This window comes from Amblyraja radiata, chromosome 43 (assembly GCF_010909765.2).
Source record: "Amblyraja radiata isolate CabotCenter1 chromosome 43, sAmbRad1.1.pri, whole genome shotgun sequence".
NCBI lineage: Eukaryota > Metazoa > Chordata > Chondrichthyes > Rajiformes > Rajidae > Amblyraja > Amblyraja radiata.
The window spans coordinates 12624466-12696554 of NC_045998.1; the positions used below are offsets into that span (position 1 = coordinate 12624466).

At 44.7% G+C, this 72089-nt stretch overlaps 6 non-coding genes across 6 annotated transcripts; 4 read left to right on the forward strand and 2 right to left on the reverse strand.

Moving 5' to 3' along the window:
• The first annotated feature begins 1439 nt into the window (after positions 1-1439).
• On the forward strand, positions 1440-1511 carry trnae-cuc. Its single transcript has one exon. It is a non-coding gene; the product is annotated as a tRNA-Glu (tRNA).
• Positions 1512-5260: 3749 nt separating this feature from the next.
• On the forward strand, positions 5261-5332 carry trnae-cuc. Its single transcript has one exon. It is a non-coding gene; the product is annotated as a tRNA-Glu (tRNA).
• A 2587-nt stretch (positions 5333-7919) lies between these two features.
• trnae-uuc lies at positions 7920-7991 on the forward strand. Its single transcript has one exon. It is a non-coding gene; the product is annotated as a tRNA-Glu (tRNA).
• A 7747-nt stretch (positions 7992-15738) lies between these two features.
• Positions 15739-15810, reverse strand: trnaq-uug. Its single transcript has one exon. It is a non-coding gene; the product is annotated as a tRNA-Gln (tRNA).
• Positions 15811-20714: 4904 nt separating this feature from the next.
• trnae-cuc lies at positions 20715-20786 on the forward strand. Its single transcript has one exon. It is a non-coding gene; the product is annotated as a tRNA-Glu (tRNA).
• Positions 20787-23379: 2593 nt separating this feature from the next.
• Positions 23380-23451, reverse strand: trnaq-cug. The gene has a single exon. It is a non-coding gene; the product is annotated as a tRNA-Gln (tRNA).
• Positions 23452-72089: the final 48638 nt, after the last annotated feature.

Genomic DNA, 72089 nt, shown 5'->3' on the forward strand with positions numbered 1-72089 from the left:
TCCCTTAATTCTCAAATCATGTCCTCTTGTTTGAAACTTCCCTACTCTCAATGAAAAAAGCTTATCCACGTCAACTCTGTCTATCCCTCTCATCATTATAAAGACCTCTATCAAGTCCCTCCTTAACCTTCTGCGCTCCAAAGAATAAAGACCTAACTTGTTCAACCTTTCTTTCAATAGAGAGCTAGATAGGGCTCTTAAAGATAGCGGAGTCAGGGGATATGGGGAGAAGGCAGGAATGGGGTACTGATTGGGGATGATCAGCCATATCACATTGAATGGCGGTGAGGGCCAAATGGCCTATTCCTGCACCTATTGTCTATTGTCTCAGCATTACATCCCTGTTTTAGTATACACGCCCTCTTGAAATAATTGAGTTTGATTTCTTTACTAATGATTTGACTTGGAGAATAACTTTTGGGAATCCTGCACCAGCATTCCCAAGTCCCATTGCTTCGACGATTTCTGGATTCTCTCCCCTATTTGAAAATAGTCTGGAAACAGTAGATGAGGTTGGAGGAGGTGCAAATGAACCTCTGCCTCACCTGGGGTCCTTGGACGGAGTCGAGGGAAGAGATACAGACAGACATGTTGCATCTCTTGCAGTTGCACGGAAAAGTACCTGGGGAGGGGGCGGTTTGGGTGGGATGGGACAAGTTAACCAGTGAGTTGCAGAGGGCATGGTCTCTGCGGTAAGTCAAGTCAAGTCACATTTATTTATATAACATTAAAAAACAACTCTCGTTGGCCAAAGTGCTTTACATTTGTTATAAGAATAGCACAACAAAACAAACGACATACATATATACATGTACCCTCACTCAGAGGACGTCAGGAAAGGCTTGGGAGTATAGATAAGTATAGAATATAGGAAAGGGGTGGAGATGGAAATATATGACTAGTGGTGGGATATATTAGTAAACCAGCATATGTGGTTCCTTATAATAGGGAGGAACTGCAGATGATCATTTATACCAGTGATAGACACAAAGTGCTGGAGTAACCCAGCGGCTCAGGCAGCATCAATGGAGAAGAGGAGTTAAAGAAGGGTCTCGATCCAAAATGTCGCCCATTCCTTCTCCCCAGAGATGCTGCCAGTCGCACTGAGTTAATCCAGAACTTGTGTCCATCTTTGGTATAAATCAGCATCTGCAGTTCCTTCCAATTCCAATGATCTGCAGATGCTGGATTACTAATATAGACAGAAAGTGCACATATCTATGTTCTCCAGATATGCTACCCGTATTTTGTCTTTCTCCTAGACACACTTGTTTGAGTCGGGAGAGCAGACGTAGGCAGAATATTGCAGCTGTAATTTTAGCAGAGTTATGGATGAGGAGACATTTGTTCAGCTGGTGTGTTGTTGGGGTGGAAAGTGGTGAGAATGAGTGTGAGTAATTGCAAGAGGAAGTAGTACAATGTCTGACTCAGTGGCAGCTTCCCTGGTGGTCTAGTGGTTAGGATTCGGCGCTCTCACCGCCGCGGCCCGGGTTCGATTCCCGGTCAGGGAAAGGCAGCTTTTGGTCCCACTGCTTTGCTGTCCTTCACACAAGGAATCTCTCTGGTGCAGGAACACGGAACTGCAGATGAAATGTGCAGGAAGGGACTGCAGATGCTGCTTTTAACCGAAATTAGACACAACAAAGCTGGAGTAACTCAGCGGAACAGACAGCATGCAGATGTGTTGTGTTCAAAAGGGAACTGCAGATGCTGGAATATCGAAGGTACACAAAATTGCTGGGGAAACTCAGCGGGTGCAGCAGCATCTATGGAGCGAAGGAAATAGGCGACGTTTCGGGCCGAAACCCTTCTTCAGACTGATGGGGGGTGGGGAAAAGAAAGAAGGAAAAGGGGAGGAGGAGGAGGAGCCCGAGGGCGGGCGGATGGGAGGGTGGGAGGAGACAGCTAGAGGGTTAAGGAAGGGGAGGAGACAGCAAGGGCTAGCCAAATTGGGAGAATTCAATGTTAATGCCATAAGGACGCAAGGTCCCCAGACGGAATATGAGGTGCTGTTCCTCCAATTTCCGCTGTTGCTCACTGTGTTGGTGCAGGTGCAGATGTGTTGGTTTAGTTTAGAGATACAGCGTGGATACAGGCCCTTCGGCCCACCGTGTTTACGCTGACCAGCGATCCCCACACACACAACCCTGCACACACCAAGAACATTTTACCATTACCACAAACCAAACCTGTACGTCTTTGGAGTTTGGGAGGAAACCGGAGATCCCAGAGAAAACCCACGCAGGTCACGGGGAGAACGTACAAACTCCGTACAGACAGCCCCCGTAGTCAGGATCGGACCCGGGTCTCCGACGCTGTGAGGCAACAACCCTACGCTGCGCCACCTGTTACAAGAAACTGCAGATGCTGCTTTACAAATATAGACACAGAGTGAGTGCCCCTATTGATGTTGTACACAGATGCTTCCTGTCCTGCTGTGTTACTCCAACATCCTGTGTATTCAGTTTGCTGGATCCTGGACATATTCAGCCACGATCACATTGAATGGCGGTGCTGGCTCGAAGGGCCGAATAGCCTACTCCTGCACCTATTGTCTTTGTATCTATGAGATAAGGAATTGAAATTCCATGAGTCTTGCCATCCCCATCCCCTTGTCTGATGTGAGCAGAAGGATCCCGAACCGAAACGTCGCCCGTCTCCAGAGATGCTGCCTGAGCCGCTTCGTTACTCCGGCACTTTGTGTGTGTCTGAGGTTCTTCATCGGTGGTGTGAAGGAGTCTACTCCCCTCACGGCGGGAGTGGGAGCTTCTGACGTGGGGGGAGACAGAGTGAACTTGGCTGCCGAGAGTAGACAAGTTCCATGGTCATCTCTGACTTTTGAATCCAGCTTCCCTGGTGGTCTGGAGAAACAAGGAACCGCAGGTGCCAGTCTCGAAGGAAAAGACTCAAAGTGCTGGAGTAACGGCAGTTCCGAGATGAGAAAACATTTTTCACACAGAGTGGTGAATCTGTGGAATTCTCTGCCACAGAAGGTAGTTGAGGCCAGTTCATTGGCTATATTTAAGAGGGAGTTAGATGTGGCTAAAGGGATCAGGGGGTATGGAGAGAAGGCAGGTACAGGATACTGAGTCGGATGATCAGCCATGATCATATTGAATGGCGGTGCAGGCTCGAAGGGCCGAATGGCCTACTCCTGCACCTAATTTCTATGTTTCTAAGCCAGCGGCTCAGGCAGCATCTGTTGAGAACATGAATGGACAGGTGGACTCTGTGTCTTTTTTTTTTGTAAAGCAGCATCTGCAGTTCCTTGTGCTTCTCAGGAGAACATTTACAGGTGACGTTTAGGGTGTGGATATGTGGAGGACATGGACAGGTGCACTTTGTGTGTATATTTGTAAAACAGCACCTGCAGTTCCGTGTTCCTCCACCAGGGAGATCCCTTGTGGGGCCAAAAACTGCCTTTCCTTGACCAGGAATTGAACAGGGGCCACGGCGGTGAGAGCACCGAATACTAACCATTAGACCACCAGGGGAGGTGCCACTGAAGCAGACATGGTGCTATGTGTAGGAAGGAACAGCAGATGCTGCTTTACTAATATAGGCACGAATTAGAGTGTCTTTGAAAACTCCAAACTCCTACTGCCCCTGTCCCACTTAGAAAACCTGAACGAAAACCTCTGGAGACTTTGCGCCCCACCCAAGGTTTCCGTGCGGTTCCCGGAGGTTGCAGGTGGTTGCCGGAGGTTGCAGGCAGTGGAAGCAGGTAGGGAGACTGACAAAAACCTCCGGGAACTGCACAGAAACCTTGGGTGGGGCGCAAAGTCTCCAGAGGTTTCCGTTCAGGTTTCCCAAGTGGGACAGGGGCGTTATTAGAGTAACTATCACCAACATCTTCTCCTGGTCCACCCACATTGAAGCGATGACCAAGAAGGCACAGCAACGCCTCTACTCCCTGAGAAGGTTTAGGAAGTTCGGCATGTCCCCAACAACTCTCGTCAACTTCTACAGATGCGGCGTAGAAAGCATTTTATTGGGGATGCATCACAGCATGGTTTGGGAACAGCTCCATCCAAGACCGCAAGAAATTGCAGAGAATTGTGGACGCAGCCCAGACCATCACACAAACCAACCTCTCTTCCATCGACTCCATCTACACTTCACGCTACCTCGGCAAGGCCAGCAGCATAATATAGGATGAATCACACCCTGGCCACTCCCTCTTCTCCCCTCTAACATCAAGTTCACATTCATTGTCACATGCAAAAGGTATTGAAGTGTGAAAACGCACAACTCCAGATTCAGGGACAGTTTCTTCCCAGCTGTTATTGGACCACTGAACCATCCAACCACAACCAGAGAGCAGCCCTGAACAACTATTTACGTCATTGGAGACCCTCGGACTATCTTTGATCGGACTTTACTGGCTTTATCTTGCATAGAAACATAGAAAATAGGTGCAGGACTAGGCCATTCGGCCCTTCGAGCCTGCACCGCCATTCAATATGATCATGGCTGATCATCCAACTCAGTATCCTGTACCTGCCTTCTTTCCATAACCCCTGATCCCTTTAGCCACAAGGGCCACATCTAACTCCCTCTTAAATATAGCCAATGAACTGGCCTCAACTACCTTCTGTGGCAGAGAATTCCACAGATTCACCACTCTCTGTGTGAAAAATTATTTTTCTCATTTCGGTCCTAAAGGATTTCCCCCTTATCCTTAAACTGTGACCCCTTGTTCTGGACTGCCCCAACATCGGAAACAATCTTCCTGCATCTAGCCTGTCCAACCCCTTAAGAATCTTGTACGATTCTATAAGACCTCAATCTTCTAAATTCTAGCGAGTACAAGCCGAGTCTATCCAGTCTTTCTTCATATGATAGTCCTGCCATCCCAGTGAACCTTCTCTGCACTAAACAGGGTTCGCGTTATTCCCTTATCATGTATTTGTACAATGTAAATGGCTTGATTGCAACCTATTTTCTTTCCGCTGACTGGTTAGCATGCAACAAAAGCTTTTCACTGTACCTCGGTACGCGTGACAATAAACTAAGTGCACATATCCATGTTCTCCAGAGATGGTGCCAGAGACACACTCGGCTAGACACACCGTTGTTTGTCGGGAGAGCAGACGTAGGCAGAATATTGCAGCTATAATCTTCACAGAGCCCCATAGAGTTGAGTTAGGGATGAGCAGACACTTGTTCAGCTAGTGTGTGTTGTAGGTGTGGAAAGTGGTGAGAATGCGTGTGAATAATTGCAAGAGGAAGTAGTACAATGTCTGCCTCAGTGGCATCTTCCCTGGTGGTCTAGTGGTTAGGATTCGGCGCTCTCACCGCCGCGGCCCGGGTTCGATTCCCGGTCAGGGAAAGGCAGCTTTTGGTCCCACTGCTTTGCTGCCTTCACACAAGGAATCTCTCTGGGGCCGGAACACGGAACTGCAGCTGAAATGCGTAGGAAGGAACTGCAGATGCTGCTTTAATCCGAAGTTAGACACAAAAAGCTGGAGTAACTCAGCGGGACAGACAGCATGCAGTTGCATTAGTTTAGTTTAGAGATACAGCGTGAATACAGGCCCTTCGGCCCACCGTGTCTACGCTGACCAGCGATCCCCACACACTAACACTACCCTACACACACCGAGAATATTTTACCATTACCACAATTATCCTCCAACCCTGTACGTCTTTGGAGTTTGGGAGGAAACCGGAGATCCCAGAGAAAACCCACGCACTTTGGTGGCAAAAACAGGAAAATAGACTATTATCTGAATGGTGGCCGATTAGGAAAGGGGGAGATGCAACGAGACCTGGGTGTCATGGTACACCAGTCATTGAAAGTAGGAATGCAGGTGCAGCAGGCAGTGAAGAAAGCAAATGGTAGTCTGTCATCGGTCTGGATCAGTCTGAAGAAGGGTTTCGGCCCGAAACGTTACCTACTTCCTTCGCTCCATAGATGCTGCTGCACCCGCTGAGTTTCTCCAGAATGTTTGTGTACCTAAAGCAAATGGTATGTTGGCATTCATAGCAAAATGATTTGAGTATAGGAGCAGGGAGGTTCTACTGCAGTTGTACATGGTCTTGGTGAGACCACACCTGGAGTGTTGCGTAGTTTTGGTCTCCTAATCTGAGGAAAGACATTCTTGCCATAGAAGGAGTACAGAGAAGGTTCACCAGACTGATTCCTGGGATGGCAGGACTTTCATATGAAGAAAGATTGGGAAGACTCGGCTTGTACACGCTAGAATTTAGAAGATTGAGGGGGGGATCTTATAGAAACTTATAAAATACTTAAGGGGTTGGACAGGCTAGATGCAGGAAGATTATTCCCGATGTTGGGGAAGTCCAGACTAGGGGGTCACAGTTTGAGGATAAGAGGGAAGTCTTTTAGGACCGAGATGAGAAAATCATTTTTTACACAGAGAGTGGCGAATCTGTGGAATTCTCTGCCACAGAAGGTAGTTGAGGCCAGTTCATTGGCTATATTTAAGAGGAAGTTAAATGTGGCCCGTGTGGCTAAAGGGATCAGGGGGTATGGGGAGAAGGCAGGGATGGGATACTGAGTTGGATGATCAGTCATGATCATATCGAATGGCAATGCAGGCTCGAAGGGCCGAGTGGCCTACTCCTGCACCTATTTTCTATGTTTCTATGTCACGGGGAGAATGTACAAACTCCGTACAGACAGCCCCCATATTCAGGATCGGCCCCGGGTCGCCGACGTTGTGAGGCATCAACTCTACGCTGCGCCACCTGTTACAAGAAACTGCAGATGCTGCTTTACAAATATAGACACAGAGTGAGTGCCCCTATTCATGTTGTCCACAGATGGTTCCTGTCCTACTGTGTTACTCCAACACCCTGTGTGATCCGTCTGCTGGACTTGGCGGCAATCCTGGACATATTCAGCCATGTTCACATTGAATGGCGGTGCTGGCTCGAAGGGCTGAATGGCCTACTCCTGCACCTATTGACTATGTATCTATGTATCTAGGTATAGATTTACAACCTCATCCTATTACTGCAATATTTGGGCTACCAATGTTAGATTCTATTCATTTATCCCGTTCCGCCCATCGGCTGATTCCTTTTACCACATTAATCGCCAAATGGAAAGACTCCAACCCTCCGACCACACTCCACTGGTACTCTGAAACGATATCATGTTTAAATTTAGAAAACATCAGGAGTGACACTGTTGAACCCTTGGATAAATTTGATAAGACTTGGGGAAAATGTATTCATCATTTTCATACAACATAAAATGCTCCCTCTCCAACCGTTATAAAAAAATATTTTACCTCTGTAGGGTGGAACTGACTTGACGGCAAACAGACTTTGTTGAAATTCTCAGCTCAGATTCTGTTTTGCTTTTTTTTTTTCTAGTTTAGGGGGGTGGGGGGGGGGGGGGGGGGGTGTCTCTTCCTTTTTTCTCTTTCTTTTTCTTTTTTTCCTTAATATATTTTTGTTTTTTTCTACACATACAAGTTTTCTTTTAAACATTTAACTATATTGACATAGAGACCGGGAGGTCTATATTCAACGTGTGTTTTGATACTGGTCTCATATTTAGGTTATACCCGTTATTAATGTAATCCTGATCCCTATATATCAATATCATTGTTATGTTTATCATTATTCTTTTTTTGTTTTGTTTTTGTTTTTTGGGAAAAACGAATAAAAAGGTTTTATAAGAAAGAAGAACAAAGTGCACATATCCATGTTCTCCAGAGATGCTGCCTGTGTTTTGTCTTTCTCATTGACACACTGTTGTTTGAGTCGGGAGAGCAAACGTAGGCAGAATATTGCGGCTGTAATATTCGCAGAGCCCCATAGAGTTGAATTGGGGATGAGGAGACATTTGTTCAGCTAGTGTGTGTTGTAGGTGTGGAAAGTGGTGAGAATGAGTGTGAGTAATTGCAAGAGGAAGTAGTACAATGTCTGTCTCAGTGGCAGCTTCCCTGGTGGTCTAGTGGTTAGGATTTGGCGCTTTCACCGCCGCGGCCCGGGTTCGGTTCCCGGTCAGGGAAAGGCAGCTTTTGGTCCCACTGCTTTGCTGCCCTTCACACAAGGAATCTCTCTGGTGCAGGAACACGGAACTGCAGATGAAATGTGTAGGAAGGAACTGCAGATGCTGCTTTAAACCGAAGATAGACACAAAATCATCTTTGTAGGGCCTGTCCCACGAGTATGCGCCTGCATGCGGCAAGCGCGACCTTACTGGTCGCTTGAGCCGCACGGCTCGCGGGGCCGGTCCCAATTCGATCGCCGGAGCCGTATGGAGTTGTGCAGAGCTGGTCCCGACATCGCGCGGGGCTCCGAAAAACTGACCGTGTTCAAAAATTCGATAGAACGAACATGACACGTAAGATGACCAGGGCGAGGGAAGGATGGGGAGAGTGAGAACGCAAGGGTTACCTCATACTTGAAGTTTGAGAAATCAACATTCATACCGCTGGGCTGGAAGTGAAACATAGAAACATAGAAACATAGAAAATAGGTGCAGGGGTAGGCCATTCGGCCCTTCGAGCCTGCACCGCCATACAATATGATCGTGGCTGATCATCCAACTCAGTATCCTGTACCTGCCCTCTCTCCATACCCCCGATCCCTTTAGCCACAAGGGCCACATCTAACTCCCTCTTAAATATAGCCAATGAACTGGCCTCCACTACCTTCTGTGGCAGAGAGTTCCAGAGATTCGCCACTCTCTGTGTGAAAAATGTTTTTTTCATCTCGGTCCTAAAAGATTTCCCCTTTATCCTTAAACTGTGACCCTTGTCCTGGACTTCCCCAACATCGGGAACAATCTTCCTGCATCTAGCCTGTCCAACCCCTTAAGAATTTTGTAAGTTTCTATAAGATCCCTTCTCAATCTTTTAAATTCTAGCGAGTGCAAGCCGAGTCTATCCAGTCTTTCTTCATAGCGGCTTGGCCCTCATCCCTCTTGATACATCTTCCATGTACTAGCACATTTGACTAAAATATTGTTCTTGTATCTGCCTCTACTTCTTACTCTGTCATACGTTCTAATTACCCATTAGGCTCTGTATGAAAAATATGCCCTGTTAAAAATATACCTTATTAATGTTTTTCAGTTGCACGTTACTCCATGCCCCTACCAGAGGTAAAATACGCTGTGCATTTTGCCCATCTATTCCCTCCGTCATTATATACTGCTCTATAAGGATTTGTGACTTGAGTTCTGTTTATTTGAATAAGCCAACAATGTGCAGAATGGGAGCGCGGACTATTTTCTTCAGTTCCTCTCTGAACTTAGCCTGCGTGACCAGGTAAATACAGGAGTTAATACAGGTGCTGGTGAGCTGGAACATGTAGGCCATCTGCCGGAGGATGTATCCGGGGTCACTCGGCCCTGAATTATAGTGATTCGCCGACAATTGATAATACAGAAAGTTGGCCACATAAGGCAACCACAACAGGATGAAGCTGCCTGAGATGGTGAACAGCAAGATGATCGATCTTCTCCTGCTCTCTGCTTCTGGGTCGACGGGGTCATCGCCCCCGTTCGAGAACAACCGCTTGCGAACTCTGTTGGCCTGCACGATGTGCCACACGGTCAGAGCGTTGAAGAGTAAAATGAAGAAAAAGGGAAGGATCGGGGAGAGGATTCGGTGAAGCCAGTCGAATGCAAGCCATGCAGGGAGCGTGTAAAAGGAAGGAGTGGACTGGCACAGCCACGGGAGATTGTCGGCGACATACACAGGTTCAAAGCTAAAGTACCAGGGGATGTTCTTTCCAACGAACAGCACGCACACCGTGGCGATCACCGCAGCCGCTGTTCTGGGAACACAATACACCGCTTTCAGCTTCGGGCGACAAATGGCGATGAAACGATCAAAGGTGAAAGCTATGGTCAGCCAGACTGAAGAGTCTCTCGCCCAGCAGACCAGGACAATGATGGAGCTGCAGGCTGGCGTGAGCTGCAACAAGGAGTTGGGGAAGTAGTAGGGGAGAGTGCGGTTGAATATCACCTGAATAATCACCACCATCAAGTCCGACGTTGCCATGGCGATCATGTAGAGAGTGATGCACCTGGAGAGACCGCACTTCCCCCGCTGGAGAATCAACACCGTCACCACGTTCACTGTGTGAGACAAGACAACCAGTTACCAAACTCACTCCCGCTGGGCAAATAAGGGGCAAATAACCCCTTATGCATTAACATTTCAGGGTAATAGAATCATAGAGTGATACAGTGTAGAAACAGGCCCTTCGGCCCAACTTGCCCACACCGGCCAAGGTGTCCCACCTGCCTGCGTTTGTTCCATATCCCTTCAAACATACATAAAAAAACACAAATATAACAGGTATGGAGGATTGCAAACCCAGCTGGAAGGGAATATTCCTTCTACTCAATGGTACATAAAACCTACTCACGCATTGATTACTTCCTAGTGAACACGAAATTAATTCCATTTACAGCTAATCCTAAATACCATAATAGTATCATCTCGGATGATAATCCCGTTAACTTTTTTTATAAAACTAGAAGGAATGCCCAATAAAAAATCGTTCTGGAGGTTCAACCCTCAAATTTTAAACAACCCGCAGGATTGTACATATCTAAAACACCAGATGGATTTTTTCTTTGAGACTATTGACACCCAGGCATATCATCCTCTTTACTATGGGAATCGTGTAAGGCATTTATTAGAGGATCGATAATTTCATATCAAGCTTTTCAAAATGAAAAGAATAAGACGGAACAATTGCAATTAGAAGAACAAATTAGACAATTGGATTTAGACAACGCGAAAGACCCAACTATAGATAAACACAATAACACAACAATACTCAAATTTAAACTGAACTTCTATTGCAAAAATTTCAAATGGGAGAGAATTTTATCTCATGGATAAAATTATTGTATGACAAGCCTACTGCTAGAATATCAACTAATAACATACTGTCTCCGAAATTTCAACTATCCAGGGGCAATAGACAGGGTTGTGCTTTATCACCCCTGCTATTCGCTCTTGCGATAGATCCCCAAGCAGAAAATATAAGAATGCATCCGAATATCCACGGTTATAATACTAAAAACTCTAATAATAAAATATCACTATACGCAGATGATGTATTATTATACATTACAAAATCGCAAATTAGCATACCAAACTTATTAAATTTAATAGAGGAATTCGGTTCCTTCTCAGGATATAGAATAAACTGGAACAAAAGCGAAACAATGACGATAAAACCTCAAGAGCCGACACACCTTTTAAAATTCCCCTTTAGAATTGCCACAGAAAAATTTAAATATCTGGGTATTCAAATTACCAGAAAATACAACGCTTTATTTAATGCAAATTATTTGCCTTTACTTACCAAATTACAAACTCAATTTTGGAAAACACTTCGGATGACTTTTTATTTTTTATTTTGTTTTTATTTTTTAATATTTTATTTTACTAGAAGTAAGTACAATCATATGGCACCAAAGTGCCTAATATATATTTTCATAATACATTTTATGTTCAGCTCAGCTTCTTCTTATTTTTTTTGTTATAATAAAGAAAGATAAGAATAAGAAAAAGAAATGAGATAGTAAAGGATAGAAAGACGTGAGATATATAGTGTGTGAAGAAAAAGAAAAAAGACGAATGAGTGAAGAAAGTTGAGGAAAAGAAAATAGGAAAAAGAGAATAAGACATAAAGAAAAGAAGTAAGGAGATCATTGTTTATAATCTTGACCATCCCTCGTCCAGTCCTGAAACAGTTAGCTTTTACAATTGTGTTGCACCATATGATTCCAAAAAGACGACAAATCGATGTCTTTAATAGGCAGAATAAATGCCATAAAAATGATTTTTCTCCCACAAATTGTGTACTTATTTCAATCAATACCAATATACCTACCTAATTTTTTTAAAAACTTGATTCACACATCACAAATTGTATATGGGACTATAAATCCCATAGAATCCAAAGACGACATCTTTGCAAACCCAAATAATTCGGTCGACTTACACTCCCTAATTTTTTGTACTACTATTGGGCAGTGAATATCAAAAATGTAATTCACTGGTTGGACAACCCAACACAACAGGCAGAATGGATAGTAACGGAGAGGGAGGATTGTTCTCCTTTTAACATAGGAGCGATCCTTTTCTCCCCAATAAAACAGAATAATACAATATACAGGAGAAATCCGATTATACATAGCACAATACCAATTTGGAGCCAAATAAAATTTACTCTCAAATTAAGAAACCTACCGCTTCTCTCTCCTATAGCTAATAATCCATCATTTAAACCATCTATTGTCGACAAACATTTATTCACTGGGAAAGAATAGGTATGAAAACGTTTGGAGATATGTATGAAATGGGAAACCTTTTATCATTCCAAGAATTACAATTTAAATACAATTTGAGAAGTAATCAATATTTTAGACACCTTCAAATTCAAGATTACGTGAAAAAACATACACAAGAATATCAAACTCTGACGTCAGTTCTACTAGATAAATATTTGCTATATGTACATAGCAATTTAAAATCTAACATAGACTATTTTACTCGAAAACCAAACTGAATAAATGTTTTCCAAATGTTTCCCCCCATCTGTGATGAATGTCTATCTCAAGAAGCAACTATAGCACACGCCTTCGTATCTTGTATAAAACTTCATACATTTTGGAAAGAAATCTTTGAAATCTTCTCAAAACGATTTGAAATACAATTGGACCCTAACACAGAATTGATTATTGTCGGAACAATGGAAGGCTGCTCTGAGCTAACTTCATTTCAAAATTGTTTCCTTAACTATGGTTGGATAACGACAAAAAAACATACCCAAATTGTGGTAAAATGCACCCACCCCAACGCTTAAAATGTGGATCACAAACATGTCTGAAATGTGACATCTCGAAGATATGATATTCGTTCTAGCAGGAAAATCCGAGCAATTCTTAAAGATATGGCCTCCTTTCATCGATTTATTACAAGTATAATATGGTGCAACATATCTCTGGTAATTAACCGTTTCAGAACTAGGTGTGGGGCGTGGAAAGATATGAAGGAGGTATATCCCTTTTCTTTTCTGTTCTGTTTTTCCTTTTCTTTTTTTTTCCTTCTCTTCCTCCTATTTTTTCTATTTCTTTTTTTTTGCTCTTCCTTCCCGGTCTTCTCTTTTTTTCTACATCTCTATGGGCTCTTTCTCTCTATTTAGCTATGGGGCTTACACATCACTACTTTTCTTAATCTCTTATTTTTTCTTCTTTCCTTAGGCCTATTATTTTTATATTGTTAAATTTAAAACAAGAAGTTGTACACGAAAAGTATGATGTTATATACCATGGTTTATACGACTGTACATTACTTTTAATAAAAATATTTCAAAAATAAATAAATACAAGGAACTCGCACGTCGGGGCGATCGAAGCTCCCGCGTCGGGGTGATCGAACTCTTGCTGCTTGCTCCTCCCGAAATCGTTCTCTAACCAGGCACCGCGAGCTCCACGACGTTAAAGATCGCAGGCTCCCGCGGTTGGAGCTCCCGAAGTCGGTCTCCAGCAGAGGGCGCCAGTCCACGATGGCCGCAACGCAACTAAGAGATATAAACAAGATTCCCCCCAACCCCCACCCGCACATAAAACAAGCGAGAGAGCAGTAAAACATACATTTAGCACATACCAAAAAAACAACAAAAAAGTGAGGTACGAAACAGACTGCTGGCGAGGCGGCCATTGCGGGCGACACCCGGTGCAATTCGGATGCTGTGTGTACGGTGTTTGTACTGTTTCCCCGTGACCTGCGTGGGTTTACTCCCACACTCCAGAAACGCGCAGATTTGTAGGATAATTGGCTGTTCGGCGCGGACTCGGTGGGTCGAAGGGCCTGGTTCCATGCTGTACCTCTAAACTAAACTGAACTAAACTGTAAGAAGGGTATCAGATTTGATCAAGACACGCGGTCCCTTTTCACAATCCAAGTTCCCGTTGACAGGGAAATGAGAAATGGACAACACGATGACTTTTACACCGACTATTACATTTGCAACATTGACGACTATATTTACACTGATCATTACTCACGTGCAATTCCGATAACCGCTAGGAATGGATAGTACAAAGCGTTGATCACGTCAATGAATGTATTAATCATTGCAAACACGGCTTGGTCTGCAGATGCCGAATTGAAGTACAGCCTGAACCAACGGTAACTTGAAGGGCTGATATTTATATCTGCGACAGTTCCCCAGGGCGGGCAATTAAGACTGCACGAAGAGATTGTGTAATCAGCATCTTGAGAAATATAGTGGGAGAGACTATTCTCTTGTTGGAGCACCGGAGTCACAAAACACGAAAACAAGCCCATCTTCTCCATGCCCAGCAACATGTCCTTCCGCACTCGTCCCATTTGCCGGCGTTTTACACGTGTCCTTCTCAAACGCTCCTATCCATGTACAGGACTAATGAAGCTGCTTCAACCACTTTCTTCGGCAGCTCGTTCCATATGCCCTCTACTCTCTGTCTGGAAATTGCTTCTTGGATTCCGATTAACTATACCCCCCCCCGCATCTTGAACTTGTACACTCTAGTTCTTAGAAACATAGAAACATTAGAATCTCCCTTCTATCCCTCCCTTCTCTCTCTCGCGCGCGCGAGCCAGAGACGAGAGAGAGGGGGAGAGCGAGAAAGGAGCAGAGGGGCAAAGGAGAGAGAGAGCGGGAGAGAAGAGAGAAAGGAGAGAGAGAAGAAGAGGAGAAGGAGAGACAGGAGAGAGAGAGAAAAAGGGAGAGAGAGAGAAGGGAGAGGAGAGGAGAGACAGGAGGGAGAGAGAAAGGAGAAAGAGAAAGAAGGAGAGAGAGGAGAAGGAGAGAGACGGAGGAGGAGAGAGGGGAAAAAGGAGAGAGAGGAGGAGGAGCGAGAAGGAGAGAGAGAAAGAAGAGGAGAAGAGAAGAAGGAGAGGAGAGAGACAGGAGAGAGAGAAGGGGAGAGCGAGAGAGAAAGGAGGGAGAGGAAGGAGAGAGAAAAGAAAGGGGGAGGAGAAAGAGGCGAGAGAGACAGGGGAGAGAGGAGAAAAAGGGAGAGAGCAAGGGATGAGAGAGAGGAAGGAGAGAGAGAGAAAAAGGAGAGAGAGAGAGAAAGCAAGGAGGAAGGGAGAAAGCGAGGAGAGAAACGGAGAGAGAGAAAGTGAGGTCCCTTCTCTCTACTCTGTCAAAGGGATCCTTTCTCTCTCCCTAGATCTCTCTACTCCTTCTCACTCAACTCTCTCCTCTCTCTCTCTCTCTCTCTCTCTCTCCTCTCTCAATCTCTCTCTCTCTCTCTCTCTCTCTCTCTCTCGTCCAGGCCCTTCTGCCCAACTTGCCCACACCAGCCAACATGTCCCAGCTACACTAGCCGCACCTGCCCGCATTTGCTCCATATCCCTCCAAACCTGTCCTATCCATGTACCTGTCTAAATGTTTCTTAAACGTTGCGATAGTCCCTGCCTCAGCTAACTCCTCTGGCAGCTTGTTCCATACACCCACCACCCTTTGTGTGAAAAGGTTACCCCTCAGATTCCTATAACATCTTTCCCCCTTCATCTTAAACCTATGTCCTCTGATCCTCGATTCACCTACTCTGGGCTAGAAACTCTGTGCGTCTAACCGATCTATTCCCCTCATGATTTTGGACACCTCTATAAGATCACCCCTCATCCTATTAATTACCACCAAAAGTAATGATCTCCATCTGGAACCCCGAGCTCAGCTTTGCAATCGGCATGGCCTTCACGGCACCCACTGCTGATTCAGCAAATATTGAGGTTCCACCGAGATTTGAACTCGGATCGCTGGACTCAAAGTCCAGAGTGCTCACCATTACACCACGGAACCTGCACACTCTCCCCTCAGGCAAGTCTCTTCCTCAGGCAAGTCTCTTCATATTTAAGAGCCTTCAGAGATACAGCACGGAAACAGGCCCTTTAGCCCACCGAGTTCCCGCCGACCAGCGTGCACTATCACTATCCTACACACACTAGAGACAATTTACAATTTTTACCGAAGCCAATTAAACTACAAACCTGTACGTCTCCAGAGTGTGAGAAGACACCATAGATCTCGGGGGAAACCAACACAGGTCACAGGAAGAACGTGCAAACTCCGTACAGATAGCACCCGTAGTCAGGATCAAACCCAAGGTACCGGCGCTGTGAGGAATCACTCTATCGCTGCTCCACCGTGCCGCCCACCATTTCATGATGGTGGGTGTCGGAGCCGCTGGGCATTCGCCATTAAGGGACGCTACCTTGCTGTTCTTTGGCATTGTGGTGATGGTGGTCTACTTAAAGCAGGTGGAGACGCCAGAACGAAGCAGTTATGTAAATAAAGCATGGTGCACGGACTCCACCATCATCGAGAGTCACTGCTCAGCTAACCTTGAGTTCCTCTTGGTTAGATGCAGACCGTTCTATCTGCCCAGAGAGTTTACCTCCACTGTTGTGACTGCAGCCTATATCCCTACTGATGCTAATGCCAAGCTTGCAATGAAAGAGCTGCATACTGCCATTAGCAAACAACAGACTCACAACACCGAGGCAGCCTTAATTGTTGCGGGTGACTTCAATCACTCCAATCTGAAGACTGTACTCCCCAAATTCCACCAACATGTCTCCTTCGCCACGAGAGTAGACAAGACACTGGACAAAGTCTACACTAACATGGCTGAAGCTTACAAAGCCGTCCCCCTCCCCCACCTTGGTCAGTCGGATCACCTCTCATTGTTCCTGCTCCCTAAGTACTCCCCACTCATCAGACGGGTTAAACTCACTGTGAGGACAGTTAAAGTATGGTCAGAGGAAGCGGACTCCACACTTCAGCAGTGTTTTGGAAAAACTGACTGGAAGGCGTTTGCAGCCCAGGCCACCCTTGACTCCCACACGGACATTGATTCCTACACATCCTCTGTTCTGGACTTTATAAACTCCACCATCAATAGTGTCACCTCCCTCAAACGGGTGACCATATTCCCGAATCAGAAGCCATGGATGAACAGCGAGGTCAGGCTACTGCTGAAAGCACGGGACACCGCTTTCAGGTCAGGCGATGCTCGAGCCTACAGTTCATCCAGGGCTAACCTGAAGAGGGGCATCAAGAAGGCCAAGCACTGCCATAAGCTCAGGATTGAGGAGCACTTCAACAACAACTACGACCCCGACGCATGTGGCAAGGCATCCAGGCCATCACGGACTATAGACCCACCAACACCACCCCCACATCCAGCGATGCTTCCTTCCTTGAGGAGCTTAACTATTTCTATGGCCGCTTCGACCGGGACAATCTAGAGACTGCCATCAAGGCTGTGCTCCCTGCTGATCACCAACCCCTCGCAGCTGACAGACGCCTGGACTGACAACTTCAACCTGTCACTTGCCCAAGCATTTATCCCCAAGTGCCTTAAAACCACCTCCATCGTGCCGGTGCCAACACACTCCACTGCGGCAAGCATCAACGTCTTCCGCCCAGTTGCACTTACCCTCATCATCACCAAGTGCTTCGAGAGGCTGGTCCTGGCACACCTCAAAGGCTGCCTACCCCCCACACTGGATCCTTATCAGTTTGCCTACCGCAAGAACAGGAATACGGAGGATGCCATCTCAACGGCACTTCACTCCGCCCTCTCCCACCTCGACAACAGAGACACTTATGTAAGAATGCTGTTCATCGATTACAGCTCAGCATTCAACACCATTATACCATCAAAACTGATCACCAAACTCGGTAACCTGGGCATCGGCCCCTCCCTCTGCAACTGGATACTGGACTTTCTAACCAACAGACCCCAGTCTGTTAGGTTAGACAAGCACACCTCTTCAACCCTCACCTTGAACACCGGCGTTCCACAGGGCTGTGCGCTGAGCCCCCTCCTCTACTCCCTGTTCACCTACGACTGCACACCTGTACATGGTACTGACACCATCATCAAGTATGCAGATGATACAACGGTGATTGGCCTCATCAGCAACAACGATGAGTCGGCCTATATGGAGGAGGTCCAGCTCCTAGCAGCATGGCGCGCTGACAACAACCTGGCCCTTAACTCCAAGAAGACCAAGGAGCTCATTGTAGACTTCAGGAAGTCTAGGGGCGGCACGCACACCCCCATCCACATCAACGGGACGGAGGTGGAACGTGTTTCCAGCTTCAGGTTCCTGGGGGTCAACATCTCCGATGACCTCTCTTGGACCCACCATACCTCAACTCTGATCAAGAAGGCTCACCAGCGTCTCTTCTTCCCGAGGAGACTAAAGAAGGTCCATCTGTCTCCTCAGATTCTGGTGAACTTCTATCGCTGCAACATCGAGAGCATCCTTACCAACTGTATCACAGTATGGTATGGCAACTGCTCTGTCTCCGACCGGAAAGCACTGCAGAGGGTGGTGAAAATTGCCCAACGCATCACCGGTTCCTCGCTCCCCTCCATTGAATCTGTCCAAAGCAAGCGTTGTCTGCGAAGGGCGCTCAGCTTCGCCAAGGACTGCTCTCACTCCAACCATGGACTGTTTACCCTCCTACCATCCGGGAGGCGCTACAGGTCTCTCCGTTTCCGGACCAGCAGGTCCAGGAACAGCTTCTTCCCTGCGGCTGTCACACTACTCAACAATGTACCTCGGTGACTGCCAATCACCCCATCCCCGGACACTCCTCCCACAGGAAAAACAGAAAAACACTATGATTGTGTGCATGTAAATAGATTTATTTATTGAAATCATATTCTATGTCGCTCTTCCAGGGAGATGCTAACTGCATTTCGTTGTCTCTGTACTGTACACTGACAATGCCAATTAAAGTTGAATCTAAATCTGAATCTGAATCTGAAGTGAGAGGTTTGTGGACGCAGACCAGACCAGACCATCACAGAAACCAACCTCCCTGCCAGTAAATGCATCTACACCTCACGCTGCCTCGGCAAGGCCAACAGCATAATCAAGGACGAGTCATATCCCGGCCGCTCCCTCTTCTCCCCTCTCCCATCTGGCAAGAGGTACAGAAGTGTGAAAACACACACCTCCAGATTCAGAGACAGTTTCTTCCCGGCTGTTATCAAGCAACAGAATCGTCCTACCGCAACCAGAGAGTTGAGATGAACTGCTTTCTACCTCATTGGAGACCCTCGGACTATCCTTGATCGGATTCTGCTGGCTTCAAGCAGGGACGGGGAGAACGTACAAACTCCGTACAGACAGCACCCGTAGTCAGGATGGAATCTGGTATCTGGCGCTGTGGCAGCAACTCTACCGCTGCGCCACCAAGCCGCCAACAGCAATACTAGTGATCTTATAGAGGTGTCCAAAATCACGAGGGGAATAGATCGGGAAGACGCGCAGTAAGCAGGGAATGGAGGGAGATGGATCACGTACAGGAAGAGAAAACGTGCACTAGTGGAAACAATAGACAGTAGACAATAGGTGCAGGAGTAGGCCATTCGGCCCTTCCAGTCAGCACCGCCATTCAATGTGATCATGGCTGATCATCCATAATCAGTACCCCGTTCCTGCCTTCTCCCCATATCCCCTGACTCCGCTATCTTTAAGAGCCCTATCTAGCTCTCTATTGAAATCATCCAGAGAACCTGCCTCCGCCGCCGTCTGAGGCAGAGAATTCCACAGACTCACCACTCTCTGTGAGAAAAAGTGTTTCCTCGTCTCCGTTCTAAATGGCTTACTTCTTATTCTGAAACCGTGGCCCATGTTTCTGGACTCCCCCAACATCGGGAACATGTTTCCTGCCTCTAGCGTGTCCAAGCCCTTAACAATCTTATATGTTTCAATGAGATTCACTCTCATCCTTCTAAACTACAGAGTGTACAAGCCCAGCTGCTCCATTCTCTCAGCATATGACAGTCCCGCCATCCCGGGAATTAACATTGTTACGCTGCACTCCCTCAATAGCAAGAATGTCCTTCCTCAAATTACGGGACCAAAACTGCGCACAATACTCCAGGTATCCTCTCCACATCCTCTCCACATCCTCTCCAAACATCCTCTCTATCCAGGCCTTTCACTATATGGTAAGTTTCATTCTTACCAGTTGAGGCCAGTTCATTGGCTATATTTAAGAGGGAGTTAGATGTGGCCCTTGTGGCTAAAGGGATCAGGGGGTATGGAGAGAAGGCAGGTACAGGATACTGAGTTGGATGATCAGCCATGATCATATTGAATGGCGGTGCAGGCTCGAAGAGCCGAATGGTCTACTCCTGCATCTATTTTCTATGTTTCTATGTTTCTAAACTCCAGCGAGTACAGGCCCCAGTGTCATCAAAAACTCGTTCGTGGGATCGACCTCGTAAACCTTCTCTGGACCCTGTCTGAGCAGTAGGGTGGGGCTCGAAAAGCAGTCAGCATCCGCTGTGTGTTCCGTGGTGTTACAGTGAGCACTCTGGACTGTGAATCCAGCGATCCGTGTTGGAATCTGGGCGGAACCTGTCTGCTGTCAGGTGCTGTGCTGCCCTTGCAGACGCAGGCAGGGAATGTGCCTCCTCCTTTTGACGGACGCAAGCAGCCATCCGATCGTTCCCCGCCCTTCGTTCAACGTTCCCGCTCCAATCCACCGCTCTGGGGATCATTCCCTTCTTGGCCGAGCTCGTTCATTAGTCCTTGGCTCGAGATGACTTTTCTCCCGGTGGCATTTACTCCAGAGAGTTTGGAGATTTCAACCAGCTCTACTCTGTGCCTACATTAGTAAAGCAGCATCTGTAGTTCCTTCTTACACATAGTACAACGTAAGCCTCATTGGCAGCTTCCCTGGTGGTCTAGTGGTTAGGATTCGGCGCTCTCACCGCCGCGGCCCGGGTTCGATTCCCGGTCAGGGAATGGCAGCTTTTGGTCCCACTGCTTTGCTGCGCTTCTGAGTGGGGCCGTTTTTACTCTCCAAGCCTTGCCTATATGAACGTTCCTCAGTTCCTAGTGGAAACTTTGATAAATGTTCAAAAGGACTTCAATGTAAAGGCTGTTTTCAGCTTGGAAGCGTTCTAAACTGTGTTAGATCCTTGTATTCAGATGGACGGGAGACACACTTGCTGGAGTAACTCAGCAGAACAGGCAGCATCTGGGGGAGAGAAGGATTGGGCGACGTTTCAGGTCGAGACCCTTCTTCAGACTGAGTCAGGGGGAAGGGAAACGAGAGATATAGACGGTGAGATATAGAACAAATACATTACAGATGTGCACAAAGTAACGATGATATAGGAAACAGGCTGTGTCCATTGTTGACAGTTTGCTAGGAGAGAACGAGAAGCTGGTGCGACATGGGTGGGGAGGGATTGAGAGAGTGGGAATGCCGGGGCTACCTGAAATGGCCAGTTTCCTTTATCATCGTTATATTTTGCATATCTTTCATCCATTGTTCTTCATCTCTCTACACCATCGTCAATATCACTCATTTCTCTAATCCCGAACCAGTTTGAAGAAAGGTCTCGAGGCGAAACGTCACCCATTCCATCTTTCCAGCGATGCTGCCTGTCCCGCTGAGTTCCTGCAGCTTTTTGTGTCTAAGCCTGTATCTTCCCAGTGCCGATCCCTGTACACTGTATGGGAAACAAAACAGACACTTTGTGCTCAGTGGTCCTGAGCTTTCGGCTGCCATTTTATCTCCCCTTCCTCCTTCCTCACGGACCTGTCTGTGGCATCCTCCATTGGAGGCCCATCTCAAAGCACGAAGTGGGGCGGCAAGGTGGCGCCGCGGTAGAGCTGCTGCCTCACGGCACCAGAATCCCGGGTTCGATCCTGACCATGGGCGCTATCTGTGCCGAGTTTGTAGGCCCTCCCCATGACCTGCTTGGATTTTCTCTGGTACTCCGGTTTCGTCCTACACTCCAAAGATTTATAGGTTGATTGGCTTGGGTGAAAGTTGTAAGTTGTCCCTAGTGTGCGGGATGGTGTTTACTTTTAATTTGCTTTTCGAGATACAGCGCTTCGCCGGTCATCAAAAACTGCTGCTATCAACGTGATGCCGATTCCTACTGACGTTACGAGTCTACAAAGGTTCCTTGGAATGGTCAACTACCTGGGTAAATTTATTCCGAACCTTAGCGACCTATCTCTTCCCCCCCCCCCCCAACCCCCACCCCCACCCCCCGACCTGACACACAAAGACTCATAGAAACATAGACACATAGAAAATATGTGCAGGAGTAGGCCATTCGGCCCTTCGAGCCTGCACCGCCATTCCATATGATCATGGCTGATCATCCAACTCAGTATCCTGTACCTGCCTTCTCTCCATACTCCCTGGTCCCTTTAACCACAAGGGCCACATCTATCTCCCTCTTAAATATAGCCAATGGACTGGCCTCCACTACCTTCTGTGGCAGAGAATTCCAGAGATTCACCACTCTTTGTGTGAAAAATGTTTTTCTCATCTAAAAGATTACCCCCTCATCCTTAAACTGTGACCTCTTGTTCTGGACTTCCCCAACATCGGGAACAATCTTCCTGCATCTTGCCTGTCCAACCCCTTAAGAATTTTGTAAGTTTCTATAATATCCCCCCTCAATCTTCTAAATTCTAGCGAGTACAAGCCGAGTCTATCCAGTCTTTCTTCATATGAAAGTCCTGCCATCCCAGAAATCAGTCTGGTGAACCTTCTCTGTACTCCCTCTATAGCAAGAATGTCTTTCCTCAGATTAGGAGACCGAAACTGTACACAATACTCCAGGTGTGGTGTCACCAATACCAATTAGTGTAGTTTAGATTAGTTTAGTTTATTTTAGGTTCGTTTAGTGCTATTTAGTTGAGGAGTTTAATTTAGTTTGATGGTTTAATGTAATTTGGTTTGGTTTAGTTTAGTTTAGTTTAATTTAGTGCTGTTTAGTGTGGATTAATTTAGTTAATTGCCGTTTGTACCGAGGTACAGTGAAGAGCTATTGCCTACTATCCGGTCAGCAGACAGATTATACATGATTACTAGCATGCGGTCCACAGTTTACAGATACAGGATAATGTTTATTGCAAGATAGAGACTGATTAAAGAAAGCCACAGGGTCTCCAACGAGGGTCCGTCAAAATGGAGGAGGCAGAATCTCTGGTACACAAAAATGCTGGAGAAACCCTACTTCAGACTGATGGGGGAGGGGGGCGGGGAAAAGAAAGGAAAAAGGAGGAGGAGGAGCCCGAGGGCTGAGGGAGAGATAGGTAGGGGAGAAGACAGCAAGGGCCAACACAATTGGGAGAATTCAATGTTCATGCCACCAGAATGTAGAGTACCCAAGCGAAATATGAGGTGCTGTTCCTCCAATTTCCGGTGGTGCTCGCTCTGGCCATGGAGGAGACCCGGGACAGAGAGGTCGGATACGGAATGGGAGGGGGGGTTGAAGCGCTGATCCATCGGGAGGTCAGGTTGGTTAATGCGGGCCGAGCGGAGATCTCTGCATGTGTCCAAATGACAGCACAGCACCTGACAGTAAACAGGTTCCGCCGAGATTTGAACTCGGATCGCTGGATTCAGAGTCCAGAGTGCTCACCATTACACCACGGAACCGACAGCAGATGCTGACCGCTAATGGATCTCAACCCAGACTGAACAGTGTAAGCACTTCAACCTAAGCACATAGAACATCGAGCAGTACAGCGCAGGAACAGGCCCTTCGGCCCACAATGTCCGTTCCGAACATGATGCCAAGATGACAGTACCAGATTTGCCCGGCTGACAACAGAGAAAAAAAATTATACATATTATATATGCTGTCACAACGCACTATAGTCTCTAAACAACCCTTCAGTCATTTTCCTTGCCCTCCATTTCAGTATAATAGTGTTTTAAGCCACTAACTCGACACTAGCAGTGGCAATAAATAAATAAATAAATAAATGAATAAAGCGCAGCTTTCCAGTCCCATGTCACATTGGCCACGCTCGGCTGCAAATCGGTGTCAATGTGGTGGACCATCTTCCTCCAGTCGTGCGGGTGGGGGATTGAGGGGGGGGGGGGGGGCTCACAAGTGGAACACCTTAGGGCCTCTCTTCATCTAAATCTGGCCCTGCAAGATGAACTAATCTCCTCTGCCTGCACGTGATCCACATCCCTCCCTCCCTGCAAATCCATGTGCCGATCCAAAAGCCTGCTTAACGCCACCATCGTATCTGCCTCCGCCGCCAACCCTGGCAGCGCGTTCCAGACACCCACCACCCTCTGTGTAAAATAAAACTTGTCCCCGCACATCTCCTTTAAACTTTGCCCCTCTCACGTGAAAGCTAGCCTTCAAGTCCTTGATATTTCTACCTGGACAGTCTACAATATCTATGTCTCTTGAATTTTATATACTTCTACCAAGTCTCCCCTCAGCTTCCTTATAGATACTTACGAAATGCTTATAGAAACTTTCAAAATTCTTATAGAAACTTACAAAATTCTTAAAGAAACTTACAAAATTCTTATAGAAACTTACAAAATTCTTAAGAGGTTGGACACGCTATATACAGGAAAATTATTCCCCATGTTGGGGACGTCCAGAACAAGGGGTCACAGTTTAAGGATAAGGGGGAAGCCTTTTAAGACCGAGATGAGAAAAATATTTTTTACACAGAGAGTGGTGAATCTGTGGAATTATCAGCCACAGAAGGTAGTTGAGGCCAGTTCATTGGCTATATTTAAGCGGGAGTTAGATGTGGCCCTTGTGGCTAATGGGATCAGGGGGTATGGAGAGAATGCAGGTACAGGATACTGAGTTGGATGATCAGCCATGATCATATTGAATGGCGGTGCAGGCTCGAAGGGCCGAATGGCATACTCCTGCACCTATTTTCGATGTTTCTATGTTTCCGTTTTCCAGAGAAAACAACCTAAGTCTGTCAAACCTCTCCCTGTAGCATGCTCTCTAATCCAGGCATCATTCTGGTAAACCTCCTCTGCACCCTCTCCAAAGCCTCCACATCCTTCCTGTAAAGGGATGACCAGAACTGCACGCAATACTCCACAGGCAGCATGCCCAACGTCTTATAAAGGTTATGCCTCTGTAGGCCTGTTGTACCGACAGCATTGTGTCAGTGCGTGAGAGCTAAGATAATTGACCAAAGACAAGGGAGAATGTTTTGAAGTTACTTCGTTTAGTTTAGTTTCATTTAGAGACAGGGACGTGCGGTCAGGGGAGGCAGGGGAGGCAGTGCCTCACCTGTCAGACTACCAATGAAAATAGCTGTTAAGGAAAGTAACGTCTATGTTTCTATGTTTCTAAAGAAAAATAATATTAAAATAAAATAAATATGAAGAATTTTCCACTGGTCTGTGTTATCAATGTAATTTCTATAAGAATCGAACCAGTTTTTATAGTAAAAAATCGCAAAATTTGCGCAGCTCTGCTGCAAATACATGAAAAGATGAGGCAGCGGCGAGCTGAGCCTCCCCCCTGATTGCGCAACCCCTCAGAATCTGCATGGAGTGCGGGCAATAAGCGTGTGCCTGTTACTATCTCTATGTATGTCACCAATGCAATGTGTGTAAACCCCTTCATTACATGTCCCTATCTTCCATAGTCCAGGTAACGTATTTCACATATAAAGATATTAAATTTGTGCTCGCTGGTCTCACATAAAACTGCATTGAAAAAGCTCCAGGGGAGGCAGCGATCACATCTGCCTCACAAGGGGGCGTGTCTTGACCCTAGCGTAGGAAGAGCAGCGTCAATTACGTAGCCTCAGCCCACGTAATGAACGCTACCTTACTCTCCTTCCACTTTAGCTTGCTTCAGCAGCGGCGGCGGCGCTGACCAAAGATCAAGGAGCGGAGCAAGATACGCCACTCGGCGAAAAAAACGGTCATTGGGAAGATAGACGTTGTCGGTGCATTAGAAAGTGATTAGATTTTTTTTACAATAGATCTATACTTATCACAATTAATAAAGTAATCAATATTTGTACTTCTGTACATTTTTGTTTAGTTCATGTAAGGCAGGAGTCTCCAAAATATGGCCAGCGGGACACATCAAGCCCACCACCTGATTTTTGAAGCTCAGATTCGAGTCGAGGAATGCGGCGACTTGGGGCTGCTCTTAGTGTTGTTAGATCCCTCGAATTGTCAGACCCGAGACATCACTGGGCCGCCGTGAAGAAGGGTGCAATGGTGCGATGGGGGGTTCGGCGGCGGGATATAACGTGCCATCATTCCCCTCTCCCTTCTCTCTCCCTTCTCTCTCTCTCTCCGCATTCTCTCTCTCCCCATTCTCTCTCTCCCCTTTCTCTCTCTCCCCCCTCTCTCTCTCTCCCTTCTCTCTCTCTCCCTTCTCTCTCTCTCTCCCATTCACTCTCTCTCCCCATTCTGTCCATTTCTCATTTCCCTGTCAACGGGAACTGGGATAGTGAAAAGCCCCGCTTGTTTTGATCAAATCTGATACCCTTCTTAGAGTTCAGTTTAGTCTAGAGGTACAGCATGGAACCAGGCCCTTACACCTACCGAGTCAGCGCCGAACAGCCAATTATCCTACAAATCTGCGCGTTTCTGGAGTGTGGGACGAAACCCACGCAGGTCACGGGGAAAAAGTACAAACACCGTACACACAGCACCCGAATTGCACCGGGTGTCGCCCGCAATGGCCGCCTCGCCAGCAGTCTGTTTCGTCCCTCACTTTTTTGTTGTTTTTTGGTATGTGCTAAATGTATGTTTTATTGGTCTCTAGCTTGTTTCATGTGGTGGGTGGGGATTGGAGGGTATCTTGTTTATAGGGAGGTTTCACGGCAGTCGAGTCACGACCCATGACCCGTACTGTTGCTACGCTACTCCAAATGGAGTACACGCGACGTACTGCAGGTAGGCACTTACCACTGTTTCCAACGTAGCGGGCCCGTTAAAACCCGCCGTAAATGTCAATTTTTCCGCTGTAAATAATTATGGAAATCGGGATAAGCGTGTGAGACATTTAGCCTACTTCAGAATTCCAAAAGTGAGGAGAAATGACGGTAGATAGAAGTGAGAGCTGAAGGGACAACAACAGACAGAGTGCTCAGCGAACATTGGTCGTTTGCTCACTGCATCAACTAAGGCATTATTTGTGTTTTTTCTTGATTCCTTTGGCATCTAAAAAGTTTCAGAAGTGATAAATCTGACTAAATTTTTTAAATCGCCCATGGTTCTCAAGTGGGGTTTTACATACAAAATGAAAACGCATCTGATGAAAAATTTACAACCAGATTGATCACTTCTGAGACTTTTTAGATAACAAAGGAATCAAGAAAAAACACAAATAATGCCTTACTGTTGATGAAATGCAGTGAGCAAACGCGATAATTCCCAATATTTTCAATTACGATATCTGCTCAGCCAATGTTGGCCAAGCACTTTAGCTGCTGTTGTCCCTTCAGCTCTCGTATCTCTTTACCTTCATTTCGCTTCACTTTTGGGATTCTAAAGTTGTGTACATGTCTCACACTTACCCCGATTTCCACAATCTTTTTCAGCGTAAAAATTCAACTTTCTGGCGGTTTTTAACAGGTAGGAAGGTACGCGTTTCTTGCATTAATAACATACCGGGATTTACGGATGTCCTCCAGATAGATTGAGCGGCTCCGTGCGTCAAGCCCTATGACACAGTGACCTAACGTGCACACCCCCTATATCTCTTACCCGCGTTGCGGCCATCGTGGACTGGCGCCCTCTGCTGGAGACCGACTTCGGGAGCTCCGACCACGGGAGCCTGCGATCTTTAACATCGTGGAGCTCCCGGTCCCTGGTTAGAGAACGATTTCGGGAGGAGCAAGCTGCAAGAGTTCGATCACCCCGACGTGGGAGTTTCGATCACCCCGACGTGGGAGTTTCTTTTTATTTATTTATATTTTTAATATTTTTATTAGAAGTAATGTACAATCGTATAACCATGGTATATAACATAATACTTTTCGTGTACAACTTCTTGTTTTAGATTTAACAATATAAAAATAATAGGCCCAAGGAAAGAAGAAAAAAGAAGAGCTTAAGAAAAGTAGTGATGTGTAAGCCCCAGAAGTTAACAATCGGTAATTTGTGGATAGATAGAGAGAAAGAGCCCATAGAGATGTAGAAAAAAAGAGAAGACCGGAAAGGAAGAGCTAAAAAAAAGAAATAGAAAAAATAGGAGGAAGAGAAGGAAAAAAAAGAAAAGAAAAAAACAGAACAGAAAAGAAAAGGGATATACCTACTTCATATCTTTCCACGCCCCACACCTAGCTCTGAAAGGTTAATTAACAGAGTTACGTTGCACCATATTATACTTGTAATAGGTCGATGAAAGGAGGCCATATCTTTAAGAATTGCTGTGATTTTCCTGCTAGAACGAATCTCATATCTTCGAGATGTAACATTTCAGACATGTTTGTGATCCACATTTTAAGCGTTGGGGTGGGTGCATTTTACCAAAATTTGAGTATACTTTTTTTTGCCGTTATCAAACCATAGTTAAGGAAACAATTTTGAAACGAAGTTAGCTCAGAGCAGCCTTCCGTTGTTCCGACAATAATCAATTCTGTGTTAGGGTCCACTCTTATTTTAAATAGTTTTGAGAAGATTTCAAAGATTTGTTTGAATACAAGATACGAAGGAGTGTGCTATAGTTGCTTCTTGTGATAGACATTCATCACAGATGGGGGAAACATTTGGAAAAATTTATTCAGTTTGGTTTTCGAGTAATATAGTCTATGTAAGATTTTAAATTGAGTTAGGATGTGTCTAACATTAATCGAGTATTTATGTACATATAGCAAATATTTGTACCATCTGTCTTTAGAAATGTTGATAGATAGTTCTTGTTCCCACTTTCTGTCCATGCCTTCATCTAGTAGAACTGACGTCAGAGTTTGATATTCTTGTGTATGTTTCTTCAAGTAATCTCGAACTTGAATGTATCTAAAATATTGATTACTTCTCAAATTGTATTTAAATTGTAATTCTTGGAATGATCCAAGGTTTCCCATTTCATACATATCTCCAAACGTTTTAATTCCTATTCTTTCCCAGTGAGTCAATGTTTGTCGAAAATAGATGGTTTAAACGGCGGATTATTAGATATAGTAGAGAGAAGCGATAGGTTTCTTAATTTGAGAGTAAATGTTATTTGTCTCCAAATTGGTATTGTGCTATGGATAATCGGATTTCTCTTGTATATTGTATTATTCAGTTTTATTGGGGAGAGAAGGATCGCTCCTATGTTAAAAGGAGAACAATCCTCCCTCTCCATTACTATCCATTCTGCCTGTTGTGTTGAGTTGTCCAACCAGTGAATTACATTTTTGATATTCACTGCCCAATAGTGGTACAAACATTAGGGAATGTAAGTCCACCGAATTATTTGGGTTTTGCAAAGATGTCGTCTTTGGATTCTATGGGATTTATAGTCCCATATAAAATTTGTGATGTGTGAATCAAGTTTTTAAAAAAATAGGTAGGTATATTTGTATTGATTGAAATAAGTACAACATTTGTGGGAGAAAAATCATTTTTATGGCATTTATTCTGCCTATTAAAGACATCGGAAGTGTTTTCCAAAATTGGGTCAAAGCATGTAATTTGGTAAGTAAAGGCAAATAATTTGCATTAAATAAAGAGTTGTATTTTCTGGTAATTTGAATACCCAGATATCTAAATCTTTCTGTGGCAATTCTTTTATTTTTTTTTGATTATTTATTTATTAGAAGTAGACATATTATAAAATGTAGTTACATATTATAGTAAAAAAAACTTTTCATATACATCAGTCATACATTATTAAAATTTTCCATTATCAATTACTTCTGCTTCTAGTGTTTTTATTTTTTATAGAAAGAGGGAAAAAGAGAGGGTAGAAAGTTACAAATAAAAAAGAAAGCAAAAAAAAACACAACAGAAAAACAAGGGAGGTGGAATGGGTTACCTGTAATACATCAATGGAGATAGGTTCGTAGGTCAAAAAGTATAGCTTTTCATCTATTCCTGAGTTCAAGTTTCAGCTGGGTCCTCGTGCTGTGCCAATCTATCCCTTCAGATAGTTAATGAATGGAGCCCAAATTTTATGGAAAAGATCTTGTTTGTCCATTAAGACAAGTCTAATTCTTTCTAAGTATAGGGTCTCCGACATTTCCGTAATCCACATTTTAATTGTGGGGGTTGTAGGGCCTTTCCAAAATTTTAATATTAATTTTTTCCGGTTATTATACTGTAATTGAGGAAGTTTCTTTGGTTTGTTGTGAGTGTTAAGCTTTGTTCTGATATTCCAAGTATTATTAATTATGTGTCTGGGTCCAGTTTTGTATTAATAACTTCTGAAGTTATTTCAAAAATATCAGTCCAGAAATGTTTAAGTTTTATACAGTTTGCAAACGTATGTGTTAAATTAGCCTCTAAATGTAGACATTTATCACAAATAGGAGAGATTTGTGGGAAGATTCTATTTAGATTTATTTTAGAGAAGAGTAGTCTATGTAAGACCTTGAATTGTATTAAAGTATGTCTGGCATTTAATGAACATTGATGTATTTGTTGTAAACTTTCGTCCCACATATCTTTCGTGATAGGATGACCGATTTCATTTTCCCATTTGTATCTATATGGTTCGGTCGGTGGTACCTCGTTATTTAGTAGGGTGTTATAAATATAAGCTATTAGTTTTTCAGTATTAGGATGCTTGTTCAGACATTCATCAAGAATTTCTGATTCCCTATTCCTGTAAACTTGTGTATTAGATTTAACATAATCTCTAATTTGTAGATATCTGAAGAAATTATTTGAGTGCAGTCCATAATTCGGTTGTAACTCTTGAAATGAAAGAAAAGTACCTTTCCCATAAAGATGTCCTATCTTTTTGATTCCATAATGTTTCCATTGTGTGAAACCTTTGTCCATAAAGGATGATTTGAATAAAGGATTATTTACAATGGGAAGGCAGAGTGGTATATTATTCAATTTAAAATCTTTTTTTATTTGTTTCCAAATTCGTATTCCACTATGTATTATGGGGTTTTCTTTATAGGTTTTTTTGTGCAGTTTTGTGGGGGCAAATATGATCGGTCCAATTTCAAAAGGTAGACAGTCTTCCTTTTCCATCATTAGCCAATCTGGTTGTCGATCCATTTCTTCCAGCCAGAAATTCATGTTTTTAATATGGACTGCCCAAAAATAAAATAAGAAATTTGGCAAAGCCAGACCTCCATTTATCTTTGATTTACATAAATGTTTTTTACTTATTCTATGATTCTTATAATCCCAGACAAAACTTGTAACAATGGAATCGACTTTTTTGAAAAAAGTTTTTGGGATATATATTGGAATTAATTGAAGTAGGTACAGCAGTTGCGGTAAAAAAATCGTTTTTATAGCATTAATTCTCCCAAGCATAGAAATGGGGAGTGTTTTCCAGTATTGAATATTCTTATGTAGTTTATTCAGTAAGGGTGGGAAATTTAGTTTAAATAAAGAGGTATATGTCTTAGTTACATAGATTCCTAAGTATTTAAATTTATCTTTAACTATTTTAAAAGGGGATTGTTGTATTGTACGTAAATTGAATTTTGTTATTGGCATGATTTCGCTTTTATTCCAATTGATTCTATATCCTGAAAACTGACCAAATTGAGTTATTAGATTTAATAGGTTTGGAATACTAGTTTCTAATTTTGTAATATATATTAGTATATCATCTGCATATAAGGAGATTTTATTCCTTGTGTCTCTAGTATTGTATCCAAATATTCCTGGATGGTTTCTAACGATTTCTGCTAGGGGTTCGATTGCAAGAGCAAATAATAGTGGGGATAGTGGGCATCCTTGTCTACAGCCTCTAGAGAGATTAAATTTAGTTGATAACATTTTGTTTGTTAATATTCTAGCTGTTGGATTAGAATATAACAATTTAACCCATGTACAGTACTTCTCTCCTAGTTGAAATTTTTCCATCACCGAAAATAAATATGGCCATTCTACCTGGTCAAATGCTTTTTCAGCATCTAACGAGATAATTGCTAGCTCTGCGTTAGGGATTCTATTGGGGTATATAATATTAAATAATCTTCTCAGATTATAAAATGAATACCGTTTGGGGATAAACCCTGTTTGGTCGGGATGTATTAATTTGCTGATCACTAAGCTCAATCTATTAGATAGAATCTTAGTTAATATTTTCTGATCAGTATTTAAGAGGGCTATAGCTCTGTATGAACCTGGGTCTTCAAGATCCTTGTCCGTTTTTGGTATAAGTATGATTGTAGATTCATTTAGAGTTTCTGGGAGTTTCTGTTGAGTATAAGCGTAGTTGTACATTGTCTGTAGGCGTGGGGAAAGCAAATCATAATTTTTTTAATAAAATTCCGAATTTAGACCATCGGGTCCTGCCGACTTTCCGTTTTTTAAGGACTTTATTGATTCTTCAATGTCTTTTATCGTAATTTCAGCCCCTAGCAATTCTCTCTCTTTCTGATCTAGACCCGCAAACTTACAATTCTGTAAAAATGTTTCCATTCCCGTTGATTGTTCTGTTATTTTAGATGAATACAATTTTTGGTAGTATTGTAGAAATCTATCATTAATATCTTTAGGCAGTGTTAATGTTTCTCCCTTATCTGTTCTAATTTTGTATATTGTTTTTTCCCCGTCCAATTTGCGAAGTTGACGCGCTAATAGTTTTTGTGGTTTGTCACCAAATTCAAAATTTAATTGTTTTGTATGTTGATAACGTTTTATAACTTGGTCTGAATAAATCTTGTTTAATTTATATTTCGATACTGCAATTTTATTGTGTTTTATCGTGGATGGTGCTGCTGCATTTTCTGTGTCTAATTGCTTTATTTCCATTTCCAGTTTCTGTTGTTTGGCCCTATTCTCTTTATTAAAAAATGATTGGGAAGAAATTAATGCTCCTCGTACAAATGCTTTAAATGTTTCCCAAAGAAGGGAGGCAGAGATTTCAGGGCTATCGTTAGCCTCAAAAAACATTTAAATCTGTTTTACTAGATATTCATTACATGACTTATCTTTTAAGATTTGGGGATTAAATCTCCATTGTGACTGTGTCTCTGCCATTCCGTTTATTTTGATCATAAATGTTAACGGGGCGTGGTCTGAGATTATGATGTTATGATATTGTGAGTTATAGGTAAATGGGATAAGTTTTGAATCTACTAAAAAATAGTCTATCCTTGAGTAAGTTTTATGTACTGGTGAGTAAAATGAATATTCTCGGCCCGATGGATTTTCAATTCTCCAAACGTCCTTAATATTAGTAGTATTAATGTATGAATTTAAAAATTCACTTGATCGAGATTTTAGTTTTCTTTGAGTTGATGATCTATCCAAACAAGCATCCAAAGTACAATTTAAATCTCCACCGATTATTAAGTTTTGTTGTGTACCTTCCGGGATATTGTTAAGAATTCTCTTAAAAAACAGAGGGCTATCAAAATTCGGTCCATACACCGTGAGGAGAGTCACCTTTTTTAAGTATAACTCCCCTATTATTACAATATATCTGCCTTCAATGTCTTCTATCGTTTATATATGTTTAAAGGGTATACCTTTACGAATTAATATTGCAACACCTCTTGATTTATGTGAGAATGAAGAGTGGTACGCTTTAGCAATCCATTTTGCTTTCAATCTGTGTTGTGCTTCCTTTTTAAGGTGGGTCTCCTGGAGAAATATTATATCTGTTTTCAATGATTTTAAATGAGCTAACACTTTGCCTCTCTTGATAGGTTCATTAATTCCCTTAACATTCCAACTACAGAATTTAATTCCCTCACCCCCAATTTTTATATTCATGTCTTGCATCTTGTGATTAAGTGGTAGAGCAGACGATTCAGCACACTCAACCCTACCTTATACTTGAACATCAAGTAGATGAATTTTAGGTCACGTCTGTTTTCCATCCGAACATATCTCCTTAAATAAAATATGCAATTCCATTCCAAATACAAAATATAATATGATATAAGATAAAAAAAAGGTGATAGCAAATAGGGTTAGTAAAGTGTGGAAAGTAAAAAAGAAAAGCAACTACAACTACAACTAGTGCAGTTAGTGATGACCACCCTAATGTGGCTAAGCATCTATGGACTTCCGTAGCTTTTGGTTTATAAAAATACTAGCTCCGTACTTTCCTTGAAAGGAAAGTTTCCAATTCGATGCATACAATTTGTGGGGGGTAAAGAAATATTGATTATATTCCATTAATGGTATAATTAGTAGTCTCAAATTGAAATGTTAGTTTTGTATAATATAAACATTTATCAAAGAATAATCAAAAACGAAAACATCAGAGAGAGAGCCATCAAACATTTCTCATTATAAAATACCTAAATCATACTTTACTTATATTTCATACTTTTAATTAATTCTTAAATAATCGAAATAATCTTATTATCATTAGTTAGTGTTAGTTAATATTCTTGATTATTAATAGTTGTTAGAGGTTAGTACTAGAATGTTAGTATTATATATCCGTTGCAGGAAATATACCCAATTCTTATTGCGAATTTTAGGCAACTCTTAAATATAATAGTTTAAAGTTTAGAGTTCCATATCTTCTCTGCGAGATAGCAGTGTCCGGGTAGGTGTTAAGAGTTGAATATTTTTCAATCTTCGATCTTGTCCTCGACGTTCTTGGCAAATTCAAATGCTTCCTGTGTGCTTGATGAAGAAGTATTCCTTCTTCTCGTAACTGACTCTCAGTGTTGCGGGGTATAACAGTCCATATCTCAGATTCTTTATGTTCTTCAGTATTCTTCTTGTTTCTGTGAACAACGCTCTTTTCTTAGCAACTTCCACAGGGTAATCTCTGAATACGCTAATCTTGTCTCCTTCATATACAAGATTTCTGCTTTTGCCAATTTTCCTCATCATGTCATCCAATACATGGTCATATTGGACCTTTACTATCATTATTCTTGGTCGGTCGCCCACCTTTGGGGGACGTCCCGGCACTCTGTGCGCTCGGGCAAGTAATGGCGCCTGATCCAGGTTCAAAATAGTTTTCAGTACTTCTGCAGCAAATTCACGGGGGTCACGAGTCCCCTCTCTGCCTTCCTGGATGCCCACGATTCTTAAGTTCTGACGCCTCTGTCGTCCCTCCAAGTCTGTACATTTTTCAGTTATTTGATACAATAACTTTGATAGGCGTTGGTTCTCAGTGATGAGTTGTTTTGTAGTTGCGGTGCTTGTCTCAGCAAGTTCCTCAAGTTATTTTACAATCTTGCAGTGTTGGTTTAATGTCAGGAGAATAGGTTCAAGTTTAGAATCAAATCTGGATTCCATCTTATTCAGTTTTCCATTTACTTCTTCAACATTTTGAGTCATATTTCTTTCCATTTCTAATTTCCAGTCTTCAAGGACTTCGTGTACAATCTCTGTAACATCTTCTTTAATTTGTTCTTTCATTTCTTTTTTAAAATATGCTAGCTCCTCTTTAACCTCTTGAAAGTTCTGTCTAAGATTTTTAAGTTCCTCCTTAAGGAACGTTTTTAATTCTTCCATCTCAGTCTTTTTCTTCTTCTTTGAGATGTCTTCTCGGGATGCTGTTAAACCTGAGGCCGAGGCTTCAGTTGGGCCTACCTCTTTAGTCTTGCCGTTTTTTGCCTTGTGGGGGGGGGGGAGTATGTTGAGTCGACATACTGCCGGTGTCGCGCGCCTGATGACGTCACGGGCTTAGTGCAAAACAATCGGTCCCGTATTCTGCAGGTAGGATCTGTCTTTTCCTCCCGTGTTTTCGGTTTTTTCACGGAGCTAGTTGGCGCGAGTCTCTCCTACTCCATAGCGCCACCGGAGTGGCAATTCTAAAGGGGAATTTTAAAAGGTGTTTCGGCTCTTGAGGTTTCATCGTCATTGTTTCGCTTTTGTTCCAGTTAATTCTATATCCTGAGAAGGAACCGAATTCCTCTATTAAGTTCAATATATTTGGTATGCTAATTTGCAATTTTTTAATGTATAATAATACATCATCTGCATATACTGATATTTTATTATTGGAGTGTTTAGTATTATAACCGTGGATATTCGGATGCATTCTTATATTTTCTGCTAGGGGATCTATCGCAAGAGCGAATAGCAGGGGTGATAAAGCACAACCCTGTCTATTGCCCCTGGAAAGTTGAAATTTCGGAGACAGTATGTTATTAGTTAATGTTCTAGCAGTAGGCTTGTCATACAACAATTTTATCCATGAGATAAATTTCTCTCCCATTTGAAATGTATGCAATACTTCTGTTCAGCTTAAATTTGAGTATTGTTATGTTATTGTGTTTATCTATAGTTGGTTCTTTCGCGTTGTCTAAAGCCAATTGTCTAATTTGTTCTTCTAATTGGAATAGTTCAGTTTTATTCTTTTCATTTTGAAAAGCTTGATATGAAATTATCGATCCTCTAATAAATGCCTTAAACGATTCCCATAGTAAAGAGGGTGATATGCCTGGGGTGTCATTAGTCTCAAAGAAAAATTCCATCTGTTGTTTTAGATATTTACAACCCTGTGGGTGGTTTAATATTTGAGGGTTGAATCTCCAGAACGATTTTTTATTGGGCATTCCTTCTAGTTTTATAAAAAAATTTTAACGGGATTATCATCCGAGATGATACTATTATGGTATTTAGGATTAGCTGTAAATTGAATTAATTTCGTATTCACTAGGAAGTAATCAATGCGCGAGTAGGTTTTATGTACCATTGAGTAGAAGGAATATTCCCTTCCAGCTGGGTTTGCAATCCTCCATGCCTGTTATATTTGTGTTTGTTTTATGTATGTTTGAAGGGATATGGAACAAACGCAGGCAGGTGGGACCAGTGCAGCTGGGACATGTTGGTCGGTAAGGGCAAGTTGGGCCGAACGGTCTGTTTCTACACTGTATCACTCTATGATTCTATTACACTGAAATATTAATGCATAAGGGGTTATTTGCCCCTTATTTGCCCAGCGGGAGTGAGTTTGGTGACTGGTTGTCTTGTCTCACACAGTGAACGTGGTGACGGTGTTGATTCTCCAGCGGGGGAAGTGCGGTCTCTCCAGATGCATCACTCTCTACATGATCGCCATGGCAACGTCGGACCTGATGGTGGTGGTTATTCAGGTGATATTCAACCGCACTCTCCTCTACTACTTCCCCAACTCCTTGTTGCAGCTCACGCCGGCCTGCAGCGCCATCATTGTCCTGGTCTGCTGGGCGAGAGACTCTTCCGTCTGGCTGACCATAGCTTTCACCTTTGATCGTTTCATCGCCATTTGCCGCCCATTTGCGTTCGACTGGCTTCACCGAATCGTCTCCCCGATCCTTCCCTTTTTCTTCATTTTACTCTTCAACGCTCTTACCGTGTGGCACATCGTGCAGGCCAACATAGTTCGCAGGCGGTTATTCTCGAATGGGGACGACAACCCCGTCGACCGAGAAGCAGAGAGCAGGAGAAAATCGATCATGTTGCTTTTCGCCATCCCAGGCAGCTTCATCCTGTTGTGGTTGCCTTATGTAGCCTACTTTTTCTATTATCAATTCTCGGCGAATCACTACTATTCTGGGGCGAGCGATCCAGGATATATCCTACAGCAGATGGCCTACATGTTTCAGCTCACCAGCACCTGTATAAACTCCTGCATTTACCTGGCCACGCAGGGTAAGTTCAGAGAGGAACTGAAGAAAATAGTCCGCACTCCCATTCTACGCATTGCTGGCTTATTCAAATAAACATAACTCAAGTCACACGTTCTTATAGAGCTGTATATAATGATCGAGGGAATAGATGGGTAAAATGCACAGCTCATATTTCACTTTCTAACCAGAGGTATGAATGTTGATCTCTCAAACTTCATGTAACCCTTGCGTTCCCGCTCTCTCCGTCCTTGCCATTGTATTCTTGCCATAGAGGGAGTATAGAGAAGGTTCACCAGACTGATTCCTGTGATGGCAGGACTTTCATACGAAGAAAGACTGGATAGACTCAGCTTGTACTCGCTAGAATTTAGAAGATTGAGGGGGGGGGGGGGGGGGTCTTATAGAAACTTACAAAATTCTTAAGGGGTTGGACAGGCTAGATGCAGGAAGATTGTTCCCGATGTTGGGGAAGTCCAGCACAAGAGGTCACACCGTTTAAGGATAAGGGGGAAGTCTTTTAGGACCGAGATGAGAAAATCATTTTTTACACAGAGAGTGGTGAATCTGTGGAATTATCTGCCACAGAAGGTAGTTGAGGCCAGTTCATTGGCTATATTTTAGAGGGAGCTAGATGTGGCCCTTGTGGCTAAAGGAATCAGGGGGTATGGAGAGAAGGCAGGTACGGGATACTGAGTTGGATGATCAGCCATGGTCATATTGAATGGCGGTGCAGGCTCGAAGGGCCGAATGGCCTACTCCTGCACCTATTTTCTATGTTTCTATGTTTCTATGTTTCCCTCACCCCAGTCATCTTACGAGTCGTGTTCGTTCTATACTGTTTGTATCCACTCGTTATTAACTACTCGCAGCCAACAATGGACCATTGTGGGCTCTACCTTTGATAATCTGGCTAATTTCCGTTTGTTCATTTTAGACGTTTCATTTATTGTTTTGTTTAATATTTTCTTCGCGGGCGATCACGGTGACGTAACGCTAGAGTTGGTGCCTTATAGCGAATGCAGCGCCGGAGACCCGGGTTCAATCCCGACTACGGATGCTGTCTGTGCGGAATTTGTACATGCTCCCCATGATCTGCCATTTTTAATTTTCCTCCCCACACGCTCCGGTTTGTGCATAAAGTGGGAATAGCCTCCCACTTTTCCTCCATCGACTCCAACTACAGTAGTCCTGATCCTGTAGCAAATGTTCTATGACCTTCCGTTGCCGCACGGAAAATGGTAATCCTGAACCAGCTTTCATCGTCCTAATAGCGAAATCGTACTACAGGATAGACAGTCAGATCCCTGCGTCCCAGGAGGGAAATTGCAAATACTAGAGGGAATAGCTTTAAGGTGAGAGTGGTACTGTTTAGAAGAGAGGGGCGGGACAAATATATTACGCAGTGGTTGGCGGGGGTGGAGATGGGTGTGGTATGGGATGGGGGTTGGTGGGTTGCCTGGAAAACGCTGCCAGGGGTGGAGGTGGACGCGGATAAATTAGTGGCGTTTGCATATCGTGGAGGCAGAGGCGATTAGTTCAACTTGGCATCATGTTCGCCGTATACATTTGGGGGTAGGGTAGGTGGTTGGGGGGGGGTCGATGTCTGTTCCTGCGCTGTACTGTTCGATGTTCGATGTTGAAAGAATGTTGTTGATAGAATCATAGAAACATTCGAGACTGCACCGCCATTCAATATGATCATGGCTGATCATCCAACTCAGTATCCTGTACCTGCCTTCTCTCCATACCCCCTGATCCCTTTAGCCACAAGGGCCACATCCAACTCCCTCTTAAATATAGCAAGTTTTTGGCCTGCACACAACTCCCACTAGCGTTTTCTGCCCCTTAGTGTTTCGCAGCTCTACCCATATCGATTCCACATCCTCCAAGCTAATGTCCTTCCTTTCTATTGCATTAATCTCCTCTCTAACCGGGAACACTACCCCACCTCCTTTTACTTTCTGTCTATCCCTCCTGAATATTGATTATCCCTAGATGTTCAGCTGCCAGCCTTGGTCACCCTGGAGCCACGTCTCCGTGATCCCAACTATATCATAGTCATTAATAGCTATCTGCACATTCAACTCATCCACCTTATTACGAATGCTCCTTGCATTGAGACACAAAGCCTTCAGGCTTGTTTTCACAACACTCTTACCACTTATAGAACTATGTTGAAAATTGGTAATCTTCCTGCATCTAGCCTGTCCAACTCCTTAAGAATTTTGAAAGTTTCTATATGATCCCCCCTCAATCTCCTAAATTCCAGCGAGTACAAGCCGAGGCTATCCAATCTTTCTTCATATGAATGTCCTGCCATCCCAGGAATCAGTCCGGTGAACCTTTTCTGTACTCACTCTATGGCAAGAATGTTGTACGTTTCTATAAGTCCCCCCCCCCCTCCCCCTCGATTTAATACAGATTACGGAACGCAACAGGAAGTTAGGAAAATCAGAACGACGACTTAGTTGGGGGAGGGACGGAGAGAGGGGATACTAGGGTTACTTGACGATCGAGAAATCAATTTTCGTACCGCTGGGTTGTAAGCATTCCGAGCGAAATATGAGGTGATGTTCCTCCAATTTAAGTTTGGCCTCACACTGAAAACGGAGGAGGCCCAGGATAGGGAGGTAAATGTTTGAATGGGAAGGGGAGTTTGAGTGTTTGGCAACGGGGAGATCACGGAGACCCAGCGGGACCGAGCGAAGGTGTTCAGCACCCATATCAAAATCATTCCGGGAGGTTTCTCCGGAACACCCGCATTACTAGTTCCGTTCAGTTACTTGTCATATGTGCCGATGTACAGTGAAACTCTTTTGTTGTGTGCTATCCAGTCAGCGGAAGGCAATACACGTTTACAATCGAGCCATTTATCGTATATAGATACATGATAAGGGAATAACGTTTAGTGCAACGTAATGCCTGTAAAGTCCGGTCAAAGATATCCCAAGAGTCACCAATGATGTAGGTAGTATTTCAGGACCGCTCTCTGGCCGTGGTAGGATGATTCAGCGTCCTGATAACAGCTGGGAAGAAACTGTCCCTGAATCTGAGAATGGAGTCAATGGAAGTGAGATTCGAGGGGAAGAGGGGGGCACCTGTGAAAAAAGCAGTAAACACTGCCCCGTCCATCATCGGCTCTGATGTGTGCGTTTTTACACTACTAGACGTTGTGCTTGATCGGATGGGGAAAAGAGGGGGCGACCAGTTTACGATTCATCCTTGATTATGCTGCTGGCCTTGCCGAGGCGTCGTGAGGTGAGAATGGAGTCAATGGAAGTGAGGTTGGAGGGGAAGAGGGGGGCACCTGTGAAAAAGCAGTAAATACTTCCCCGTCCATCATCGGCTCTGACCTTCCTTCCATCGAGGGTATTTATCGCAGTCGCTGCCTCAAAAAGGCTGGCAGTATCATCAAAGACCCACACCTCCCTGGCCACACACTCATCTCCCTGCTGTCTACAGGTAGAATGTACAGGAGCCAGAAGACTGCAACAACCAGGTTCAGGAATAGCTACTTCCCCACAGCCATCAGGCTATTAAACCTGGCTCGGACAAAACTCTGGTTATTAATAAGCCATTATCTGTTATTTGCACTTCATAAGTTTATGTATTCATGTGTGTATATATTTATATAATGGTATATGGACACACTGATCTGTTTTGCAGTCAATGCCTACTGTGTTCTGTGTGCTGAAGCAAAGCAAGAATTTCATTGTCCTATACAGGGACACATGACAATAAACTCACTTGAACTTGAACTTGAAATGCATGCAAGAAACGCGCTGTTTTCATACGCGATAGGAATTTAATTCGGCCATTCGGCCCATCATATATACTCCTCCATCAATCTTAGCTTACGTATCTCACCCTCGTAACCCCATTCTCCTGCCTTCTTCCCACATCCTTAACATCCTGACATGAGGTCTTACTCGCATCTCTCCCCATTGCAATGAAACACGCACCCACATTTTATTGATATGAGATTTTATTTGTGCTAATATGATTGCGTATAAAGCCGTCTTTGCAAATGACAGTGAGATTTAACAATAAGTGGGTTCATGAAGTCGCAGCTAAGTGAAGGCAGCAACGCAGTATGTAAAGCGTTCAGTCCGAGGGAACAGTTTGCCTGCAAAAAAAGATTTAACGTTTAAACATCATTTTATCGAAGTGAGACATAGATAGGGTTGACAGTCACGACTTTGATCCTCAGGGTAAAAATCTAAATAGTCTAGAATAATTTACTTTATTTTTCTTTAGATTAGTTTAGTATAGTTCAGAAATACAGCACGGAAACATGACTTTCGGCCCATCGAGTCCGGGCCGGCTAGCGATATCCGCACATTAACGCTATCCAACACAAACTCGGGACAATTTAAATTTTTACCAAGCCAATCCACAGCTTCCACCCCACCAGCCGTGGCATAGAAGAAATGATGGACCCTGGTCGATTCGTTCCTTCCCACCCAAACGAGCCCCTCCACGGGTACTTTCCCTTGCAACAGCAGGAAAAGTTTCCTATTTCCTTCGCTCCATAGATGCTGTCTTTCCCGCTGAGTTTTTCCAGCATTTATGTCTACAAAATGCTACACCTGTCGACTTATCTTCCCCCTCGACTCCATCCAAGGACCCAGGTGAGGCAGAGGTTCACCTTTACCTCCTCCAACCAAATCTATTGCGTCCGCTGTTCCAGGTGTCAACTTCTCTAAATCGGCCGGACCAAACGCAGTTTTGGCGATCGCTTCGCCCAACACATCCGCTCAGATCGTATTAACCAACCTGATCTCCCAGTGGCTAAGCACTTCAACTCCCCCTCCCATTCCGAATTTGACCTTTCTCTCCTGGGCCTCCTCCATTGCCAGAGTGAGACCCAGCGCAAACTGGATGATCAGCATCTCATACTTCGCTTAGGTAGCTTTCAACTCAGCGGTATGATCATCGATCTCTCCAATTTCAGATACTCCTTGCGTTCCCCCTCCTTCTCCTCCCCATTCCCAGCTCCCTCACAAGCCTACTGTCTCCGCCTCTTCCTTTCTCCCCCCCCCCACCCCCCCCGACTACAGGCTGAAGAAGGGTCTCGAACCGAAATGTCGCCTATTTCTTCTCTCCATAGAAGCTGCCTCACACGCTGAGTTCCTCCAGCATTTAGAAACATAGAAAGATAGAAACATAGAAAAATAGATGCAGGAGTAGGCCATCCGGCCCTTCGAGCCTGCACCGCCATTCAATATGATCATGGCTGATCACCCAACTCAGTATCCTGTACCTGCCTTCTGTCCATACCCCCTGATCCCTTTAGCCACAAGGGCCAAATTTCGGTCCACCTTTGTGCCAATTTGCCCAATCTGAATGCTTTTAGATTGTGGGAGGAAACTAGAGGTTCCTTAAAAAAATCCCACGCAGGGCACAGGTTGAAGGTGAGAGCGGGCAAGTTTACAATAGTTGTGTCGTGAAAGTTCGTTGCCAAGAGGGTCGTGTGTGGCTGGAACCTGCTGCCCGGAGTGGTGGTGGAGGCAGGTGCGACAGTGGTGTTTAAGCGTCTTTGAGATAGGCGCATGGAAATCTATGGACTGCAGGAATATGGATCATGAGCAAACATAGGTGATTAGTTTTGCTTGGCATCACGTTCGGCACAGTCAGTTGTACAACGAAGAACATATAACAGTGCATCACAACTACAGGCGCTCAGCTGTTCCACGTTGGAAGAATATTTTGTCGCGCTTTGTTTTAAACGGTTTCCAAAATAGACAAAATATTCCATTCAAAGAGAACAGTACAACTATAACAACACATATACGCATTGTTAACTGGCATCTGTATATTGCCACTAGTGTACAGAGAATGCATGGGTAACATCGAACTACTGTGAACGGGTGATCGATGTTCAGCATGGAGTCGGTGGGAGGATCGGTCTTTTGACAAGCTGCATATTTCACTTAATTTAATACAATTCGGTAAAGATAGAAACGAAGGCAAGCGCAATGCCAGCATTTATTTTGAGAGGACTTGTATACAAAATAGGGAATGTAATACCGAGGTTCTGTAAAGCACTGGTTAGACTGCATTTGGATTGTTGTGAGCAATTATGGGCCACATATCTGAGGAAGGATGTGCTGGCGCTAGAGAGTGTCCGGAGGAGGTTTGCGAGAATGATTCCGGGGATGATCGGGTTAACATATGATGAGCGTTGGGAGTCTGTACTCGCTGGAGGTTGAAGAAGGAGAGGGGGCATGGAGTAGCGCAGGTGACAGGGGTTGTGTGGAGAATGCGTGAAAATGGGGTTGAGAGGGAAATATTGATCAGCGATGATGAATGATGGAATAGACTTGGAAGGCCGAATGGCCTAATTCTACTAGAACAGGCCCTTCAGCCCACCGAGTCCGAGCCAACTATCGATCACCGGGCACACAAGCACCATCCTACACACGGTGGGGACAATTTACAATTATACAAAGACAATTATCCTTCAAAACCTTAGGTGTTTGGGATGCGGGAGAAATCCGGAGCACCCGGAGGAAACCCATCTGGCTCATGGGGATAACGTACATACTTCGTACAGACGGCACCCGTGGTCAGGATCGAACCCGGGTCTCTGGCGTTGTCAGGCAGAAACTCTACTGCTGCGGCACCGTGATATGAACAGACTATTGATTAGGACAGGAGAAGATGTCAGATCTTTTGTGCTTCAGCTCTTGTGTTTCGCCTGCATGTGTTGCCCCTTCCTGGAAAGCCAGTGTTGACTGCAGCAAAGATTGCATGCTACAATATGCCGTATTTCGGCACAGCAGCGGGAGAGTTGCTGCCTTACAGCGCCAGAGACCCAGTTCGAATCTGACTAAAGGGGTACTTTCTGCAGATTGTCCCCGGAGAATGCGTGGACTTTCTCCGGGTGCTCCGGTTTGCCCCACAATCCAGTGACGTGCAGAAATTAAACTGACCTATCCTATCCTAAACTAAACTGAACTAATCTGAACTAAACTGAACTAAACTAGGCTGAATTGTAGTAAACTAATCTAAATTGAAGTGCACCGAACTGAAACATAGAAACATAGACAATAGGTGCAGGAGTAGGCCATTCGGCCCTTCGAGCCTGCACCGCCATTCAATATGATCATGGCTGATCATCCAACTCAGTATCCTGTACCTGCCTTCTCTCCATACCCCCTGATACCTTTAGCCACAAGGGCCACATCTAACTCCCTCTTAAATAAAGCCAATGAACTGGCCTCAAATACCTTCTGTGGCAGAGTATTCCACAGATTCACCACTCTCTGTGTGAAAAATGTTTTTCTCACCTCGGTCCTGAAAGATTTCCCCCTTATCCTTAAATGTGACCGCTTGTTCTGGACTTCCCCAATATCGGGAACAATCTTCCTGCATCTAGCCTGTCCAACCCCTTACGAATTTTGTAGGTTCATGCCGAGTCTACCCAGTCTTTCTTCATATGAAAGCCCTGACGTCCCAGGATGCTTTAACCGGAAAATTGAACTACATTAAAACCAAACTCAGGTGAACTGCAGAAAATCAATGCAAACTGAAATGCACTAAACTCAATGCAACGCACCCCAACCAAACTCGATTCAATATCCACAGTGTTGAACCCGAGGATCCCTGCTTCATTCACTAACCCCTTCCCTCCTTGTACAGCCAACCGCGAGGGAATTCTGCTCCTCTCACTAACGGAGTTTCTGCTGGCAGGTCGTCTACATGAAACATAAACCCTGACCCTCTGGCCATCTGCGTTATTCCAGTATTCTGTCACCCGTCCTTCAGAGTTTTGGGATATCATTAAAGAATATATGGAACCATAAAAAATTACCATAGCCACCGCCGTTATCATATTCAGACGACGATTAATATTCTGTGGGAGAAACAGACTGGCATGAATATTTTGTTGCGGGATTTAATTCAGAAATGCACATTTTAACTCAGTCTGATACAGTTTATTTATTAGCTGTGGAATATTGGAGAATGACGCCTCATATGTTCTTCAATTAGTTCCAGAAATGATCCAGCCATTTGCTAATATTTTAGCTGGTTTTGTAAAATAGGACATAATTTTGCACAATTATAATGGTAGGATCATGGTGGATTTTGAATAAATAAACAGAGCAGGACAAACGCTGAGCAAGTGAAGTAGCATTCGTGGAGAAGTGAAGTCCATGATAGCATGATATCAGGTCTAGTTGTCTAACCCTAAACTAAACTGCACTGTATGAAACGTGACGAAACTGTATTATACTGCAGCAAACTGAATTAAACTAACCTACCTTAAACTAAACTAAATTAAATTGAACAAAACTAAATCACACCACAGTAAACCAAACCACACTAAACTCAACACAAGTCAACCTAACTGCACTCCACTTAACCCCACATCCGCAATTCTTAATCATTTCCATTCATAAAAATAAATTTAGCATAGAACATATAACATATAACAATTACAGCACTGAAACAGGCCATCTCGGCCCTTCTAGACTGTGCCGAACACATACTCTCACCTAGTCCCATCTACCTGCACTCAGACCATAACCCTCCATTCCTTTCCCGTCCATATACCTATCCAATATATTTTTAAATGATAAAATCGAACCTGCCTCCACCACTTCCACTGGAAGCTCATTCCACACAGCTACCACTCTCGTAGTAAAGAAGTTCCCCCTGGTGTTAGCCCTAAACTTTTGACCCTTAATTTACATTTGTAAATATATGTAGAATACAAAACGTTACCAACAAACCAAACACCATCAAACAAGTAAAACAAAAATTCTTAAATAAATATGACCCCATCATTGTTAAGGATATATTCCACCCCCCACGGCGCCCAGCGGTCTTGGAAATCCCAGTGGACAGCTCGTAGTCCCTCATTAGTACCACCCGGGCGCGGGCGAGGCCCCGGAAAGGGGCAGGCTGGAGGCTCGGGCCGAGCTCTCTTCCTTCCAGCGGCATGGTTCGCCGATGTCCAGCTTGTCCAGGCCCAGGAGCAACGGAACCAGGCCATCTTCAGCTCTACCAGGTCCAGTACGCTCAGGGTATCCAAAGATGAGGAGTGTGTGTGTGTGTGTGAAATGCAGCCAGTAGGCAAGGAGCAGCCCCATTAGATATTGGAACAGATGGTGCATCCACACACACACCGTATATACGAGGAACACAGGACTCACCCAGCACGCAAATGTAGCAGGCGGATGGCGAGTCAGTGAACGGGGATAGAAACAGGTTGCAAGGGACTCCTCGGTGTAGTACCCACCACCCAAGTTCCCCGATGGGAAGGGGGACAATACTTGCGTAGAGGGACATCCACTGGGTGGCACACAGGCACAAAACACTACCCTCAACCCTCGGATTCCTGCTTCATTCACCACACCATCATAAATAAACAGAGCAGGTAAAACGCTGAGCTGGTCAACTTGCATCTGCGGAGAAACAAATTCTAAGATGACTTGTTTTTGGATCGAGCTCAAACCTTCCGAACCTAAAAATACCCCCCGTAGCCAGGGAATTCATTTTGTAGCCACACTGCAATTTGGTTAGGGTGTAATATGCACAGTTCTGGTCACGTGGAATGTGGACGTTTTAGAAAGGATGCATACGAGGTTTTAGAAACATAGAAACATAGATAATAGGTGCAGGAGTATGCCATTCGGCCCTTCGAGCCTGCACCGCCATTCAATATGATCATGGTTGATCATCCAACTCAGTTTCCTGTACCTGCCTTCTCTCCATACCCCCTGATCCATTTAGCCACAAGGGCCACATCTAACTCCCTCTTAAATATAGCCAATGAACTGGCCTCAACTACCTTATGTGGCAGAGAATTCCACAGATTCACCACTCTCTGTGTGAAAAATGGTGTTCTCATCTCGGTCCTAAAAGACTTCCCCCTTAACCTTAAACTGTGACCCCTTGTTCTGGACTTACCCAACATCAGGAATAATCTTCCTGCATCTAGCCTGTCCAACCCCTTAAGAATTTTGTAAGTTTCTATAAGATCCCCAGAATTAGTCCTCGATTAGTGTGTACTCGCTAAAGGTTAGTAATTTAATTTAATTTAAACTGAAATGAACTTAACTAAACAAAACTAAACTAACTGCACAAAACGAATCTAAATTAAACTGCACTAAACTAATCTAAACTAAACTAAACCAAAGCATGCTAAACTAACCTCAGCTCACGCCAACCCGACCTAAGCCAACCAAGCCCACACAACTTAACTCAACCTAATTCAAGTCATCATCCGCTGTGTTTAACCCTAGGATTCCTGGTTCATTCACTGCCCCATCCATCCATGAACATCCAACTGTGAGGGAGTTCTGCTCCTCTCACTGACGGGGATTCTACTGGCAGGTCGCCTACATGAGACATTAAACCAGGTCCTTTGGATTCCTGCGTTATTCCAACATTGACAGACACCTGTTCTTCAGCGTTTTGCTAATAATAGGAAGAATGTGTTGAACCACAATAGATTTACCGGAGCCACCGTAGTTATCGGATCCATATGAATTTCCTGTGGGGGAAACAGATTGATGTGAATAATGTTTGAAGGCATTAATTCAGAAATGAACATTTTAACCCAGTCGATTTCTTAGTTCTTAGAATATTGGAGTATGAGCCCTCGTCATTCCCTCGGCGAGTCCCAAACCGGATCCAGCCATCTGCTTATTTATTTAACCGACTTTGAGCAATATGATGCCATTGTGCACTATTGTAAAGGAAGAATCTTGGTGGGTTATCGAATAAATAAACAGACCACGTCAAATGCTGAGCAGGTCAACTCGCATCTGTGGAGAAATAAAGTCTGTATGCCTCAACTGAAGCCTATCCGACCCCACCCAACCCAACACAAACTAACAACCTAATTCAACCCATCATCTTCAGTGTTTAACCCTAGGATTCCTGCTTCATTCTCTGCCCCTTCCCTACAGGAACAGCCAACTGTGAGGGAGTTCTGCTCCTCTCAGTGACGGGGCAGGTCGGCGACATGAGTCATTAACCCTGGCCATCTGGCCGCCTTCGTTATTCCAACATTGACTGGCACCTGTTCTTCAGTGTTTTGATAATAAAATGAAGAATGTGTTGAACCACAATAAACTTACCGGAGCCACCGTAGTTATCGGATCCATATGACCCTCCTGTGGGGAAATAAACAGACTGGTGTGAATAATGTTTGAAGGAATGAATTCAGAAATGAACACTTTAACTCAGTCAGATGCTGTTTATTTCTTAGTTATGGAATCTTGGATTATGAGCCCTCGTCAGTCCACCAGCGAGTTACTGACCGGATCCAGCCATCTATAGTACTAAAAGTCTGATCTTGACCACTTCCCGTTGTACTCTATATTGATTTTAGAAAAAACGCTGCCACTTCCGGCTGAGATTTTTGGCCATCTTACTCAAAGGTTACTAAACCAAAGTAAACAAAACTGAACCAAAACTACGTAGAACTGCACTGAAATTACCTGAACAGTAATGCACTTAACGAAACTAAGCTAGATGAAACCAAACTTAACTGCACCAAATTAAACGGGACGGAACTTTATTGTACTGCACTAACTAACTTAACCTAAGCTATACTTAAATCAACTAAACTAAATCAAAACACAGTAAACCAAACCAACGCAACTCAACTGCAATCAAATTCACTCAAACCCACATTTGCATTGCTGAACCTTTTTCATTCATAAAAATAAATATAAGCAAATATTTATAGTTGTAAATGTATGTAGAATAAAAATGATACAAACAAACCCACCACCACCGTAAAAATAATGTAAATATTCTTAAACAACTGTTACCCCATCATTGTTCTGATGCTATCCATCCCGCGCGGCGCCCAGCGACACACGGACATCCCCGAGGGTGTTCGTGGTCCCTATTTAGTACCACCAGGTGGCGGACGTGACCACGGATAAGGGGCAGGCAACAGGTTCAGGCGGAGACCTCTTCAACCTAGAGCAATGACTCGCGTATGGCCAGCTTGGCCAGGCCCAGAAGCAACCCAACCAGGACATCTTCAGCCCTACCGAGTCCTATACGCTCAGGATATCCAAAGATGAGGATGGTGGGTGTGAAGTGAAGTCAGATGGCAAGGAACAACCCGTTTGGCTATTGGAACAAAGGCTGCAACCTCACACACTTCATATATATGTGGAACACAGACTCATCCAGCCCGCAAATGTAGCAGGTATATCAACGGGTCGATGGTTGAAAGGGTCAAGAGCTTCAAATTCCTGGACGTGCACATCTCTGAAGATCTTTCCTGGTCCGAGAACACTAATGCAATTATCAAGAAAGCTCATCAGCGCCTCTACTTCCTGAGAAGATAACGGAGAGTCGGTTTGTCAAGGAGGACCCTCTCTAACTTCTACAGGTGCACAGTAGAGAGCATGCTGACCGGTTGCATCGTGGCTTGGTTCGGCAACTTGAGCACCCTGGAGAGGAAGAGACTACTAAAAGTAGTAAACACTGCCCAGTCCATCATCGGCACTGACCTTCCATCCATCGAGGGGATCAATCGCAGTCGCTGCCTCAAAAAGGCTGGCAGTATCATCAAAGACCCACAACATCATGGCCACACACTCATCTCCCTGCTACCTTCAGGTAGAAGGTACAGGAGGCTGAAGACTGCAACAACCAGGTTCGGGAATAGCTACTTCCCCACAGCCATTAGGCTATTAAACCTGGCTCGGACAAAACTCTGATTATTAATAATCCATTATCTGTTATTTGCACTTTATCAGTTTATTTATTCGTGTGTGTATATATTTATATTATGGTATATGGACACACTGATCTGTTTTGTAGTAAATTACTACTATGTTCTGTGTGCTGAAGCAAAGCAAGAATTCCATTGTCCTATCTGGGACACGTGACAATAAACCCACTTGGACTAGATCTGTGATCCGGGATAGAAACGTTTGCATGGGACTCCCCGGTGTAGTACTCTCCTCGCCATTTCCCCGATATAAAGGGAGACAATCCCTACGAAGAGGGACCTCCACTGCGGGGCCCTCTCCGAGCCAAATGGCACAATCCTTAACTAGTTATTCTGCTCCATACACTACTCTTTGCCTCCTTGAACAGCCAACCATGAGCGAACCCTGCTCCTCTCACTGACGGGTTTTCTATTGGCAGGTCGCCGAAATGAAACATTAACCCTGGTCCTCTGGCCTCCTGCGTTATTCCAATATTTACTGTCACCTGTCCTTCAGAGTAGTTGCAATAAAACGCAGAATACATCGAACCACAATAAGTTTACCGGGGCTACCGTAGTTATCGTCTCCATATGATTTTCATGTGGGAGATACAGACTGGTGAATAATGTTTGCAGGAATTATTTGAGAAATGAACATTTTAAGTCGGATGCAGTTTATTTCTTAGTTATTGTATCTTGGGGTAAGATGGATCGTCAGTCTATCAGTTACTGATCTGTCCCAGCCATTTGCTAATGTTTTAGCAGGTCTTTATATATCAATTAGATGAGGCGGAGATAGGGCAGACAGAGGCTTTTTTTTTCGCGGTGATGGACATATTAAAGATTTGAGGTCATAAATCTAGGCTGAGATAGGGAGCGTTTAGGAGATGTACGGCATCAGTTGTGCAGCGGTAGAGTTGCTGCCTCCCAACGCCAGAGACTCAGGTTCGATCCTGACTACGGGTAGTGTCTGTACGGAGTGTATCCGTTATCCACGGGCCCTGGATTTGTTTGCGGGTGCTGCCGTTTGCTCCCACACTCCAAAGCTGCACAGATTTGTCGGTTAATTGCCTTTTGTAAAAGACTGTAAATTGTCCCCAGAGTGCAGGATAGCCGTGCTAATGTATTGAGATAGATTGTCGACGCTTACTCGGTGGTCCGAAAGGCCTGTTTCCAGGCTGTATCTCAAAACTAAAATACATTTACGGGATAGTTATTTTAGAAGATTGAGGGGGGATCTTATAGAAACTTACAAAATTCTTAAGTGGTTGGACAGGCTAGATGCAGGAAGGTTGTTCCCGATGTTGGGGAAGTCCAGAACAAGGGGACACACAGTTTAAGGATAAAGGGAATATCTTTTAGGACCGAGATGAGAAAAACATTTTTCACACAGAGAGTGGCGAATCTCTGGAATTCTCTGCCACAGAAGGTGGTTGAGGTCAGTCCATTGGCTATATTTAAGAGGGAGTTAGATGTGGCCCTTTTGGCTCTAGGGATCAGGGGGTATGGAGAGAAGGCAGGTGCAGGATTCTGTTGGATGATCAGCCATGATCATATTGAATGGCGGTGCAGGCTCGAAGGGCCGAATGGCCTACTTCTGCACCTATTTTCTATGTTTACACTAGATTTGTGAGTACCTGGAATTTTTGGGGGGAGTTGGGCTGGGGGGAGATACGACAGTGCTTCATCCGCCTTGCTGGTGTCTATTCCTAACGGCAGGTCGTCAACATAAAACATTAATTCCGTTTCCCCATGTTTGCCATCAATTCCAGCATTTGCTTATTTTTATTAAATGCTCGACTTGCTCAGCAGACTGTGGAATCTTTGTCATCACTGCTACGAGATGGCCAAGCTACACTTGGAATATTGTGCTTAGTTTTGGTCACACTGCTTCTGGAAGGATGGAGCTAAGCAAGAATGGGTGTAGAGATTATGGGCAAGGATGTTGAGAGGACTTGAGGCCTTGATATAAAGGACATGGTTGGGCAGGATACGACTTTATTTCTTGGAGCTCAAAAAGGTAAAGGTTGATCTGATATAGGCGTATACAATTGGGAAGGGAATAGATCGGTTAATATTAACAATTTTACCCCAAATATGGCAATCAGCAACCAGAGGACATAGGTTTAGGTAGACACAGAGTGCTGGAGGAACTCAGCGGGTCAGGCAGCATCTCTAGAGAAAAGGAATGGGTGATACATGTTATATTTAAGATGGAGTTAAATGTGGCCCTTGTGGCTAAAGGTATCAGGGGGTATGGAGAGAAAGCAGGTACAGGACACTGAGTTGGATGATCAGCCATGATCGTATTGAATGGCGGTGCAGGCTCGAAGGGCCGAATGGCCTACTCCTGCACCTATTTTCTATGTTTCTATGTTTCTATGTGACGTTTAGGAAGAAGCATTGAAACAGGCCTTTCGGCCTTTCGAGTCCGTGCCGACCAATGATCTCCCCGTACACTGACACTATCCTACACACTATTGAAATTTTAGTTTCACCGAAGACAATTCACCCACAAACATACACGTGTTTGGGACGTGGAGAAAAACCAGGGCACCAGAGGAATCCGTCGTAGTCACAGTGGCAACATACAAACTCTGTATTGACAGCACCCGATGTTAGGATCAAACCTCTGTTTCTTGCGCTAGGGGGCAGCATCTCTACCGCGACGTCACTGTGCTGCCACATGAAGAGAGAAGTAGAATATTTACCATAGCCACTGTTTCCGTATCCACTGTATCCACCGTGTCCATATCCGCCACCGTAGCCGCCACCGTAGCCGCTACCGTACCCGCCACCGTAGCCGCTATCGTACCCGCCACCGTACCCGCTGTTCCCGCCATACGAGGGCGAGCTTCCTGTGGGAGCAACAAACAGGCATAAACATTGTAGGCTGAAACAATTCGGAAATAAACGCCACTCCGTCGGTGTGTTTTTCGTTTTAACTGGTGAATCATGTATTATGTTAATTATCTGAATGGTGGCCGATTAGGAAAAGGGGAGATGCAACGAAACCTGGGTGTCATGGTACACCAGTCATTGAAAGTAGGCATGCAGGCAGTGAAGAAAGCGAATGGTATGTTAGCATTCATAGCAAAAGGATTTGAGTATAAGAGCACAGAGGTTCTACTGCAGTTGTACAGGGTCTTGGTGAGACGACACCTGGAGTATTGCGTACAGTTTAGGTCTCCTAATCTGAGGAAAGATATTCTTGCCATAGAGGGAGTACAGAGAAGATTCACCAGACTGATTCCTGGGATGGCAGGACTTTCATATGAAGAAATACTGGATAGACTCGGCTTGTACTCGCTAGAATTTAGAAGATTGAGGTGGGATCTTATAGAAACTTACAAAATTCTTAAGGGGTTGGACAGGCTAGATATAGGAAGATTGTTCCCGATGTTGGGGAAGTCAAGATCAAGGGGTCACAGTTTAGGATAAGGGGGGAGTCTTTTAGGACCGAGATGAGAAAACCATTTTTTACACAGAGAGTGGTGAATCTGTGGAATTCTCTGCCACAGAAGGTAGTTGAGGCCAGTTCATTGGCTATATTTAAGAGGAAGTTAGATGTGGCCCTTGTGGCTCTAGGGATCAGGGGGTATGGAGAGAAGGCTGGTACAGGAAACTGAGTTGGATGATCAGCCATGATCATATTGAATAGCGGTGCAGGCTCGAAGGGCCGAATGGCCTACTTCTGCACCTATTTTCTATGTTTACACTAGATTTGTGAGTACCTGGAATTTTTGGGGGGAGTTGGGGTGGGGGGAGATACGACAGTGCTTCATCCACATTGCTGGTGTCTATTCCTAACGGCAGCTCGTCAACATAAAATATTAATTCCGTTTCCCCATGTTTGCCATCATTCCAGCTTTTGCTTATTTTTATTAAATGCTCGAATTGCTCAGCAGACTGTGGAATCTTTGTCATCACTGCTACGAGATGGCCAAGCTACACTTGGAATATTGTGCTTAGTTTTGGTCACACTGCTTCTGGAAGGATGGAGCTAAGCAAGAATGGGTGCAGAGATGATGGGCAAGGATGTTGAGAGGACTTGCGGTCCTGATATAAAGGACATGGTTGGGCAGGATACGACTTTATTTCTTGGAGCTCAAAAAGGTAAAGGTTGATCTGATATAGGCGTATACAATTGGGAAGGGAATAGATCGGATAATATTAACAATTTTACCCCAAATATGGCAATCAACAACCAGAGGACATAGGTTTAGGTAGAGTGCTGGAGGAACTCAGCGGGTCAGGCAGCATCTCTAGAGAAAAGGAATGGGTGATACATGCTATATTTAATAGGGAGTTAAATGTGGCCCTTGTGGCTAAATGTATCAGGGGGTATGGAGAGAACGCAGGTACAGGACACTGAGTTGGATGATCAGCCATGATCGTATTGAATGGCGGTGCATGCTCGAAGGGCCGAATGGCCTACTCCTGCACCTATTTTCTATGTTTCTATGTTTCTATGTGACGTTTAGGAAGAAGCATGGAAACAGGCCTTTCGGCCTTTCGAGTCCGTGCCGACCAATGATCTCCCCGTACACTGACACTATCCTACACACTATTGAAAATTTAGTTTCACCGAAGACAATTCACCCACAAACCTATACTTGTTTGGGACGTGGAGAAAAACCAGGGCACCAGAGGAATCCGTCGTAGTCACAGGGGCAACATACAAACTCTGTATTGACAGCACCCGATGTTAGGATCAACCTCTGTTTCTTGCGCTAGGGGGCAGCATCTCTACCGCGACGTCACTGTGCTGCCACATGAAGAGAGAAGTAGAATATTTACCATAGCCACTGTTTCCGTATCCACTGTATCCACCGTGTCCATATCCGCCACCGTAGCCGCCACCGTAGCCGCTACCGTACCCGCCACCGTAGCCGCTATCGTACCCGCCACCGTACCCGCCGTTCCCGCCATACGAGGGCGAGCTTCCTGTGGGAGCAACAGACAGGCATAAACATTGTAGGCTGAAACAATTCGGAAATAAACGCCACTCCGTCGGTGTGTTTTTCCTTTTAACTGGTGAATCATGTATTATGTTAATTATCTGAATGGTGGCCGATTAGGAAAAGGGGAGATGCAACGAAACCTGGGTGTCATGGTACACCAGTCATTGAAAGTAGGCATGCAGGCAGTGAAGAAAGCGAATGGTATGTTAGCATTCATAGCAAAAGGATTTGAGTATAAGAGCACAGAGGTTCTACTGCAGTTGTACAGGGTCTTGGTGAGACGACACCTGGAGTATTGCGTACAGTTTAGGTCTCCTAATCTGAGGAAAGATATTCTTGCCATAGAGGGAGTACAGAGAAGATTCACCAGACTGATTCCTGGGATGGCAGGACTTTCATATGAAGAAATACTGGATAGACTCGGCTTGTACTCGCTAGAATTTAGAAGATTGAGGTGGGATCTTATAGAAACTTACAAAATTCTTAAGGGGTTGGACAGGCTAGATATAGGAAGATTGTTCCCGATGTTGGGGAAGTCAAGATCAAGGGGTCACAGTTTAGGATAAGGGGGGAGTCTTTTAGGACCGAGATGAGAAAACCATTTTTTACACAGAGAGTGGTGAATCTGTGGAATTCTCTGCCACAGAAGGTAGTTGAGGCCAGTTCATTGGCTATATTTAAGAGGAAGTTAGATGTGGCCCTTGTGGCTCTAGGGATCAGGGGGTATGGAGAGAAGGCTGGTACAGGAAACTGAGTTGGATGATCAGCCATGATCATATTGAATAGCGGTGCAGGCTCGAAGGGCCGAATGGCCTACTTCTGCACCTATTTTCTATGTTTACACTAGATTTGTGAGTACCTGGAATTTTTGGGGGAGTTGGGGTGGGGGGAGATACGACAGTGCTTCATCCACATTGCTGGTGTCTATTCCTAACGGCAGCTCGTCAACATAAAATATTAATTCCGTTTCCCCATGTTTGCCATCATTCCAGCTTTTGCTTATTTTTATTAAATGCTCGAATTGCTCAGCAGACTGTGGAATCTTTGTCATCACTGCTACGAGATGGCCAAGCTACACTTGGAATATTGTGCTTAGTTTTGGTCACACTGCTTCTGGAAGGATGGAGCTAAGCAAGAATGGGTGCAGAGATGATGGGCAAGGATGTTGAGAGGACTTGCGGTCCTGATATAAAGGACATGGTTGGGCAGGATACGACTTTATTTCTTGGAGCTCAAAAAGGTAAAGGTTGATCTGATATAGGCGTATACAATTGGGAAGGGAATAGATCGGATAATATTAACAATTTTACCCCAAATATGGCAATCAACAACCAGAGGATATAGGTTTAGGTAGAGTGCTGGAGGAACTCAGCGGGTCAGGCAGCATCTCTAGAGAAAAGGAATGGGTGATACATGCTATATTTAATAGGGAGTTAAATGTGGCCCTTGTGGCTAAATGTATCAGGGGGTATGGAGAGAAAGCAGGTACAGGACACTGAGTTGGATGATCAGCCATGATCGTATTGAATGGCGGTGCATGCTCGAAGGGCCGAATGGCCTACTCCTGCACCTATTTTCTATGTTTCTATGTTTCTATGTGACGTTTAGGAAGAAGCATGGAAACAGGCCTTTCGGCCTTTCGAGTCCGTGCCGACCAATGATCTCCCCGTACACTGACACTATCCTACACACTATTGAAAATTTAGTTTCACCGAAGACAATTCACCCACAAACCTATACTTGTTTGGGACGTGGAGAAAAACCAGGGCACCAGAGGAATCCGTCGTAGTCACAGGGGCAACATACAAACTCTGTATTGACAGCACCCGATGTTAGGATCAACCTCTGTTTCTTGCGCTAGGGGGCAGCATCTCTACCGCGACGTCACTGTGCTGCCACATGAAGAGAGAAGTAGAATATTTACCATAGCCACTGTTTCCGTATCCACTGTATCCACCGTGTCCATATCCGCCACCGTAGCCGCCACCGTAGCCGCTACCGTACCCGCCACCGTAGCCGCTATCGTACCCGCCACCGTACCCGCCGTTCCCGCCATACGAGGGCGAGCTTCCTGTGGGAGCAACAGACAGGCATAAACATTGTAGGCTGAAACAATTCGGAAATAAACGCCACTCCGTCGGTGTGTTTTTCCTTTTAACTGGTGAATCATGTATTATGTTAATTATCTGAATGGTGGCCGATTAGGAAAAGGGGAGATGCAACGAGACCTGGGTGTCATTGTACACCAGTCATTGAAAGTAGGCATGCAGGCAGTGAAGAAAGCGAATGGTATGTTAGCATTCATAGCAAAAGGATTTGAGTATAAGAGCACAGAGGTTCTACTGCAGTTGTACATGGTCTTGGTGAGACGACACCTGGAGTATTGCGTACAGTTTAGGTCTCCTAATCTGAGGAAAGATATTCTTGCCATAGAGGGAGTACAGAGAAGATTCACCAGACTGATTCCTGGGATGGCAGGACTTTCATATGAAGAAAGAATGGATAGACTCGGCTTGTACTCGCTAGAATTTAGAAGATTGAGGGGGGATCTTATAGAAACTTAAACAATTCTTAACGGGTTGGACAGGCTAGATATAGGAAGATTGTTCCCGATGTTGGGGAAGTCAAGATCAAGGGGTCACAGTTTAGGATAAGGGGGGAGTCTTTTAGGACCGAGATGAGAAAACCATTTTTTACACAGAGAGTGGTGAATCTGTGGAATTCTCTGCCACAGAAGGTAGTTGAGGCCAGTTCATTGGCTATATTTAAGAGTAAGTTAGATGTGGCCCTTGTGGCTCTAGGGATCAGGGGGTATAGAGAGAAGGCTGGTACAGGAAACTGAGTTGGATGATCAGCCATGATCATATTGAATAGCGGTGCAGGCTCGAAGGGCCGAATGGCCTACTTCTGCACCTATTTTCTTTGTTTACACTAGATTTGTGAGTACCTAGAATTTTTGGGGGGAGTTGGGCTGGGGGGAGATACGACAGTGCTTCATCCACCTTGCTGGTGTCTATTCCTAACGGCAGCTCGTCAACATAAAATATTAATTCCGTTTCCCCATGTTTGCCATCATTCCAGCTTTTGCTTATTTTTATTAAATGCTCGACTTGCTCAGCAGACTGTGGAATCTTTGTCATCACTTCTACGAGATGGCCAAGCTACACTTGGAATATTGTGCTTAGTTTTGGTCACACTGCTTCTGGAAGGATGGAGCTAAGCAAGAATGGGTGCAGCGATGATGGGCAAGGATGTTGAGAGGACTTGAGGCCCTGATATAAAGGACATGGTTGGGCAGGATACGACTTTATTTCTTGGAGCTCAAAAAGGTAAAGGTTGATCTGATATAGGCGTATGCAATTGGGAAGGGAATAGATCGGTTAATATTAACAATTTTACCCCAAATATGGCAATCAACAACCAGAGGACATAGGTTTAGGTAGAGTGCTGGAGGAACTCAGCGGGTCAGGCAGCATCTCTAGAGAAAAGGAATGGGTGATACATGCTATATTTAAGAGGGAGTTAAATGTGGCCCTTGTGGCTAAAGGTATCAGGGGGTATAGAGAGAAAGCAGGTACAGGACACTGAGTTGGATGATCAGCCATGATCGTATTGAATGGCGGTGCATGCTCGAAGGGCCGAATGGCCTACTCCTGCACCTATTTTCTATGTTTCTATGTTTCTATGTGACGTTTAGGAAGAAGCATGGAAACAGGCCTTTCGGCCTTTCGAGTCCGTGCCTACCAATTATCTCCCCGTACACTGACACTATCCTACACACTATTGAACATTTAGTTTCACCGAAGACAATTCACCCACAAACCTACACGTGTTTGGGACGTGGAGAAAAACCAGGGCACCAGAGGAATCCGTCGTAGTCACAGGGGCAACATACAAACTCTGTATTGACAGCACCCGATGTTAGGATCAATCCTCTGTTTCTTGCGCTAGGGGGCAGCATCTCTACCGCGACGTCACTGTGCTGCCACATGAAGAGAGAAGTAGAATATTTACCATAGCCACTGTTTCCGTATCCACTGTATCCACCGTGTCCATATCCGCCACCGTAGCCGCCACCGTAGCCGCTACCGTACCCGCCACCGTAGCCGCTACCGTACCCGCCACCGTACCCGCTGTTCCCGCCATACGAGGGCGAGCTTCCTGTGGGAGCAACAGACAGGCATAAACATTGTAGGCTGAAACAATTCGGAAATAAACGCCACTCCGTCGGTGTGTTTTTCCTTTTAACTGGTGAATCATGTATTATGTTAATTATCTGAATGGTGGCCGATTAGGAAAAGGGGAGATGCAACGAGACCTGGGTGTCATGGTACACCAGTCATTGAAAGTAGGCATGCAGGCAGTGAAGAAAGCGAATGGTATGTTAGCATTCATAGCAAAAGGATTTGAGTATAAGAGCACAGAGGTTCTACTGCAGTTGTACATGGTCTTGGTGAGACGACACCTGGAGTATTGCGTACAGTTTAGGTCTCCTAATCTGAGGAAAGATATTCTTGCCATAGAGGGAGTACAGAGAAGATTCACCAGACTGATTCCTGGGATGGCAGGACTTTCATATGAAGAAAGAATGGATAGACTCGGCTTGTACTCGCTAGAATTTAGAAGATTGAGGGGGGATCTTATAGAAACTTAAACAATTCTTAACGGGTTGGACAGGCTAGATATAGGAAGATTGTTCCCGATGTTGGGGAAGTCAAGATCAAGGGGTCACAGTTTAGGATAAGGGGGGAGTCTTTTAGGACCGAGATGAGAAAACCATTTTTTACACAGAGAGTGGTGAATCTGTGGAATTCTCTGCCACAGAAGGTAGTTGAGGCCAGTTCATTGGCTATATTTAAGAGTAAGTTAGATGTGGCCCTTGTGGCTCTAGGGATCAGGGGGTATAGAGAGAAGGCTGGTACAGGAAACTGAGTTGGATGATCAGCCATGATCATATTGAATGGCGGTGCAGGCTCGAAGGGCCGAATGGCCTACTTCTGCACCTATTTTCTATGTTTACACTAGATTTGTGAGTACCTGGAATTTTTGGGGGGAGTTGGGCTGGGGGGAGATACGACAGTGCTTCATCCACCTTGCTGGTGTCTATTCCTAACGGCAGCTCGTCAACATAAAATATTAATTCCGTTTCCCCATGTTTGCCATCATTCCAGCTTTTGCTTATTTTTATTAAATGCTCGACTTGCTCAGCAGACTGTGGAATCTTTGTCATCACTGCTACGAGATGGCCAAGCTACACTTGGAATATTGTGCTTAGTTTTGGTCACACTGCTTCTGGAAGGATGGAGCTAAGCAAGAATGGGTGCAGCGATGATGGGCAAGGATGTTGAGAGGACTTGAGGCCCTGATATAAAGGACATGGTTGGGCAGGATACGACTTTATTTCTTGGAGCTCAAAAAGGTAAAGGTTGATCTGATATAGGCGTATGCAATTGGGAAGGGAATAGATCGGTTAATATTAACAATTTTACCCCAAATATGGCAATCAACAACCAGAGGACATAGGTTTAGGTAGAGTGCTGGAGGAACTCAGCGGGTCAGGCAGCATCTCTAGAGAAAAGGAATGGGTGATACATGCTATATTTAAGAGGGAGTTAAATGTGGCCCTTGTGGCTAAAGGTATCAGGGGGTATAGAGAGAAAGCAGGTACAGGACACTGAGTTGGATGATCAGCCATGATCGTATTGAATGGCGGTGCATGCTCGAAGGGCCGAATGGCCTATTCCTGCACCTATTTTCTATGTTTCTATGTTTCTATGTGACGTTTAGGAAGAAGCATGGAAACAGGCCTTTCGGCCTTTCGAGTCCGTGCCTACCAATTATCTCCCCGTACACTGACACTATCCTACACACTATTGAACATTTAGTTTCACCGAAGACAATTCACCCACAAACCTACACGTGTTTGGGACGTGGAGAAAAACCAGGGCACCAGAGGAATCCGCCGTAGTCACAGGGGCAACATACAAACTCTGTATTGACAGCACCCGATGTTAGGATCAATCCTCTGTTTCTTGCGCTAGGGGGCAGCATCTCTACCGCGACGTCACTGTGCTGCCACATGAAGAGAGAAGTAGAATATTTACCATAGCCACTGTTTCCGTATCCACTGTATCCACCGTGTCCATATCCGCCACCGTAGCCGCCACCGTAGCCGCTACCGTACCCGCCACCGTAGCCGCTACCGTACCCGCCACCGTACCCGCTGTTCCCGCCATACGAGGGCGAGCTTCCTGTGGGAGCAACAGACAGGCATAAACATTGTAGGCTGAAACAATTCGGAAATAAACGCCACTCCGTCGGTGTGTTTTTCCTTTTAACTGGTGAATCATGTATTATGTTAATTATCTGAATGGTGGCCGATTAGGAAAAGGGGAGATGCAACGAGACCTGGGTGTCATGGTACACCAGTCATTGAAAGTAGGCATGCAGGCAGTGAAGAAAGCGAATGGTATGTTAGCATTCATAGCAAAAGGATTTGAGTATAAGAGCACAGATGTTCTACTGCAGTTGTACAGGGTCTTGGTGAGACGACACCTGGAGTATTGCGTACAGTTTAGGTCTCCTAATCTGAGGAAAGATATTATTGCCATAGAGGAGTACAGAGAAGATTCGCCAGACTGATTCCTGGGATGGCAGGACTTTCATATGAAGAAAGACTGGATAGACTCGGCTTGTACTCGCTAGAATTTAGAAGATTGAGGGGGGATCTTATAGAAACTTACAACATTCTTAAGGGGTTGGACAGGCTAGATATAGGAAGATTGTTCCCGATGTTGGGGAAGTCCAGAACAAGGGGTCACAGTTTAGGATATGGGGGAAGTCTTTTAGGACCGAGATGAGAAAACCATTTTTTACACAGAGAGTGGTGAATCTGTGGAATTCTCTGCCACAGAAGGTAGTTGAGGCCAGTTCATTGGCTATATTTAAGAGTGAGTTAGATGTGGCCCTTGTGGCTAAAGGGATCAGGGGGTATGGAGAGAAGGCTGGTACATGAAACTGAGTTGGATGATCAGCCATGATCATATTGAATGGCGGTGCAGGCTCGAAGGGCCGAATGGCCAACTCCTGCACCTATTTTCTATGTTTCTACGTGTTACGGTGGATTTTCATTCATAGATTCACGGAGCCATAAATCACGGAAACAGGCTCTCTGGCCCGACCTGCCGATCACGTTGCCACATCCACACTAGACCCACCCGTTCGCAAGTTGTCCAATAATGGTGTCTCAGCCAGTTCCTAATCTGTTCCAGACAGCAGCTAATATTTCGCCAGATTTTGAGCTACGTGGTAGCAGAGTGGTGGAGCTGGTAGAGTCGCTGGTGGAGCCATGAATATGGAATACAGTAAGTCCGACGTGAACATTTAAACTCAGTCAGATGCTGCTTTTATTAAACCTAGGGGTAAGTCTCTCAGCAAGTCCCAGATATGACATAGGTGTTTTTTTTAACACTTTAGGACACACGGTGCTGGAGTAAATCAGCGGGTAAGGCAGCATCTCTGGAAAACATGGCTCGGTAACGTTTTGGGTCGGGACACTACTTCATTATGACCTGAATCGTCAACTTTCCATGTTGTCCGGAGATGCTGCCCGACCAGCTGAGTTACTCCAGCACTTTGTGTCCTTTTGTGTAATGCAGCATCTGCACTTCATAAGTTCACAATTTATATGTGCCGAATTAGACCATTCGGCTCATCAAGTCTACTCCGCCATTCATTCATGGCTTATCTATTGTTCCCTCTCAACCCCATTATCTTGCCATCTCCCCATAATCCCTGACACCTGTATTAATCAAGGATCTATCAATCTCGACATTAAAAATATCCAATGACTTGGCATCTACATATGTGGCAATGAATTCCACCGATTCAACGCCCTCTGAGTAAATAAATGTATCCTCGTCTCCTGCCTAACGGCACTTCCTTTTATTCTGAGACTGTGTCCTCTGGTCCTATACTGTACCATCAATGGAAATATCCAGTCCATATCCAGTCTATCTACTCCTTTCACCATTCGAGGTGCTACATCTTGGCAGGATAAATCAAAATAGGACGTACATGGTAAATGGTAGCGAATTGAGGAATGCAGTTGAACAGAGGGATCTAGGAATAACTGTGCATAGTTCCCTGAAGGTGTAATCTCATGTAGATAGGGTGGTAAAGAAAGCTTTTGGTACGGGAATATATATTGAGTGCAGAAGTTGGGATGTAATGTTAAATTTGTACAGGGCATTGGTGAGGCCAATTCTGGAGTATGGTGTACAATTTTGGTCGCCTAATTATAGGAAGGATGTCAACAAAATAGAGAGAGAGTACAGAGGATATTTACTAGAATGTTGCCTGGGTTTCAGCAAATAAGTTACAGAGAGAGAGGTTGAACAAGTTAGGTTTTTTATACTTTGGAGGCAGAAGGTTAAGGGGGGACTTGATAGAGGTCTTTGAAATGATGAGAGGGATAGACAGAGTTGACGTGGATAAGTTTTTCCCATTGAGAGTAGGGAAGGGTCCAACAAGAGGACATGACTATAGAATTAAGGGACGGAAGTTTAGGGGTAACATGAGGGGGAACGTTTTTACTCAGAGAGTGGTAGCTATGTGGAATGAGCTTCCAGTGGAAGTGGTGGAGGCAGGTTCGATTTTAACATTTAAAAATAAATTGGATAGGTATATGGACGGGAAAGGAATGGGGGGTTATGGTCTGAGTGCAGGTAGATGGGACTAGGGGAAAATAAATGGTCGACATGGATTTGAAGGGCTGAGATGGCCTGTTTCCGTGTTGTAATTGTTATATGGTTATATGATAAATTGATGATGAGGTCTCCCTCATCTTAAGTTCCACCGAGTACATGCCCAGTGCCGTCTAACGCTGAAATTATTTAACCTCATCTTTCATGAGATCGGGTGGACCCTTCTTCAATAAGTCCTGAAACGTCACCTCCAAGTTCTCCAGTGATGTGTCCTTTAGTGCCGTTTGTCCACAATTTTCTAACACTTTGCCTGGCTTAAACTATGAGATGGGATGAGGAGAGATTTTGATAACTGACAATATTGTTTCACTCGGCACGTCAAATTGCCCCAGATGCCTGCATTTGGTCCATTTCTCTCTAGTCCTTTCTGTATCAAAATATCTTTCCAAAAATCATAGCTGTTGCGTGAAGCACGAGCTGGATAGAAACATAGAAAATAAGTGCAGGAGTAGGCCATTCGGCCCTTCGAGCCTGCACCGCCATTCAATATGATCATGGCTGATCATCCAACTCAGTATCCTGCACCTGCCTTCCCTCCATACCCCCTGATCCCTTTAGCCACAAGGGCCACATCTAACTCCCTCTTAAATATAGCCAATGAACTGGCCTCAACTACCTTCTGTGGCAGAGAATTCCACAGATTCACCACTCTCTGTGTGAAAAATATTTTTCTCATCTCGATCCTAAAGGATTTCCCCTTTATCCTTAAACTGTGACCCCTTATTCTGGACTTCCCCAACAATCTTCCTGCATCTAGCCTGTCCAATCCCTTAAGAATGTTGTAAGTTTCTATAAGATCCCACCTCAATCCAGCGAGTACAAGCCGAGTCTATCCCGTCTTTCTTCATATGAAAGTCCTGACATCCCAGGAATCAGTCTGGTGAACCTTCTCTGTACTCCCTCTATGGCAAACTTAGGATTAGTGATGCAGAATGGAAACAGATCCTCGGGCCACCAAGTCCACGCCGCCCATCGATCACCCGCTCTCATTACTTCTATGTTATAATTGACAAAGGACAATTTACAGATAATCTATTAACCTACAACCCCGCACGTTGGGATAAATGGAGAATAAATTCAGAAAGAAAGGAATGACCATAGCCACCATATCCGTACGATTTCCGAATAAGCATGGAAAAAGGCCTTTCGGCCCTTCGAGCCCGTGCCGACCAATGATCTCCCCGTACACTGACACTTACCTACACACTATTGACAATTTATAATTTTACCGAAGCCAATTCACCCACAAACCTACACGTGTTTGGGACGTGGAGGAAAAGCAGGGCACCAGGAGAGACCCCACGTAGTCACAGGGACAAAATACAAACTCTGTATTGGCAGCACCCGAGGTTAGGTTCAAACCTCTGTTTCTTGGGCTGTGGGGCAGAATCTCTACCGCGACGTCATTGCGCTGCCACAAGAGACAAGTAGAACATTTACCATAGCTACCGTGTCCGTATCCACCGTGTCCACCGTGTCCGTGTCCACCGTGTCCACCGTGTCCGTTTCCACCGTATCCACCGTATCCACCGTGTCCGTATCCACCGTATCCACCGTGTCCGTATCCGCCGTATCCGCCTTTTCCACCGTACCCGCCTTTTCCACCGTACCCGCCGTCCCCACCGTACCCGCTATACCCGCCATACGAGGGCGAGCTTCCTGCAGGAGCAACAGACAGGCATAAACATTGTTGGCTGAAACAATTCGTAAAGAAACGTCGCGCAGTCGGTGTGTTTCCCTTTTCCTTTTTCCTTTTAACTTGTGAATCATGTGTTACGGTGGATTTTCAGTCATAGATTCACAGAGCCAAAAGCACGGAAACATGCCCTCTGTCCCTACTTGCCCTTGCCGATCAGGATTTTGAGCTAAGGTAGACAAACGTGCTGGAGAAACTGAGCTGGTGCAGCAGCATCTATGGAGCGAAGGAAATAGGCAACGTTTCAGGACTTTCATATGAAGAAAGACTGGATAGACTCGGCTTGTACTCGCTAGAATTTTTGAAGATTGAGGGGGGATCTTATAGAAACTTACAAAATTCTTTAGGGGTTGGACAAGCTAGATGCAGGAAGATTGTTCCCGATGTTGGGGAAATCCAGAACAAGGGGTCACAGTTTCAGGATAAGGGGGAAGTTTTTTAGGACTGAGGTGAGAAAAACATTTTTTACACAGAGAGTGGTGAATCTCTGGAATTCTCTGCCACATAATGTAGTTAAGGCCAGTTCATTGGCTATATTTAAGAGGGAGTTAGATGTGGCCCTTGTGGCTAAAGGGAGCAGGGGGTATGGAGAGAAGGCAGGTACAGGATACTGAGTTGGATGATCAGCCATGATCATATTGAATGGCGGTGCAGGCTCGAAGGGCCGAATGGCCTACTCCTGCACCTAATTTCTATGTTTCGGGCCGAAACCCTTCTTCAGACTGATGGAGGGATTTTGAGCTACACGGTAGCAGAGTGGTGGAGCTGGTAGAGTCGTTGGCCGAGCCACGAATATCGAATATCGAATACAGTAAGTCCGACCTGAACGTTTAAACGCAGTCAGATGCTGTTTTCATTAATCCCAGGAGTCGGACCCTCAGTCCCTCAGCGAGTTCCTGGTATGACCTTGGTGTTTTCTAACAATTTAGGACACACGGTGCTGGAGTAAATCAGCGGGTAAGGCAGCATCTCTGGAGAGAATGACCCAATAACGTTTAATGTCGGGACCCTTCTTCATTATGACCCAAATTGTCACCTTTCCAATTTCTCCGGAGATGCTGCCCGACCAGCTGAGTTACTCCAGCACTTCGTGCCCTTTTGTGTAATGCAGCATCTGCACTTCATGAGTTCATAATTTATATGTGCTGAATTAGACCATTCGGCCCATCAAGTCTACTCCGCCATTCATTCATGGCTGGTCTATTATTCCCTCTCAACCCCCATTATTATCTGAATGGTGGCCGATTAGGAAAAGGGGACATGCAACGAGACCTAGGTGTCATGGTACACCAGTCATTGAAACTAGGCATGCAGGTGCAGCAGGCAGTGAAGAAAGCGGATGGTATGTTTGCATTCATAGCAAAAGGATTTGAGTATAGGAGCAGGGAGGTTCTACTGCAGTTGTACAGGGTCTTGGTGAGACCACACCTGGAGTATTGCGCACAGTTATGGTCTCCTAATCTGAGGAATGACATTCTTGCCATACAGGGAGTACAGAGAAGGATCGCCAGACTGATTTCTGGGATGTCAGGACTTTCATATGAAGAAAAGACTGGTTAGACTCGGCTTGTACTCGCTAGAATTTAGAAGTTTGAGGAGGGATCTTATAGAAACTTACAAATTGCTTAAGGGGTTGGACAGGCTAGATGCAGGAAGATTGTTCCCGATGTTGGGGAAGTCCAGAACAAGGGGTCACAGATTAAGGATAAAGGGGAAATCTTTTGGGACCGAGGTGAGAAAAACATTTTTCACACAGAGAGTGGTGAATCTGTGGAATTCTCTGCCACAGAAGGTAGTTGAGACCTGTTCATTTACTATTTTTAAAAGGGATTTAGATGTGGCCCTTGTGGCTAATGGGGTCAGGGGGTATGGAGAGAAGGCAGGTACAGGATACTGAGTTGGACGATCAGCCATGATCATATTGAATGGCGGTGCAGGCTCGAAGGGCCGAATGGCCTACTCCTGCACCTATTTTCTATGTTCCTAAATATAACCCCATTATCTTGCCATCTCCCCACAATCCCTGACACCTGCACTAATCAAGAATCTATCTATCTCGACATTAAACATATCAAATGACCTGGCATCTACAGCCATCTGTGGCAATGAATTCCACCGATTCAACGCTCTCTGAGTGAATAAATGTATCCTCGTCTCCTGTCTAACGGCACTTCCTTTTATTCTGAGACCGTGTCCTCTGTTCCTATACTGTACCACCAATGCAAATATCCTGTCTATATCCAGTCTATCCACGCCTTTCACTATTCGATACATTTCAATGAGTGGTACTCATCTTAAATTCCTCCGAGTACATGCCCAGTGCCGTCTAACGCTGAAATTATTTAACCTCGTCTTTCATGGGACGGGTGGTCCTTTCTTCAATACGTCCTGAAACGTCACCTCCAAGTCCTCCAGTGATTTGTCCTTTAGTGTAAACCAGCATCTGCACTGCCGTTTGTCTACAACGTTCTAACACTTTGCCTGGCTTAAACTATGAGATGGGATGAGGAGAGATTTTGATAACTGACAATATTGTTTCACTTAGCACGCCAAATTGCCCCAGATGCCTGCATTTGGCCCATTGCTCTCTAATCCCTTCCGTATCAATATATCTTTCCAAAAATCATAACCGTTGTGTGGAGTACGAGCTGGATACTTAGGATTAGTGATACAGAATGGAAACAGATCTTCGGGCCACCAAGTCCACGCCGCCCATCGATCACCCGCTCTCATTACTTCTATGTTATAATTGACAAGGGACAATTTACAGAGAATCTATGAACCTACAACCCCGCACGTTGGAATAAATGGAGAATAAATTCAGAAAGAAAGGACTTACCATAGCCACCATATCCGTACGATTTTCCTGTTGAGGAAATAGATTACAATAAGCATTGTTTGTAGGGAGAACATGCACACACCGCACAGACAGGTTAGGATCAAACTCGCTGTGAGGCGGCGACGCTACCAGCTGCGCCACTGTTAAAAAATCTCTCCTTAAATTAGAAAGAGGGTGTAAACCCGTGTTATAAAAAATCCACACACAGGTATTCTGTTGTTCTAAAATTGAAAGATAAACCGAATGAAAAAACATTACCTCCGTATCCGTATGGAACTGGAACAGAATCTGTGAAATAAACAGAATTGTGTTATTATTGTATTTATAAATCGTGTAAATAATCACTAACCAAGCACAAGCCCAATGCTTCACCACATTACCATTTCCCAATAGATGGATAGGTAGGAAAGACTAACATCCCCACACTGACAGGGAATAACTTCAGCGAGGCTACAGAGAGACTTGCAGTTCATCACTTCACGTGACCCAAATCACTCTTCCTGTTCTCATGCAATTGATTGAAGGTGGACCACGCCCTTCTCACTTTCCAATCAATGCCTGCCTAATATAACAGATTTATTCTACATCTTTGTTTAAGAAAGAACTGCAGACGCTGGAAAAATTGAAGGTGTACAAAAATGCTGGACAAGCTCACCGGGTGAGACAGCATCTATGGAGCGAAGGAATAGGTCACGTTTCGGGTCGAGACCCTTCTTGGGGGTGGGCGGGTTGGAAGAAGAAAGGAAGATGCGGAGACGGTGGGCTGTGGGAGAGCTGGGAAGGGGAGGGGAAAGAGGGAGACAGCAAGGACTACCTGAAATTGGACAGGTCAATGTTCATACCGCTGGGGTGTAAAAATTTAAGCTAAATATGAGGTGCTGCACCTCCATTTTGCGATGAGACTCGCTCTGGCCATGGTGGAGGCCCAGGACAGAGAGGATGGATTCGGAATGGGAGGGTGAGTTGAAGTGCTGAGCCACCTGGAGATCAGGTTGGTTATTGCGAACTGAGCGGTGGGGTTGGGCGAAGCGATCGCCAAGCGTCCGCTTGGTCCCACCGATGTAGAGCAGCTGACTAGAGCAGCGAATGCAATATGTGAGATCGGAAGAGGTGCAGGTGAACCTCTGCTGCACCTGGAAAATGTAAATCATAAGTCTAGGAGCAGAGTTAGGGCATTCGACCCATCAAGTCTACTCCGCCATTCATTTCTGACAGATTAATCTTTTCCTGTCGAACCTATTCTCCCGCCTTCGCTCCAAATCCCGTAGCTTCCTTACTAATCAAGAAAATGTCAAGATCCACCTTAGAACAATACATTGGCGTAGCCCTCACAGCCGTCTGTCCCCAATAACTCTCATCGACTTCTAAAGAGAAGCTGTGGAAAGCATTTCATCAGAATGCATCACAGCTTTGTTTGCGAACAGCTCCATCCAAGACCGGAAGGAATTGCTGAGAATTCCAGACGCAGTCCAGACAATCACACAAATCACCCACCCCGAGTATTGACTCCGTTTATACCGCACGCTGCCTCAGCCAGGCCAGCAGCATAAGCAAGGACGAGTCGCAAACCGGCCACACTCTCCTCTCCCCTCTCCCTTCGGGAAAGAGGTGGAGAAATGTGAAAAGGCATACCTCTAGATTCGGGGATAGTTTCTTCTCAAAGGTCGCAGGTGGTTGCCGGAGGTTGCAGGTAGTGGAAGCAGGTAGGGAGACTTACAAAAACCTCCGGGAACCGCACGGAAACCTTGGGTGGGGCGCAAAGTCTCCAGAGGTTTCCGTTCATGTTTCCTAAGTGGGACAGGGGCATTATAACAGTCCTACCAACGACCAATCTGTCATGAAATACTATCTACTTCATTGGCGACCGACTGACTATCTGTGATCAGAATTTGCTGGCTTCATCTTGCACTGAATGGTGTTCCCTTTATCATGGATCTGTACACTGTGGACGGTTCGTTTGTTACTAGTCTTTCCGCTGACTGGTTAGCCCACAACAAACGCTTTTCACTGTGTCTCGGCACGTGACAATAATCTAAACTCAAACTCAAACTCGGTCACCTTTGATATCCAGGGACCTCCTCAGTCAAAGACTTACCGACGGCGACGGCTGCGACGAGCACGACCAGGAGGAGACAAAGGGCCGACATGTTCGCGGTGAGTTGTCAGACTCGTGGTGATGTGAGCTGTGTAAAGCAGGCCTTTTATGTGCCTGAGAGCCACCTGACCGCAAAGTTGGCTCCATGTGGAACGTGGCATTTGGCAAAAGCAATTATTCATCTCCACTCTAACTTGGGCAGGGATGAGTGAACATGTAACGTACTGGCTGTCAGAGAGATAGGAAAATGCGAACACTTGCACGTTCGAGCGGATTCAGAATTTATTGATTTGCTGCCAGTTGAAATGTAACCAGCTTGTTCAACTTTACCAAAAACATTGACCGCTGGCTCTTCATGTAATTGATCAGAGGATAGGTAAATTGCCGAAGGGTGGCACGGTGGTACAGCTGGTAAAGCTACTGCCTCACAGCACCAGATAGCCAGGTTCGGTCCTGACCTTGGGTGCTGCCCGCGTTTAGTTTAATATACTTTCTAGATACAGCGTAGAAACAGCTCATTCGGACCACCGAGTCAGCGGAGACTAGCAATCCCCGTGCACTAGCACCACCCTACACACCAGGGACAATCAACAATATTTACCTAAGCCATTAACCTCCAAACCTGCATATCATTGGAGTGTGGAATGAAATCGGGGAACCCGGCGAGAACCCACACGGTCACGGGGAGAACGTACAAACTTTGTACAGACAGCGCCCATAGTCAGGAATGAAGCCAGGTCACTGGCGCTATAAGACAGGAATTCCTCCACTGTGCCACCTTGTGTCTGACGTTTCCAAATTCTCGCTGTGACCGGTATGTTTTAGACATCTACTTGGGTAGGAGAGGTTTGGAGGAATGCATCACAGCATGGTTTCGGAACAACTCCATCCAAGACAGCAAGAAAGTACAAAGAATATTGGATGCTGCCCAAACCATCACACAAACCAAATAAACATCTAACCATATAACAATTATATCATGGAAACAGGCCACATCGGCCCTTCTAGTCCGTGCCGAACACTTACTCTCACCTAGTCCCATCTACCTGCACTCAGACCATAACCCTCCATTCCTTTCCCGTCCATATACCTATCCAATTTATTTTTAAATGATAAAAACGAACCTGCCTCCACCACTTCCACTGGAAGCTCATTCCACACAGCTACCACTCTCTGAGTAAAGAAGTTCCCCCTCATGTTGCCCCGAAACTTCTGTACCTTAATTCTCAAGCATGTCCTCTTGTTTGAAACTTCCCCACTCTCAATGGAAAAAAGCTTATCCACGTCAACTCTGTCTATCCCTCTCATCATTTTAAAGACCTCTATCAAGTCGCCCCTTAAACTTCTGCGCTCCAAAGAATAAAGGCCCATCTTGTTCAACCTTTCTCTGTAACTTAGGTACTGAAACCCAGGCAACATTCTAGTAAATCTCCTCTGTAGTCTCTCTATTTTGTTGACATCTTTCCTATAATTTGGCGACCAGAATTGTACACCATACGCCAGAATTGGCCTCACCAATGCCTTGTACAATTTTAAAATTACATCCCAAAGTCTATACTCTCTTCCA